The sequence below is a fragment of the Myxocyprinus asiaticus genome, chromosome 25 (assembly GCF_019703515.2).
Source record: "Myxocyprinus asiaticus isolate MX2 ecotype Aquarium Trade chromosome 25, UBuf_Myxa_2, whole genome shotgun sequence".
NCBI classification, from domain to species: Eukaryota; Metazoa; Chordata; class Actinopteri; order Cypriniformes; family Catostomidae; genus Myxocyprinus; species Myxocyprinus asiaticus.
The window spans coordinates 32,652,462-32,724,550 of NC_059368.1; the positions used below are offsets into that span (position 1 = coordinate 32,652,462).

General features: G+C 37.9%; 3 protein-coding genes across 3 annotated transcripts in view; all 3 read left to right on the forward strand.

Annotated features, from left to right (window-relative positions):
• The window catches only part of LOC127416102 (potassium channel subfamily K member 13-like), a 7,480-nt gene extending 2,998 nt beyond the window's left edge, over positions 1–4,482 (forward strand). Inside the window, exon 2 of the mRNA XM_051655250.1 lies at positions 3,434–4,482. Coding sequence (XP_051511210.1) covers positions 3,434–4,332 — 899 coding nt within the window. The 3' untranslated portion in view covers positions 4,333–4,482. The remainder of the gene's footprint in view (positions 1–3,433) is intronic.
• Positions 4,483–11,056: 6,574 nt separating this feature from the next.
• Positions 11,057–23,593, forward strand: LOC127416101 (26S proteasome regulatory subunit 4). Its single transcript, XM_051655249.1, has 11 exons — positions 11,057–11,127; positions 12,707–12,760; positions 12,849–12,945; positions 14,419–14,543; positions 14,684–14,869; positions 15,011–15,139; positions 15,611–15,707; positions 15,876–16,065; positions 16,206–16,357; positions 22,816–22,970; positions 23,313–23,593. Exons 1-11 carry the CDS (start codon positions 11,125–11,127, stop codon positions 23,445–23,447), a joined length of 1,323 nt encoding a protein of 440 aa, XP_051511209.1. The 5' UTR covers positions 11,057–11,124; the 3' UTR covers positions 23,448–23,593.
• Positions 23,594–31,591: 7,998 nt separating this feature from the next.
• On the forward strand, positions 31,592–55,424 carry LOC127416117 (calmodulin-1). The gene is made up of 6 exons (XM_051655271.1): positions 31,592–31,730; positions 43,251–43,281; positions 43,363–43,506; positions 52,752–52,858; positions 52,980–53,115; positions 54,482–55,424. The coding sequence occupies exons 1-6, from the start codon at positions 31,728–31,730 to the stop codon at positions 54,508–54,510; spliced, it is 450 nt and encodes a 149-aa protein (XP_051511231.1). The 5' UTR covers positions 31,592–31,727; the 3' UTR covers positions 54,511–55,424.
• The last annotated feature ends 16,665 nt before the right edge of the window (positions 55,425–72,089 follow it).

The following is a 72,089-nucleotide window of genomic DNA, read 5'->3' on the forward strand; positions in this document are numbered from 1 at the left end:
AGACCATGGCATGATTGGTGGTGCCAGACGGGCTTCTTTGAGTGTTTCTGTAACTGCTGATCTCCTGGGATTTTCACGCACAACTCTCTCTAGAGTGTAAAGAGAATGGTGCTAAAAACAAAAAACAACCAGTGAGCAGCAGTTCTGTTGACAAAAACGTCTTGTTAATTACAGAGGTCAGAGAAGAATGGCCAGACTGGTCCAAGCTGACAGGAAGGTGGCAGTTACCCAAATAAACACACATTATAACGGTTTTATGCAGAAAAGCATTTCTGAACATACAACACATGGGACATTGAGGCGAATGGGCTACAGCAGCAGAAGACCACTTCGGGTACCACTACTGTCAGCTTAGAACAGGAAACTGAGCTGCAGTGGGCACAGGCTCACTAAAACTAGACAGTAGATGATTGGAAAAACATCGCCTGGTCTGACAAATCTGGTTTTCTGCTGAGGAACACAAATGGTAGGCCCACTTCAGCCTCAGATTTCTGTTCTTGGCTGACAGAAGTGGAACCCGACATGGTCATCTATTTTTGTAACCCATCCGCCTCAAGGTTCGACATGCTGTGCATTCTGAGATGCTATTCTGCTCACTACAATTGTACAGAGCAGTTTCTGAGTTACCGTAGCATTTTTGTCAGTTCAACCGGTCTGCCCATTCTCCATTGACCTCTGTCATCAACAAGGCATTTCCGTCCACAGAACTGTTGATCACTTGGTGTTTTTTGTTTTTGGCAAAATTCAGAGTAAACTCTTGAGACTGTTGTGTGTGAAAATCCCAGGAGATCAGCAATTACAGAAATACTCAAACCAGCCCATCTGGCACCAACAATCATGCCATGCTCCAAATCACTGAAATAATTTTTTTTCCCCATTCTGATGGTTGATGTGAATATTAACTGAAGCTCCTGACCCATATCTCCATGATTTTATACATTACACCACACATGCTCATTCACAGCATGTATCATAATAAAGCTTGATGACCAATAAACCTAGGCTATACTGAACATTATGGACATAGGTTTCTAATGTTAGCTACCCCTTAATAAGTTCTTCATTTGTGTCTACTTTACATTAAGGTATGTTTTCTTAGGTTACTTATGTTGATTAAACATTTATAACATGTGAGGTATTATGGCTCACTATTTGGCAAGTATTGCAGTCTCCATTTTTATTCATGTTGTTATAAGCACATATAAGTAATTTATTATGCATTTATAAATGGCTTATTATGAACAAACCCCTTTATAAACCCTTAACAAAGGGAATATTATAAAGAGAGATTAATAGATTACCATTAAACTCTACTTCACTTTATTCTTTTCTAGTTGTTTTAAATCATTCTAGTAAAATAATATGGAAACTTACGTAAGGGGAACCTAATTGTGAGTGCATTAAGTCCTAAATTCATGCACCTAATTTCTATATTTTCATAAAGTGAACCAAAATATTAAATAGAACAGTGTTGTTTATCTTTTTTGATACCAAGATTCTAAATTCAGGTTATGAACTTCTGACAAAATATAGACTAGCTGCAGAGTGGGACAATATCTTGATAAATATGCCAGAAGATGTTACAGTGTTCACTCTTGCTCTTGTAGAGTTAATTAAAATGAAATTCTCTATTAAAAAATCTCTATAAAAAGTGAATCCCTTTCTCAAAAAGTCTGCAGGAGCCCTAGATGATGACATTTACATGCATGAAGTGTCAGAACATGTATCAGTTGATATGAGAAATGGGTAAAATGAATAATACACACACACACACACACACACACACACACACACAACATCAGAGGTAAGCTGGCCGTCACCAATAGCAACCTGTTTCCAGTGGTTTGAGCAGAGGGCAAAGTAGAGTTGTCTGAATGGTAGAGGTGATTGGGGGTTCATGAGGGATTTGGTGCACATGCCGCTCATTAAGGGACAATCAAAGCTCAGTTTCTAATTAGTCCCAACCCAGCTTCCTGCTGCAATATGACAAGGCACAGCAGCTGGAGTTGCTAATCCATTTGTAGTTCTGCAACAGACTGAAGGTCCATAGTAGTTGGATGGTATTGATTAGTAGGGACAACACATATGATCTGCTATGTCAAACATGATCTTGTTTATGCCTATATAGCATATATCAGGTTACTTAAATGGAATTAGTATGGCAAAGCACAATGTAAATATTGCTTAAAAAATTAAGTTGGTATGTTGAGGAAATTTAGCTTCAACCGTGTTGAATGTGACAAGCAATGAAAATATTACATTAATTTATATTTAATTTAGCAATATCAGTAAATAACAAAGGGGTAGTTGACGCATAATGTGTCAATGGATATTTTTGTAATTATTACCATCAAGATTTTAAGTTAAAATGTATATGAATGTATAAGGGAAAGTGTGTATATCCTAGGTCATGTTACAATTTCAATCACCTTTTTACCTTCACTATTTAATTTTAAGTGGTTCTGCAGTGAAAAATATGACTACAAATGTTCTATGTAGTCTTTCAATTAAAGGGATACCCAAAAATGAAAATTCTCTCATCAGTTATCACCATTACATCCCAGATGTGTATGACGAAAATTTTAAGAAAAAAAATTTCAGCTCTGTAGTTTCATTCAATGCAAGTGAATGGTGACCAGAACTTTGAAGCTCCAAAAAGCAAATAAAGTCAGCATAAAAGTAATCCATACGACTCCAGTGGTTAAATCTATATAATCAGAAGTTATATGATTTGTGTGGGTGAGAAACAGATTAATATTTAAGTTCTTTTCACTATCTCCACTTTAACTTTCACATTCTTTTTTGTTTTTGCCGATTCACATCCTTAGTGTGTATCGCCACCTACTGGCAAGGGAGGAGAAAAAGGACTTAAAAATGTATCTGTTTCTCACCCACACACATCATATCGCTTCTGAATATATAGATTTAACCACTGGAGTCTTATGGGTTACTTTTATGCTGCCTTTATGTGCTTTTTGGAGCTTCAAAGTTCTGGTCACCATTCACTTGCATTGTGATGACCTACAGGGCTGAGATTTTTTCTAAAATCTTCATTTGCCTTCAGCAGAAGAAAAAAAAGTCATACACATCTTGGATGGCATGAGGGTAAGTAAATGATGAGAGAATTTTCATTTTTGGGGGAACTATACCTTTAATATGAAGTCATAAATGTGGCATACATAATAATTTTCAAAATTAGAAAAATACTTTTTTAAATATTGTTTAGCAACAAGATGGCGCTGTAAAGTGGCAGTGTGGTAAGGTTCAAATAGAACACTTTCTTATTGTAGCCAGTATTTTATATTGTGCTACTGGTAAAAAAAAATAAAAAAATAAATAAATACAATGCTTGTTGCTTGTTGTGATAGAGTTGGTAATTTCTTGAAATGTGTAGAAATGTAACATCTTCAATGTTTCTGTGTGTTTGGCACAGGTTTTGGGATGACAACACCTGTCACTATCGCAGGCAAGATATTCCTGATCTTTTATGGGCTTATTGGTTGTGCTGCCACCATTTTGTTCTTTAATCTCTTCCTGGAACGTGTTATCACCGTGATCGCATTCACTCTGAAGTTCTGCCATGAGCGTAGAGAACAGCGCAAAGCCGGGCCACCTCAAAACTGCTGGCACTCCTCTACCAGCTGCAGAGAGCGTCGCACAGACAGCTTGGCAGGCTGGAAGCCTTCGGTGTACTGTGTGATGCTCATCTTAGGAGTCGCCGCTATCTTGGTCTCCTGCTGCGCGTCTGCATTGTATTCCGCAGCGGAGGGTTGGAACTACCTAGACTCCCTCTATTTCTGTTTCGTGGCCTTCAGCACCATCGGCTTTGGGGACATGGTGAGCAACCAGCGTGAGATGTACAAGGCACAGGCTGCCTATAGGGTGGGAAACTTCCTTTTCATCCTAACAGGGGTGTGTTGCATCTATTCGCTGTTCAACGTCATTTCCATCGTTATTAAACAAGTTCTCAACTGGCTTCTGCAGAGGCTGGAGACTCCTTGCCGGTGCCCAGGCCGAGGGAACCGTCATCCACGGAGGAACGTGGTGGCACCTGGGCAGCTGAGAACCCATCATGACAACTCCATCGAGACCGATGCAGTCAATGATAGTGAGGTGGATGGACGCCGAATGTCTGGAGAGATGATCTCCATGAAAGACTTTCTGGCAGCTAATAAAGTTAATCTGGCCATCATGCAGAAGCAGCTGTCAGAGATGGCCAATGGGCATCCTCGCCAATTAGGGTCCAGCTCACGGCACAATGAGTTCTCTGAAGGGGTTGGTGCACTGGGAATAATGAACAACCGATTGGCAGAGACAAGTGTAGATAGATAAGTCTACCATTCACAAATGAAGTTCACCCAAAAATAAATTTATCCCATCATTTACTCACCCTCATGCCATCTCAGATGTGTATGACTTTCTTTCTTCTGCTGAAAGATTTTGAGAAGAATATTTGAGCTCTGTAGGTCTATTCAATGCAAGTGAGCGGTGGCCAGAACTTTGAAGCTCCAAAAAGCACACAAAGGCAGCATAAAAGTAATCCATACTGTTTAAATTCAGTGGTTAAATCCATGTCTTCAGTAGCGATATTATAGGTATGTTGAAAAATAAAAAAATATTTAAGTCCTTCTTTACTGTAAATCTCAAGTTTCATATGTACTTCCACATTCTTCTTCTTTTATTTTTGCCGATTTGCATTATTCATGCATATCGCCACCTACTGGTTAGAGAGGAGAATTTATAGTAAAAAAGGACTTAAATATTTATCTGTTTTTCACCAACTCCTATCATATTGCTTCCGAAGATATGGATTTAACCACTGGAGTTGAATAGTTTACTTTTATGCTGCCTTTATAAACATTTTGTAGCTTAAAAGTTCTGGTCACCATTCACTTGAATTGTATGGACCGACAGAGCTGAGATATTCTTCTAAAAATCTTTGTTTATGTTTTGCAGATGAAAGAAAGTCTTACACATCTGGGATGGCATAAGGGTAAGTAAATGATGAGAGAATTTTCATTCCTTTAAAGGACTAGTTCAACCAAAAACTAAAATTTGGTCTTTCATTACTCACTGACATGGCATTCGAAAGCTGTATGCGGATATTTTTCTGCAGAACACAAAAGTAGAAATGTTGGTCAAAAAACACCATAAAAGTGTGAAGCTGATTTTGTGCCGATTTTAAATAAGTAAATGTAATTATAAAAATAAAAACCACATTAACCAATTCATTTTCAAAAAGTGTCTGCAAAATATGTGCTAGAATAAAATAAATAAATAAACGATTCAATTTTAATTTTAATTTTCACAGTGACATAGCATTGTGTCAGAGCATCAAATTAAAAACTAAAATGCATTTGCTGATATGACATTCCTTTTTCACTACAATCTTGAGGTAAGATTGCCATCATTAAAATGAAAATGCAAATGTGAAAAAGTTCATAACTCAAAAAGTTCTAATACAATTTTTTCAAAAGCATTTTCTGAATGTTAACGCAATAATAGTGACAGACTTCAGATTAAAATGCTTAAGTTCAGGGGTTTTTATCTTTTCTTTTTCAAGTCTTCTGAAGCATTTTTAAGCTTTGTGTTAGGAACAGGCTGAAATTCAAGTCATTATTCACTGATAATCTTCACGTCAAGCACAGATTCAAGTCCAGATTCAAAAATGGTACATCAATGTCAAAAAAACATTGGTTTTCACATGTAACCAAACATAATGTACCATTTTTTTAAATTCTTGGCAAAATTCTAGGTCTGTTTCTCACACAAAGCCAACATATAGCTTCAAAAGACTTGGAATTTAATGCGCAATTCAATGATACTTTTATGGAGCTTTTTGTCCTTTTTGGTACTAAACAGCTATGGTCACAATGAAATGTCATTGAATGGGAAAAGCTGCATAAAGATTCTACAAAACTTCTCCTTTAGTGCTCCACACACACACAAAAAAAAGCATATGGGTTTAGAAGAAAATGAGATTGAGTAGGCAGCAACGAGCGACAGCGACTATTGGCGACAAGATGTGGGCGTGGCGAGCAACACGCCAAAGTTGAGAAAAGTTTAACTTTATGCAAATGATGAGTGACATTCGGGAGGGACTACCAATAGGAGTGAAGACAGCAGAGCTCATGTCATCCATCTCCTCTGAGATACTGGAGTCGAGTGCAAGCAAGACATGCCAAGAGAAGTTATGATGTTGTGAGGGATTTTTACTGTTCAGTATCATTTGACTGTAACCACATACCTGGATATAATAAAATAATGATAAGCAGAAAATCGTGTCAGGAACTGTCGGCATTCTGTGTGAGTTTGATTCATATTTTAATATATTGTTCGTCTTGTTCATCATATGATGCATTGAGCACTGCTGCAGGTTATATAAAACACTCTCCACTGCAGACTGTTCATTTTCAGAGGCAAGAGAACTGATTCCTTGTCTATTTAGAATGATAATTTTACCGACAGTACATTTTATCTGTGATCAGATTTTCTAAAGCTATGGCCAGTTGTGCAGCTGACCAATAACGTTAGAGCGACAGCAGTGGCAACCCTCACTAGCGACTTCGCAGTACAGAGACTAGCAATATCCAGCGAAAATGTTGCTGGCAGTGTGATCAGGGCTTAAATGATGACAACATTTTTTATTTGGGCTAATTATTCCTTCAAATTAAGCCAAATTCAACACTAACTACAGGACCTCCATTGCAAAGACTACAGTATATGATAACTTTTTAAAAAGGACTAGGAAAAAATATCCCATTACTCTTATTCTACTGGAAAACAGTTTCATACTGAACAAAGCTATCTATTGCTATTCATTTTGGACTTGACATTTGAGCTGTTATATTTATTATTTTAGAGACTTTAATGTCCCTAACTGCGCCATTGAAAACTTACAGTCCATTAATTTGCAACCAAACAGGTGTACAATTTAAGTGAATATGAATCCATGTCCTCTGTTTCCCCAGGTGTTTCAACATTGTCACACAGTGCTAATCTGTTAATTATGGCGTTTATCAGGGCAGTGCGACATTTATGCTCTGGTAGATGGATGGATTATAGGAATAACAGGGCAATTACAGAACAAACAAATTGTTAACTTTTTGCATTAAACATACTGAGAAAATGTCTCTGTGCTCTGTGCGAACACTATGGGAGCGACAACAGCCAACAAGAATTCATCACTGTATTTGCACTGCATGGATAATGCGTTAAAGGTGATGTAAGCGATTTCTCGGAACACTACTCATAAAATGTCCCTACTACCTGACGGATATCACTGAAAAAGGCAGCCTGATCTCATGAACATAACGTGATCGTGGCAACATTTTTGCAAAATGAAATGACATGATTCATTACACGTTTGGCTGCAGTTTCCCAGTGAAATGTCCAGCAGGGGGCACCAAAAGCGAGTGAAATGGTGTCATAATCATATGAAGGTTTTTTAGGTGAATATAAGATGGAGGTTTTTATAAAACATACCTCCCTAATCTAAAACTTTAACCTAAACCTAATCAATAGTGTCCTTAAAGCAAATGAGAGGTGAACAAAGCAGATCCTTACCTTAAATCAACACCTAAACCTAAATTAAATGTGACAAGAAAACCACATTTTCTAAAGCAGCCACATCATTTTGTGTCTTCTATGACACTTTCATCTCTCACATGTCAGTTTGTGTGCTTGGCTGGGCTTGAGCCTCAGTCTCCCGAATCCAAAGTCCATCACTCTATCAGGTGAGCTGCCGTGGAAGCTAATCACATTGGAATAAGTGTGTTAACAAACGTTAAAGGGATAGTTCACCCAGAAATGAAAATTCTCTCATCATTTACTAACCCTCATGATATCCCAGGTGTGTATGACTTTCTTTCTTCAGCAGAACATATTTGAAGAAAAATATCTTAGCTCAGTAGGTCCTTAAAATGCAAGTGAATGGTGATCCGACTTTTGAAGCTCTACAAATAATAGACAGTCAGCATAAACATCATCCATACTGACTCCAGTGGTTAAATTAATATCTTCTAAAGCAACACGATCGCTTTTGCCATGAAAAAAATCAATATATAAGTACTTTTTAACTACAAATCATCTTCTTCCGTTCAGCAGCGGAATGCACGTGTGACGTAATCGCGACACACCTGGAAGAGCAGCTCTATTCACAACTGAGTAGGAGGAATGCTGTACAGAAGCTTAGTTGATTTTGATTTAGATCTGTATTTGTATCTGTAGAAAATTAAAGGTGCTGTAAGCCATTAGCAAAATGGGTCAAATTGAGGGTGGAAAATTATCGTTTTACAAATATATTTATAAGTGAACCTCAAGGAACATATTCAAATAGTAAAAAAGGCACATCATGACCCCTTTAAAGCAAAGAAGTCTTGAACTTTCAGTCTTCCCCATTCCAACAGAGGACATCTGAACAAAAAACTAAGTTAAGTTGCATTATAATGACAGTCCTATACATTATGCATTGCTTTGCAGAATCAAACATATAATGGAAGTGTATAGATAATGAACACCATTCATGAATGAAACCATTACAGTTTGTGACACTTTGACAAAATAAATAAATTTGAACATCCAAATCATCTTGTCCTGAATGAATTATAGTCTTTGTTGTTGTTTGTGAGTGTATTCCTGGGGTTGCCAGACACACAATACTCATAATAGCTAATGGTTTTTATCACTTTGTGGCAGCACTCGAACACAAAGATGGAGTGGAACATCTTTAGATCAAATTACCGGAGCTATCATGTTCCAACACAAACAGGCAACCTTAACAACATGATGCTAGAAGGTTGCTATGGAAACTATGATACTTAATGTGCAAAAAGGATATCTCATATTCCCCAGACTCAGATGGTAAAATACATTTATATCACTGCCTTTTTTCTGTGGTGTTTGTGCATTGGTCTTTCTAATGTGTGTGTGTGTGTGTGTGTGTGTGTGTGTGTGTCAGCCATGTGCTCACTTGACTCAACCTCCTTGTTTCCCCTTGCCACACCCACTATAGTTTAGTCCTTGTGTTAACTGGTATCACCTGTTCCTCATATGTTGTCCTTCCTTTATGTTGTGCCCTCTACCCTCATGTCTTTGCCTGTTTGTTTCATGGGTTTTGATGATCTTTTGTTTTGGCCCTCATCAGTCGGTCTTGCATTATTTATGTTTGATACTCTGTTTAAAAGATTCTTGTTGCTGTTTTTCCTCCATCTTTAGAGTTTTTGTTTTCTGTTATTTTTATGTTATAATAAAGCTCATTTATTGCACTCCTGTGTTTGTGACTTCACTTCCAGTCATAACAGTTTGAAGGAATTGTTCCCCTCAAAATTAAAATTATCTCATCATTTACTCACCCTTATGCCATCTCAGATGTGTGTGACTTTCTTCTGCAGAACACAAATGAAGACTTTTAGAAGAATATCTCAGCCATGTTGGTCTATACATTGCAAGTGAATGGTGACCAGGGCAATGTTTCCCAAAAGCATCGTAAGCCAATGTAGATTGTAGAGCCATTGGCACTAATGGTTTCTACGATTTACTTAGGTTTACGATGCTTTTGGGAATGCAGCCTAGAACTCAGAAGGTCCAAAAAGTACATAAAGGCAGCATAACAGTGATCCATATGAATCCAGTGGTTAAATCCATATCTTCTGAAGCAATATGATAAGTGTGGGTGAAAACAGATCAATATATAAGTAATTTTTAACTGTAAATCTCCACTTTCACTTTCACATTCAGTCACCTGGCTGGGGTCGGTCAAAGGTGGAGATTTAAAGTAAAAAAAATCAAATTGATCTGTTTCTTACACACGCTCATATCGCTTCTGAGGACATGAATTTATGCATCGGAGTCATATAGGTAACTTTCATGCTGCCTTTATGTGCTTTTTGGTCCTTCTGAGTTCTGGTCATCATTCACTTGCATTGTATGGACCTAAAGAGCTGAGATAATCTTCTAAAAATCTGTTTGTGTTCTGCAGAAGAAAGAAAATCATACACATCTGGAAAGGGATGAGGTTGAGAAGATTATGAGAGAATTTTCATTTTTGGTTGAAATATCTCTTTAACTGAAAACCTGACCTGTAATTATAATTCTGTGTACAGTCTATTTTTTATTTAGGCTTTACTCATTGTTTGGTTTCAAATGGCTTTATTACAGCTAAAGAGCACAAAAAGTAAGTGTGCATTTTAAACCAAGGTAAACTAAGCCCTTTTGTTTTACAGCAATAGGCTACTTGTTATTACAACAGTTTGAAGTTGGTTTAAGAATTTAGTAGCCCCAGAAGAACATGTACTGTGCATAAGCTCTTGATGGGTATACACAAAGGTCTATCAAAATGTTAAAAATTCTCCTGTGCCAGCTCCTCCACTGTCCCATTGATGCTTATTCAATTTGCATGCATGAGACAGAGATTTATACATTGAGTTTAGATGACCAGTTGTATATGTAAAATATTGTAATTATTTTTAAGGATATAGAGATATAAAGGGCAGCCTATAAGTATTGAAAATACATTATTTTATATACTTGGTCAATGGAGAGAAAATCCAACATGTGTGTACAGGTTTGGCTATAGGCTACTTGTGAGGACTAGACTTTTGAAAATTACATTTGAAGAAGTCACCTGAAAATCCAAAAATGTCAATATGTAAGAATGCAGCCTCAACTCAATTACCAGAGACATGGTTGTGCAGTCATGGAGAAAAAGGTTTTATATAGGCCTATTCGTTTTTGTCTTTGAATGACAAAACCAGCTTAGTAACTTGGCTTTGTTAGAGTCCTTATTCTGCCTTATCATACAATATTTAAAAACAAACAAACGAGTAATAGTAAACTTTGCATTCAAGGACCTCCCATATCCCATACCCCACAAAATAATACAGTTTTTACAGTTTCTCTTACTCGCCTAGTTCAGAGAGATAATTCACTCTCATATCCTAAAGCTAACATAAGCCCCACAGCTAAAAGGGTTGATAAATGAGTCAATTAGACAGTTTCCTTAGCAAAGTTTCTGTAAGATTGGCCAAAGCCTATCGTGAATAAACAAACGCGTTTCGCATTGCACATATTTTGTCGCATGACGCTCTCCGTAGTGACGTTAATTGTGAGAGACCAACGGTGAAAATGGTGAGTGAGCCAGCAATTTATTCAGTGACACATTTTTTATTGTTGAATCGCTTTATTTCTCTTCGCATTAGTGATGTTATTATCAGATGAAATGTGTGAAAACTGTAAATTGACGTGAGAACGGTGTATGTAGTACAGAACAGAATTAACCACATCACAACATACACGACTGCATTCGAAAGAATAAATCATCTTAAAATCGTTACAAGGCAGCTACTAAACATTAACACAATTCAAAGTTTTTAGATGTTAATAAGCCTGTTTCAGCCCTGTAATCTGGTCGAAAGCAAGCGCTGCATCCCTAGAGATGTGTTAAATACTTATTGATTCATGTCAATGTATGGCCAAAGTAATGTTTTTGGTTTCGTTATATAAAACAAATGTTTATTATTATTATTATTATTATTATTATTACTTAAACTAGTCAGTCAGAGATGTTGCGCAGTCTAGGGTAGCAAATCTATACTCTTTTGCTATATTGTTTGGGTGAGGATTAAACATTACAAAGCCGTAATTGCTTTGGATTATTTATTTATTTATAAATCACGACGTTTTAAGATGTTCATCGGGCATAATGAGAGTTTTCTTAACCCTCGTGCAATGTTCGTTTTAGACTTTGGTGTTGTTCGCTGCCAAATTTGATCGAAAACGATAAACGTGTGTGTGTGTGTGTGTGTGTGTGTAAGAAAGAAATGTAATAACACTAACTTCAATACAATAAATACACTAATGTGAAAATGGGAGAATGTGTCATGTAATGGGGGCAGATTGCTGCCATCTGGTGTAAAATAAATAAATACATTTAAAAAAAATCACATGAAAAGTTCATGACAAAAATAGCCAATAGATGGCTGCAGAAATCCACTAATTTTAATGAAAACATTAATGTTCATTTAAAGAGAAACGCTCCAACACTGTTTACATTGAGCCTGCGTCATCTCGCATCTGTGCGTCGTCTTCTGTGAACCGGATAATGACATGCAGCCCGCAAGCGCCCTCTAGAGGCAGGTGACTGTATAGACAGCCTAATCAACATCTGCTGGCTTGATTTCAGAACACATTTATCCTGAATTAATTAATCGATTACTGATAAGCTTAATTGATCAAATTATTAATGACAATTAATTGATTGTCGATTAATCATTAACACCCCTAATTGTGGCTGAATTATTAATTTTATTTCACAAATAAAAAACAAATGCTCTGTGTTATAGTCTTGCCCATTCATTTCCTATGGTCGACTTGGTCAAATGTGACCCCAAACTACACAAGTGTTGATGTTTTTGTCATGCAGCCTAAACTCATTTTAACCGATCCTCATGCTCCTCAGATGAAGTGTAACTTTTTTATTTAAAAAACAAAATTGATTTATATAATTGTGACCGAACATTGCACAAGGTCTAGTTAACTGTTAGTATTAAACCCCTTGAGTTAAGAAAACACTTTCTTGTAATTGCAAGGCCATTGTCACTAAGGTATTTTTTTTTTTTTTTACAACCGGCTTCAGACCCTGAACCACTATCCTACAGCTAAGCTACTGTATGTTTAAGACAATAATCATTCCTATTTCTCATCACAGGGCCAGAGCCAAAGCGGAGGACACGGACCAGGAGGTGGAAAGAAAGATGACAAGGTGATCAAAATAACATGAATGTTTTAAAACAGCCAGAGTTTTCTCCTCATTTAACCCTTATTTAATGGTGATATCTGTCATCTTACAGGACAAGAAGAAGAAATATGAGCCACCCATTCCAACTAGAGTGGGCAAGAAGAAGAGGAAGTCCAAGGGTCCTGATGCTGCCAGCAAACTGCCTTTAGGTACAGGAAGTAACCTTTCCTGTCGGATCCCAATATAGATTATGGTCAAATGTTATTACCTTGGTTTATAACATTACAAGCTGCCTTGAAGACCTGGAGCCTGATGTATAAACGTTGCGTACACACAAAATTGCCATTGAAATATGCGTATGCAATTTCCCACGCACATATCGGGATTTATAAAAAGTAAACTTGGCGTAAATATGTGCGCACCATCCGGACACTCTTGACTGTGCGTATGCACTCTTATAGTGGCGACTCCAGCTGGACAAATAATTAACTGAACGGACTGATTATAAAATAAAGCAATCGTTATCAATCCAATAGTAGGCTATATTATTTTTATGTAACTAATTAAAAAGGCATTCAAATATAAGCTGTAAAAGGGAAATATTGGTTTGGGATGCGTTGCGTTCGGAGAACTTTTCCGTGTCATCATAGAGAAGGAACATTCAGTAACAAAAAATGACAGCGAAGATTTCTTAGTCTGAGATATTTTCTGTTCTATTACAATCATGTACTGAGATAAGTACAGCATTTGAGTAAAGATTATCTGTAATGCGATGCGCACTTGACTCTGACATGAAATGGCTCAGCAAAATGGACAGTAGCTAAAAGACACTACTGGCCACATTCAGTAGTCGAACAGATCATTGGAGAGACATGTCTCATTAGAAACAGTATTGTACAGCTGCAAACAGGTACAGCAATGCACATAAAATACACATCAAATGTGCTGACTGCTTCACTTCATCCCGAGCCTCATCACAATGAATCCCCTGTTCTAGTCTAATAAAAACATTATGAAAAGTATATTTGCCGTTCAGCTGTTTTTGAATATAAAATACCAGTCAAATATAAAATCTTAGTAATCCGATGATATCAGACAATGCTGCTCAAATAATTTTAATAATTAACTTAAAACGATTTAAAAGGTTTTCTGAGAAGCAAAATTGCCTTGGTTAGATTTAAGTTTGCAAAGATAAAAACATTTTGCCAAGGGATATTCAAGATGGGCTATATTCTTTGAAAACAAGTTCATATCTTAATAAATAATGTTTCTTCATGGAGCAGCATCTAACCTTTGGGCACATGTGACATGTTAAACGCTGTAATCACGTGTCTGGATGGTGAAATGCATATGGTAATTGTATGCAGATGAGGATATGCATAGTAAAAACAGGCATTGTACACTCCATATATGGTTATTTTGGGGAGGAGACGGGGTGGGGAATGAATCCCGTGCATGTACGCACAATCTTCCGCTAGCTGGGATTTATTAAGGGAACTATGCGCAGGTTCTGGCGTACGTTCGGTTTTATAAATCAGAATTTTTTTGTGCATACGCACACTTTTAGGAAGAAATCTAAGCAGAGTTTTATACATGAGGCCCCTGAAGTCCATTGTGATACAATTTTTTATTTTTTATTTGGTGTAACGAGAATGTTCTCTGATGTCTCTCACTCTGTGTAGTCACCCCTCACACACAGTGCAGGTTGAAGCTCCTGAAGCAGGATAGAATTAAAGATTACCTGCTGATGGAAGAGGAGTTCATCAGGAACCAGGAGCAGATGAAACCTCTAGAGGAGAAGCAGGAGGTGCTGGTTCCACCCATCCATTCATTGCATCCATCCATTCATCATCCATCCGTCCTCCCTCCCTCCCTCACTCACTCACTCACTCCCTCCCTCTAAAATGCCTTTGCTTACATTTCCTTTTCTGTTTTCTTTCTTCTTAGGAGGAGAGGTCAAAGGTCGATGACCTCCGTGGTACCCCCATGTCTGTGGGGACTCTAGAGGAGATCATTGATGACAATCATGCCATAGTTTCGACGTCTGTGGGCTCAGAGCACTATGTCAGCATTCTCTCGTTTGTTGACAAAGACCTGCTGGAGCCCGGCTGTTCCGTCTTACTCAATCACAAGGTAAAACATCCACAAGGCCAAGCAAAACCTATACCATAAGTCGGGCTGAATTTTTGATACTGTCTGACACCACAGATATTAATCTCTAATCAAAAGCTTCAAGTCTCGCCACATTTTAATATTTTTATTTGTTGCGTATAGGTCCATGCTGTCATCGGGGTGCTGATGGACGATACAGACCCCCTTGTTACAGTAATGAAGGTGGAGAAGGCTCCACAAGAGACATACGCAGACATCGGTGGACTGGACAATCAGATACAAGAAATTAAGGCAAGCTGACTTTATTTGATTGGAAGACCAGATAAACTTTGTACAGGGTTACATTTTAAAATTGAAAAGTCATGGTATTTAAAAAAAACAAAAAACGTTGAAAGTCATGGGAAAGTAATGGAAATTTTATTGTAATTTAAATATAATTTGTTCTCACTATGCTCAGATCTAAAATATTTCATCTGCTAGACATTGCTCTTTTGGAGTGCAATCGCTATAATAATGGTTTTGAAAATCCTTATCCAGTAATAATGAACAACTGGAAAATTCATGGAAATTGAACCAAAGTTGTACCATTTAATAAAGTGTCAACATACTTTAATGTCAGCTTCGGAAACCATCTAGTCCTCATATTAAGCAGCTAATAGTATTTTTATTTTTTTTAATTGTGAAGTAGTCTAATAAGGTAAAAAAACAAAGAAATAATCCCTGTTGCAAAACTAATGCTGTGGCTGTTAAAATGAACCATAGGAGTCAGTGGAACTACCCCTGACCCATCCAGAATATTATGAGGAAATGGGGATCAAGCCTCCTAAAGGAGTCATTCTCTACGGCGCCCCTGGAACAGGTGAGTTTCAACACTGTTAGTCTGATTTTCTTTAATCTGATAATTTCATTAAATATGACCACCAATGACAATTAATATATTTGAAATAACATGATAACCATAAAAATATGTAGGGGTTGTGATGACATCACAAAGATTGATCAATTGCATAATTGTTCTGATGCTCAGGTAAAACCCTTCTTGCTAAGGCGGTGGCCAATCAGACATCTGCAACATTCTTGCGGGTTGTTGGTTCAGAGCTGATTCAAAAGTATCTCGGCGATGGCCCTAAACTTGTACGCGAGCTCTTCAGAGTGGCTGAGGAACATGCACCTTCTATTGTCTTCATCGATGAGATTGACGCCATTGGAACTAAGAGGTAATGCAATATTATGGATGTCAGATCTGTGAAACTGTAAGAAACATTCAGTATATGCCTGCAATGCACAAGCTTTTTAGGTCTTTATTGAAGATATTGTGTAAATGGTCACATGGTATACCCTGGATGCCTCTTTGCAGATATGACTCAAACTCAGGAGGTGAGCGTGAAATTCAGAGAACCATGTTGGAACTCCTCAACCAACTGGATGGCTTTGACTCTCGTGGAGATGTGAAGGTCATCATGGCTACCAACAGAATAGATACCCTCGACCCTGCCCTTATTAGACCCGGTAAGAGACTTACTAGCTACTGCAGGTCAATGTGTAAGTAAGGGACATCTACAGTGTTCTCTTTCTCTTTTCCCTCTGTGGCAGAAAAACATCATGATATTAGAGTGTATATCACTGTAAACAGGGCTCTATGCTAAAAAATGTTTTTAGGAGCGCTCTTGCATCTAAGTGAAATATTTGGGGGCACCAGGAGTCCCATGGATCCTTAAAAGTCTTAAAATGTCTTAAATTCAGTTATCCAAAATGTAAGGTCATAAAAAGTCTTAAATGATACTACAAAAGTCTTAATTACCATTTAAAGATGTCTTAAATTTGGGGCAGAAAGATGGGAATCGTGATATGACCTCGTGATTATAAAACTTCAAAAGAATACGATTAAATAAAATAAATGCATGTCTTTCAGAGTGAAAACGCTGCACTATTGTATTTTCTCCAAGCACGTGGGGGCTTGTGAGTGTTTTCAGCTGTTGCAGAGCAGTTCGCAATCATTAGGCCATATCAGAAATTTATGACAATTAATTACTAATGATTACCTGTTGATGATGATGAAATAATTCTTTTTTCCTCTTGGTTATTGGTATTTTGGTTGCACCATAAACTGTATCTGGAATTTAATTCAATTTGGGCTCTTGTGTCCTCTGTCTGGTCCTCCCCATCACAGGAAGAAAAGACTAAGAACATTTAATATAGGCTTCCAATTTTAAAAAACTATTGGCAGATTAATTGCATTTCAACTCATTATCATATCAGCAAAATCCTATATTGGTCAACCTCTAATTTGTATTTATTTATATAATGGTACTGTACATAAACCCATTTTAATGTGATATATACAGTTGTGCTCAAAAGTTTGCATACCCTTGGAGAATTGGTAATATATGTACCATTTTTAAAGAAAACATGAGTGAGCAGGCAAAACACATTTCTTTTATTTCTTATGGGATTCATATTCAACTGTAGGTTATAACAGAATGGCACAATCATAAAACAAAACATGGCAACAAAGAAAAAAATGAATTGACCCCTGTTCAAAGTCTGCATACCCTTAGTTCTTAGTCCCACTTTAAGCATCAATTACAGCATGCAGTCTTTTGTAATATATATCTAGGAGGCCCCAAATTCTTGCAGGTGGTATAGCTGCCCATTCGTCTTGGCAAAATGCCTCCAGGTCATGCAAAGTCTTTGGTCATCTTGCATGAACTGCACGTTTGAGATCTCTCCAGAGTGGCTCGATGATATTAAGGTCAGGAGACTGTGATGGCCACTCCAGAACCTTCACCTTTTTCTGCTGTAACCACTGGAGGGTTAACTTGATCTTGTGCTTAGGGTCATTGTCCTGCTGGAAAGTCCAAGAGCATCCCATGCGCAGCTTTCGTGCAGAAGAATGCAAATTGTCTGCCAGTATTTTCTGATAACATGCTGCATTCATCTTGCCATCAATTGTCACAAGATTCCCCGTGCCTTTAGAGCTCACACCCCCCAAAACATCAGTGAGGCACCACCATGCTTCACAGTGGGGATGGAATTCTTTTCACTATAGGCCTTGTTGACACCTCTCCAAACAAAGCTCTATTTTGGTCTTGTCACTCCAAATTACAGTGTGCCAGAAGCTGTGAGGCGTGTCAAGGTGTTGTCGGGCATATTGTAACCAGGCTTTTTTGTGGCATTGGTGCAGTAAAGGCTTCTTTCTGGCAACTCGACCATGCAGCTAATTTTTGTTCAAGTATCATCGTATTGTGCTCCTTGAAACAACCACACAGTCTTTTTCCAGAGCAGCCTGTATTTCTCCTGAGGTTACCTGTGGGTTTTTCTTTGTATCCCGAACAATTCTTCTGGCAGTTGTGGCTGAAATCTTTCTTGGTCTACCTGACCTTGGCTTGGTATCAAGAGATCCCCGAATTTTCCACTTCTTAATAAGTGATTGAACAGTACTGACTGGCATTTTCAAGGATTTGGGTATCTTTTTTTATATCCTTCTCCATCTTTATAAAGTTCCATTACCTTGTTACGCAGGTCTTTTGACAGTTCTTTTCTGCTCCCCATGGCTCAGTATCTAGCCTGCTCAGTGCATCCACGTGAGAGCTAACAAACTCATTGACTATTTATACACAGCCACTAATTGCAATTTCTGCCAGGGTATGCAAACTTTTGAGCACAACTGTATGTGCAAAACATGTCTTAAGTATTTTAAACTTGCATATAGCTTACCCTGTTTTACTGATAAGCATTGTTAAGGCCATATTTAGTGTGTGCCCCTGCCTGTTTAAGTAAGAGTCTGTGATACATGATTTATTTTGAGATTGTGTGGGTTTGTTTTGGTATGGGGAAACGGTATTAATTGTATTTGTTCAGGTCTAGAAAAAGGTCTTAAAAAGTCTTAAATTGATTTTAAAAACTGCAGCAACCCTGGGCACAGTCAGAGGTCAGAGTTTTAAAGGCTGTTGAAGAATTACTACAGAATTCAAAAACAAAAGATGCTTGATACATAACAACGGACACATTCTCTGTTAAACCTTTTTCAAGTTATTTTTGTTCAGCCACACTGCACTAAGGCAAAGTCTTTCTAGCAAGTCCAAAAGGTTGATTGGCTCTTTTATCTGTAAGGCGGGACTTCCTTCATCCGGTGACCATTGGGTGCTTAAAGCTCCTTGGTTGGGCGTTCCAATATCTCCCATTCATTTTAACAGAAGTGGCCCATCTCTGCTAAATTATCTCTGACTATGGGTACTGTAAAGCACAGAGGTGGAAATGTCAGATTCCTGGGCTTTTTCTCTTACTGTGGTGTCAGTGAGCTTGTGTTCATTGATGGTATCATGAACTCTGAAGTGTACCAAGAAATTCTGAATGCAAACTTGCAGAAATCAGTGAAGAAATTATTTAAGACACAGAAGTGGCTCTTTCAACAGGATAATGATCCAAAGCATACCAGCCTTCTATTGAAAGAATACTTTACAAAAAAGAAAATTTGTGTCCTAGAATGGCCCTCCCAGAGACCTGACCTAAACCCTGTGGAGCACCTATGGAATGCAATGGAGAAGAAAATGTCCGATTGTCGATGTTATAGTGTGGATGAACTGAAAGCTTTGGTGGCTGAAACCTGGAGGAAACTTTCACCACAGAAACTTTTATATGTTGAATTTATGCCCAGACGTTGTCAAGAAGTTCTGTGAATGAAAGGATTGCAAACTAAAATCTAAAAACACTTGAACTTTTAATCTTTAATGAAGCAATTATCAAGTGTCCAAATAATGTTTGTCTTAACTTTAAACCATATACAGTGCATTCATGAAGTATTCAGACCCCTTAATTTTTTTACATTTTGTTATGTTACAGCTTTATGATAAAATGCTTTAAATAATTTATTTTTTTCACATCAATCTACACTCCATACCCCATAATGACAAAGCAAAAACCAGATTTTTGATAACTTTGCAAATTTATTAAAAAGAAAAAACTGAATTATCACATTGGCATAATATTCAGACCCTTTGCTGTGACACTTGAAATTTGACTCAGGTGCATCACATTTCTCTGGATCATCTCTGTGATTGGAGTGCACCTGTGGCAAATTCAGTTGATTGGACATGATCTGGAAAGGCACACCAGTCTATATAAGGTCTCACAGCTGAAAATGCATATCAGAGCAAAAACCAAGCCATGAGGTCAAAGGAACTGCCTGCAGAGCTCAGAGACAGGATTGTGTCGAGGCACAGATCTGGGGAAGGCTACAAAAAATTTTAAAATAAAATAGGCTGCATTGAAGGTTCCTAAGAGCACAGTGGCCTCCATAATTCTTAAATGGAAGAAGTTTGGAACAACTACGACTCTTCCTAGAGCTGGCCGCCTGGCCAAACTGAGCAATCGGGGGAGAAGGGCCTTGGTAAGAGAGGTGAACAAGAACCCGATAGTCACTCTGGTTGAGCTCCAGAAATCGTGTGGAGATGGGAGAAACTTGCAGAAGGACAACCATCACTGCAACACTCCACCGATCTGGGTTATATGGCAGAGTGGCCAGACGGAAGCCTTTCCTCAGTGCAAGACACAAAAAAGCACCTAAAGGATTCTCAGACTGTGAGAAACGAGATTCTCTGGTCTGATGAAATGAAGATTGAACTGTTTGGGCTCAATTCCAAGCATCATATCTGGAGGAAACCAGGCACCGCTTATCACCTGCGCAATACCATCCCAACGGTGAAGAATGGTGGTGGTAGCATCATGCTGTGGGGGTGTTTTTCAGCAGCTGGGACTGGTCAGGGTCGCAGCAAAATGTAGAGATATCCTTAATGAAAACTTAGTCCAGAGCGCTCAGGACCTCAGACTGGGCCGAAGGTTCACCTTCCAACAGGACAATGATCTTAAGCACACAGCCAAGACAATGCAAGAGTGGCTTAGGGACAACTCTGTGAATGTCCTTGAGTGTCCCAGCCAGAGCTCGGACTTGAACCTAATCGACAATCTCTGGAGAGACCTGAAAATGGCTGTCCACCAATGGTCCCCATTCAACCTGACAGAGCTTGAGAGGATCTGCAGAGAAGAATGGCAGAAAATCCCCAAATCCAGGTGTGCAAAGCTTGTCGCATCATACCCAAAAAGACTTGAGGCTGTAATCGCTGCCAAAGGTGCTTTAACTAAGTACTGAGTTAAGGGTCTAAATACTTATGTCAATGTGATATTTCAGTTTTTTTCTTTTTAATAAATTTGATAACTTTTAATAAAGTTTTTTTTTTTTTTTTTTTTTTGTCATTATGGGGTGTGGAGTGTAGATTGATGTTAATTTTTTTATTTAAAGCATTTTAGCATAAAGCCCCATTCACATTGTCAGCGATTTTGTCACTAGATATCGCTATATATTCCTTGTCGCTAGTGGGCGTTCCTACTGCTGTCGCACTAATGTTATTGGTTGGCTGCACAACTGGCCATAGCTTCAGAGAATCTGATCACAGATGAGCTAGAATGCCAGTAAAACAAATATATCCTTCTTATTTGACAAGGAATTATTTGTTTTGCCTCTAATAATGAACATTCTGCAGGGGAGTGTGCTTTTATATAAACTACAGCTGTGCTCAATGCATCCTATCATGATCAAGATGAACAGTCTATTCATGTATGAATTAAACTCACTCACAATGTCGACAATTTCTGGTACATTATCCAGTTTGATAAGAAATCAGTTTACTTGCCACTAAAAAGGAGCATTCTGGAAGGGAAAGTTTTATAAACTGCAGCAATACTCAATGCAATATATCAACACAAAGATTGATCTTTCAATGAATCAATCAAACTCACTCAGAATTCTGACAATTTCTGACATGGTTTTCCATGCAACACTGTTTTATGATATTCATAAGTGGTTACAGAAACATGATATAGAACAGTGAAATCGATGACGACAACAACAGCTCCATCTTTCCTGCACTCGTCTCGATTATCTCACAGGACTGTCTTTTCTCATTGGTTGTCGCTGCGCAATATCACTCTGCATTTGCATCAAGTTGAACTTTTCTCAGCTTTGTCGCGTCTGCTTGGCAATGGTCGCTGTCGCTCGTGTCTCCGAAGTCACCAGCTCTCATTGAAAATCAATGGTCTCCTGTCGCATCCAGCGACAAAATCGCTGACAATGTGAACGGGGCTTAAGGCTGCAACATAACAAAATGTGAAAAAAATGAAGGGGTCTGAATATTTTATGAATGCACTGTATCTGTTGTTTTATCATTTAAAATGCAACAAGCTTCTTTTGTTAAATGTTCTGCTTGAAAAGATGTGCTTATGTTTTCTTTCTTTACAATAAATGCAAATTGGTTTGATGTTTTGTTTTCAAATGCAAAGGAATTCATGCATTAAGTTCAGCTTAAGCGTCCAAATACTTTTTGGGGCTCTGAGGGTTTGGTTTCAAGATGCGATTTTATGACGTGATAGTATGTCCCAATACTTGCACACTTTTTTCCCCAATACACCCTAAAAAGTAGATTCTTTTCCATCACAAAAGAGTGCACACTTCAAGGGCATTATAAAATTAGGCAAATTGGGATGCAGTGTAAGTTTCTGTGTTTGCATGAGTGAGAGAGGAGAGCGCTTTAAAACGGCACTCTTAATGCAAAAATAAGTAATGCATCACTATTAAGAGTACTTTGCATATGAGGTAAGATGCATTGGGAAGTTTTTATTCTGATGGCAAGCTACAGTATAATTTCATAAGTTCGGGTCTTGCCAAAAACAGTTTGGCCAAAGAATTTTCCACATTCGCATGCAGTAATTTTCACTCCGAAATGCTCGCACTGTTAGAGCCCTGGTAAAGAGACCTAAACATTTTTGCTAATTGCACTTAAACTACAAAAAGTAGATTTAAAAAGGGAATCATCCCTTTGGCCAGGCACCCACATTGAGCTTTTTGGATGTGTGTGCTTTTGGTTCATTTTTTCCAGGACATTTTTTCACCTCTTTGCTGTCCCCCACCTTAGGTCGCATTGACCGTAAGATTGAGTTCCCGTTACCTGATGAGAAAACCAAGAGAAGGATCTTCCAGATCCACACCAGCAGAATGACTGTGGCAGAGGATGTGAACTTGGACGATCTCATTCTGGCTAAAGATGACCTTTCTGGAGCCGACATTAAGGTTGGCTAAATGGTCCAATTTATATGTTAACATTAGTTGTATATGTTAACATTAGTTAATGCACTCTGAACAAACATGAACTATGAACAGTTGTATTTTTACAATTAACAAAGATTAAGAAATGCTATAAGAATATATATTGTTCATTGTTTGTTTGTGATACATAATGCATAAACTAATGAAAATTATTGTGAAGTGTTACGCAGTTTGATAGTGTTGCAGAAAAGCTCTACTGCCCTCTTGTGTTTGTTTTGTCTTTTCATATAATTTTCAGAATGTACTAGTGTCAATAGAGTACATGGTGAAATATAACGAGTTGTTCATAACATCCTGTTTCTGCAGGCCATCTGTACAGAAGCAGGGCTCATGGCCCTCAGAGAACGCAGGATGAAGGTCACCAATGAGGACTTCAAGAAGTCAAAAGAGAATGTTTTGTATAAGAAGCAGGAGGGTACCCCTGAGGGTCTCTACCTCTAATCTTTTCCCCATTTTCATTTCTGTGCTAACCAGTGAGTGTTAATCTCCTTCTCGAGTGTATGCTTAGCTAAATTTGTGCATGCGAGTTTATTTCTTGCAGTTTGTCTTTCTGTCTATTTGATCAGAAAATAAATACTGGAACTGTAGCAGAGGGATTTTATTTGTGCTGTTTCATTGTCATAACCATTAGAAGAGGAATAAGGGTATGACACTTAATCTTTAATGAATTGAAAAAAAAACGATAATAATTTTGAGCTGTGCCCATCAAAAATTTAAGAGGTTAATAAACAAGGGACTGGCCTCATATGCAACATATAAAAAAAATCAAATCATTAATTCTTCTGCAGTTTATGTTACACATTGTTCAAAGTTTCATACTTTTAATTCTTTTACACATTTTCTCCTGATTTTACTGTTAAACAATAAAATAAGCATTTGTGAACTTCAAAATTAATTTCAGAAACCAATGTTAAATGGATGGTTCACCCAAAAATCAAAATTCTCTCATCATTTACTCACCCTCATACCATGTATGACTTACTTTCTTCCGCTGAACACAAACGAACATTTTAGAAGAACATCTCAGCTCTGTTTGTCCTTACAATGCAAGTGAATGGTGACCAGAACTACTTCTAAAACATTGAAGTCCTTTTTAACTGTAAATCTTCACTTTCACTTTCACTTCCACATTCTGGTCTGGAAGTGACTTTCACTTTCACAATCAGTCACCTGGCTGGGGTTGGTCAAAGGTGGAGATTTAAAGTAAAAAAAAGAAAAGGAAAAAAAAAGGTCTTAAATATCGATCTGTTTCTCACTCACACTTAACATATCGCTTCTGAGGACATGGATTTATGCTCTGGAGTTGTATAGGTAACTTTCATGCTGCCTTTATGTGCTTTTTGGTCCTTCTGAGTTCTGGTCACCATTCACTTGCATTGTATGGACCTAAAGAGCTGAGATATTCTTCTAAAAATCTGTTTGTATTCTGCAGAAGAAAGAAAGTCACACACATCTGGGATGGCATGAGGGTGAGTAAATGAGGAGAGAATTTTCATTTTTTGGTGAACTATCCCTTTAATCAAATATGTTTAATGTTCTACTCCATATTCTTTTATTTTAATGTTCTCAGTTTTTAATTTCTAAGAATTTTACTGAAAAGCTTTCTCTCCTGAGTTTCTCTGAATTTCATTATTCTAATCATCAGAAAGTCACAGTAACAGACAGTGCCTGCAGACAAAGAACATCCTCAGAGAGAAGAGCGATTCATTTCCCTGTAAGAGAGGTTCTGCTAATTACTAGAGGACCAGTGTCGTCTTTCCTACTTGACTCTGCAGAGACTGACATGATTATTTCAGTTGTTGTTTTTTTTTTTTTTTACATTTTTCCCATCTCATTCCGTTCTCCGTTCCCTTTAATTGTTTAAAATAACATGCATCACACACTGTACTATACTTCTAGATGCGTGTGCTGCAGCTCTTGTCTATCGACAAAGTCAATCCCGTTTAAAAACTTTAGGAGTATGCTACTGTATAACAAACGAAACACTCTGAAAGTGCTTTAGATCCACTAAGAAAAATGTTTTCTCAATTTTAAACCGAATGCTGCACAAAAAAAAAAAAAAAAAGAGTAATATAAATGCCTCCCAGTGTTGTACAAGAGCAAGTAATGAAAGTCTCCAGTCAGCAGAAAGCTGCCAGTCTGCGGCCCTTCACGATATCAGTACTGCACTCTTCATAGATCAGTTGAAGGATACAGCCGCTGCCTGCACATTAAAGCACATTCAGCAAACAGAGACTATCTATCTATCATTTAAATTACAGTGGGTCATCTATCTATCTATCTATCTATCTATCTATCTATCTATCGTTTAAATTACAGTGGGTCATCTATCTATCTATCTACTGTGTCTGTCTGTTTAAAAACCTGTCCAAGTGATCTTCCACACTAAGTTTACTCTAAAGACAGTAGGTGTCATGTGAGACCATGTTTTGGCATAAGTCTTGGCATATCTTTAGTTTTTAGTGTGACTTATAGATACTGTGAGTTTATAGTAAATAAAATGTAAGAAATGGAATAGTTTTTTTTTACCTCAAACCTGGCACATCCTTTTTAAATGTGTTAAGAAGGGATTTTGTTTTTTTTTTTTTTTTTTTTACAGTCTGTCATATACATGTGTGCAGAACATGAATATAACTACTTTTATCATTGAGAATGTATAAAGTAAATGACCCACATTAAATAGTACATCCCAAGATGAGTAATACATGTAATTATCAATTCTGATGGGCTCAGAAACTCCTTAAATAGTTGGGATACAATGCACAGACAAATTTGTTTTTCCATTAATGCATGCAACAGGCCTTTACATTCTAAAGCGGTTGAGTGCTGGTGTACAGGTGATTTGCTCACGGGCTGTACATTAGCCAATAGGAAGTGCTGATCATTCAAGGTGGGTATAAGCCGATGCGCTCCTTCTGTTTTCTCATAGAGAATGCTCTGCAGTGTGATACAATATGAGTAAATGCAGCCAAAAGTAGTAAAAGAAACAAATATTTTTAATAAGTTTTATTATGACCAACTTGATTGCATTTCTGTCTACTGCACTACTGCCTGGTGCATTGCAGGTCTAGGGCGGCCAATAATGCCCCCCTTAGCATTGTGTATAATATTGCAGGTCCACATTAACCAATCAGGTGCTCTTTAACAAAATGACGTAACAAATTCTCAAGCGAAGGAAAATCCGGGCGTATCCTTCCGCAGAGAGAAACTAGTACACCACATATCCCAGCTTGCGAGAGCGACTGTCCATCATAAAGCCGGCAGAACCGACAGAGCTCGATTTTATTTGTTACTATGAAGCATTCCAAATAGTCGAACTATCAATCTACCTATCTATCTATCTATCTATCTACAGTGCATCCGGAAAGTATTCACAGCGCTTCACTTTTTCTACATTTTGTTATGTTACAGCCTTATTCCAAAATGGATTCAATTCATTATTTTCCTCAAAATTCTACAAACAATACCCCATAATGACAATGTGAAAGAAGTTTGTTTGAAATCTTTGCAAATTTATTAAAAATAAAAAAAACCACGTACATAAGTATTCACAGCCTTTGCCATGACACTCAAAATTGAGCTCAGGTGCATCCTGTTTCCACTGATCATCCTTGAGATGTTTCTACAACTTGATTGGAGTCCACCTGTGCTAAATTCAGTTGATTGGACATGATTTGGAAAGGCACACACCTGTCTATATAAGGTCCCACAGTTAACAGTGCATGTCAGAGCACAAACCAAGCCATGAAGTCCAAGGAATTGTCTGTAGACTTCCAAGACAGGATTGTAACGAGGCACAGATCTGGGGAAGGGTACAGAAAAATGTCTACAGCATTGAAGGTCCCAATGAGCACAGTAGCCTCCATCATCCGTAAATGGAAGAAGTTTGGAACCACCGGGACTCTTCCTAAAGCTGGCCGCCCGGCCAAACTGAGCGATCGGGGAAGAAGGGCCTTAGTCAGGGAGGTGACCAAGAACCCAATGGTCACTCTGACAGAGCTCCAGCGTTTCTCTGTGGAGAGAGGAGAACCTTCCAGAAGAACAACCATCTCTGCAGCACTCCACCAATCAGGCAGGTATGGTAGAGTGGCCAGACGGAAGCCACTCCTCAGTAAAAGGCACATGACAGCCCGCCTGGAGTTTGCCAAAAGGCACCGGAAGGACTCTCAGACCATGAGAAAAAAAGATTGAACTCTTTGGCCTGAATGGCAAGCGACATGTCTGGAGGAAACCAGGCACCGCTCATCACCTGGCCAATACCATCCCTACAGTGAAGCATAGTGGTGGCAGCATCATGCTGTGGGGATGTTTTTCAGCGGCAGGAACAGGGAGACTAGTCAGGATCGAGGGAAAGATGAATGCAGCAATGTACAGAGACATCCTTGATGAAAACCTGCTCCAGAGCGCTCTGGACCTCAGACTGGGGTGAAGGTTCATCTTCCAACAGGACAACGACCCTAAGCACACAGCCAAGATAACAAAGGAGTGGCTCCGGGACAACTCTGTGAATATCCTTGAGTGGCCCAGCCAGAGCCCAGACTGGAACCCGATTGAACATCTCTGGAGAGATCTGAAAATGGCTGTGCACCGACGCTCCCCATCCAGCCTGATGGATCTTGAGAGGTCCTGCAAAGAAGAATGGGAGAAACTGCCCAAAAATAGGTGTGCCAAGCTTGTAGCATCATACTCAAAAAGACTTGAGGCTGTAATTGGTGCCAAAGGTGCTTCAACAAAGTATTGAGCAAAGGCTGTGAATACTTATGTACATGTGATTTTTTTCTACATTTGCAAAGATTTCAAACAAACTTCTTTCACGTTGTCATTATGGGGTATTGTTTGTAGAATTTTGAGGAAAATAATGAATTTAATCCATTTTGGAATAAGGCTGTAACATAACAAAATGTGGAAAAAGTGAAGCACTGTGAATACTTTCCGGATGCACTCTGTCTGTCTAGGCTATCTCTCTATATGTCTGTCTCTCAAAGTGTTTTATTCTTTCTGGAGATCAAGAACAACTTTTGGAGAGGGGTCTTACATTTGTTCCTGTGCCCAAAAGGGTCGACTATGCGGAACTCAGAGGGAACTTATATCTTAGAAAACTAAAACTTTTAGATCATTTTGGTTTTAATAATTAATTTTCCTCAGTTCCTTTTATTGAAAAATCTATGTGGGAACCACCAGAAAAAAATGTGTCTCCTTTTATTAAGAAAATTATTCAAAGAGATTGAAATTTTATTTTTAGACATTTCAATAATCAGGATTCTGTGGATAACTTGATGAAACAACGCAGGGCCTTAAAGTTTTTAAATTAAACCCGGAATATTGTTATGAAACCAGCGGACAAAGTTTCAGCCATCGTGATTATGGATAGTAGCCAATATCTTTTAGAAGCGAATCGTCAATTAAGTAATGTAAAACATTATATGCCTCTTTCAAATTCAATACAGGAAGAGACCCAAAAACGCATAAGACAAGTAGTAAATGTTGCTACTTTATGAGAAAAAATATATTAATTAAAAGCAATTAAGGTACCTTATAGGCCCAGATAATCCGTGTGCGCATCAGTTTTATCTCTTATCAAAAATACATAAGGATCCAACAACATGGATGGTTCCCTTTGAAGTTCGGTGTGGTCGACCCATAATATCGGACTGTAGATCGGAGTCATGTCGGGTGGCAGAATATATTGATTATTTTTTAAATCCTCTATCACAGATGCATCCCAGTTACATAAAGGATACATATCATTTTGTGCAGAGACGCAGAAAAATTGTAGTAACTGAAAATACGTTTTTGTTTTCTACTGATACTGATAGCCTCTATATAAATATTGATACAGCCTTTGGACTCAAGGCAGTAAAGAACATATTTCTGAGATATCCAGATCCAAGAAGATGCTATGAGATCATTCTGTCACTGCTGGAAATGGGTCTAACTAAAAAAGATTTTGTATTTAATTCTTAACACTAATTATAAATACATGACACAGCTCTGGGAAAGAAATTTGCCCCAGCTTATGTAAATATTTATATGGCAGACTGGGAGCAAACTGTCTTTCAGAAATGCCCTGCTGTACCTGTCATGTATTGTAGAAATTTGGATGACATATTTGGGCTTTGGACTCATTCAGAGGGGGAGTTTTGTACATCTGCGGAAATTTTAAATACACATCATCCCAGTATCACTATCAAGTACAACCTCCAAAAAGAAAGATTGGAATTTTTAGACACCCAGGTTTTTTTTTTTTTAATGGTGGGTTTGGGAGAATGAAAGGTTTGGGTACAAAGGTGTTTTTTAAGTCTACTGACCCACATGCACTTTTGCACAAAAAGAGTTTTCACCCTAAACATACGTTTAAGGGGATTAGTAAATCTCAATTGATCCGATTTCATAGAATTTGTTCCCAACCAGAAGATGTTGAAGAGGCAACATTGGTACTTTTTAAAGCCCTCAGACCTAGAGGTTATAGCAAGAGATTTCTGAGGGGTATTAAAGTGGACGTTTGTAGGGAGTTTAATGTAGACAGAAATGATATGAATGTCCCAAAGTTTACGAATTAGGGAACATTTTTGATTCCATTGATTAGTTTATTTTCACCAATGGCTGGGAATTTGAATTCTGTTGTGAAGACCCATTTTCAGCAGTCACAGGATGGACATGACGTTTTGAGACCGTTTAAGGTGATAGCAGCATTTAGAAGAAATCGAAATTTAAAAGATATGTTAGTGCATGCTCGATTTACACAACATTCTGCTTATAAACCCAAATGTCTATCTTGGCATCTTCATTTTAAATCCGGAAATTTTGTTTTTAACAAATTTTCCTACTTGGGGAGTCCCAATATACAAACTTTTACATTGCAAAGTTGCAATGTGATTTATGTTATAGAGTGTACAAAGTGTGGGAAATTATAAATAGTTGAAACAAAACATACCCTAGCAGTTCTTTTAAAACAACATTTATATCAGGTGGGTCACCAGGTGCCTGGCAAAATATTATATTCTGATTTTGAGAACATTCAGTTGCAAACCTTAAGATTTCAGGCCTAGAAAGTAATCAGCTGAACCCAACAGCGAAAAAGAAAGAGGTGTACTGGATAAAAAAAAAAAAGAAGAACAATACAACCAAAAGGTTTAAACCAAATAATAGAATATAGTTCTAGAATAATTTTGGTAAGGCTTCTGGCTAATTTTAACCTGACCCCTTTTTTTCTGATATTATCAATTTTTAGTCCTGGATTCCATCCCTATACCGACCCTATATATCTTTAATAGTCCCTTGTCATAAGAATAATGTTTAGGGACTTTTATTTTGAAAAGAACACGCACGCACGCACACACACACACACACACACACGCATATATATATATATATATATATATATATATATATATATATATATATATATATATATATATACACACACAGGGTTGGGGAGTAACGGAATACATGTAACCGGATTACGTATTTAAAATACAAAATATAAGTAACTGTATTCCACTACTGTTACAATTTGAATCATTGGTAATTAGAATACAGTTACATTCAAGAAGTATTTAGATTACTGAAGAGATCACTTTGCATTTTATTGTCATTTGTTTCATTTAATATTTTGTCCTTTCAGATGGAAAACATTTATACATATAAATGATGTGATCCAAAGAACGTTTGAACAGCGGTGAAACACTTTCTTATGATGTGTTACATTAATACGAGCAGACAGAGAAGTTTGAAGTAAGTTTGGAGCAGAAGAAACAGAAATAAACCTTGTGTAAATTGTCAGCTTTACGCTAAGCTAAAATTATATTTCTAGACATTTTACATGCACATGTTACCAGGCACAATCATATTTTTGTATCAAGAAAATTCATGTTGGATCATTATTTCTTTTTTTTCTAGTGAGACCTTTGATATTAGGGCAAAAATCGTATTCTTGATAATAATTTTTGTATTGTTTTCCTGTAAAAATATCTAAAAATCCTTAAAACAAGATCAATTAGATTTATCTTGTTTTAGAAACAACACTGCATAAGATATTTAGGTTTTTCAGAGAATGTATTTTTAACATGTGTATTTTGTCTTACTGTACTGGCAGAGTTTTTATAGTCAAAACAAGTGAAAAAATCTACCAGTGCTGAAGAAGTAATCCAAAGTATTTAGAATACATTACTGACCTTGAGTAATCTATCTATCTATCTATCTATCTATCTATCTATCTATCTAATTGTTAGTCAAACCACAGAATTAATTGCACAACAATTGCTATGTAGTTACCGAATCTGATAAGCACACACACACACACACATATCCTTGAATTACTGCTGCCATATACTTCCACTGTAGTAAACTAGAAAATTAGCAAATGATTTCAGTCAGAATGGTGAAAGGAGATTTTTTTAAATAGCTATCAGAGTCTTTAAACAGTGTACAGAGGTATTATCTGCCATTGAGTTTTTATTCCATCATCCCGACGCTCAACATAAACTCTATCGGTAGAAAACAGTGCGCGCTTCGGCCTGAGTGCGCTGTAACGGCGCGTGTCATTGGCTGAGAGGGAAAGGCGGGGCGTTCCTCTCGCAATGAGTCAGGAAGTGAGTGGCGGATGAATACACGTCCAGTTCTCACCGAGGACAGAGTCAGAGCCGCACCAGTGGACGCGCATCCCGGAGAGACCTGCGTTTAGTCTAGTCGGGAGATTATCACTCTCTATTCCCTACAAATATGGTACGTAATCTTTTATGTCATATATTGCGTTATGGCTATTTGAAGCAGTACACAATTGCTCTAAAACAGCCTGTTTACACAGATAAACCTCGTTTACTTGGAAATAGCTTTTTAATAAGAGCATTCAATTTATGTTTGTAACATCCAGAGATCATTTGCTGCTTGGAAAACGTCTTAAACCATTTACATTGGGATTTATTCCTGCTATTGCAATCTAAGTCTAGTTTAGCGATGCAACAGTCAGACACAGAATCCACAACTGCGCAATTCTTACATCCTTTATCTTACATACGGGATGCACACATCAAATGATGTGGAATAAACACGTTTCTCCTCCGGAATACATGCAATAAATTACTTTCTTAATGTATCCTACAGTACAGCACGGGGGTGTTTTATTTACATCGACATGACAGCATATTTAAAAGCTGTGTGTGTGTGTGTGTGTGTGTGTGTGTGTGTGTGTGTGTGTGTGTGTGAGAGAGAGAGAGAGAGAGAGAGAGACAGTTTAACCAGGTTTAACCTGTTAATTAGACAGGCTGAGTGGTGGAGGGTCAGTGGGTTTGGATGATGAGGATGTTTATGCTGGTGTTTGTGAAATATAAATGCTGGTACATGTTGAAGATGATGATAGATGGTGTCTCAGATGAGGATGTGGCTCTGCCGCTGTCTGTTGCATCATCCATCTCTCTTTTTATACACCATCTAAAGACTAGATTTCAAAAGCAGGGCCTGTATTTCCTATCTAAAACCACTTTACAGACATTTAAAGGCCTCCTCGCCAACATGCAGTTGTATTTTAACCACACCACAATGTTGCATGGATAATAGGGTGTAGGCTTATGGTAATGGCTGCACAGTTTCCTGTATTTTCTCTGTACTCATTGTAGCTTATGCAAATAAAAGGTGTGTCGTGGTGAAATATCTGTCATCAAGCTTTTGTTTGCTATTGAATCTGTTGAGGTGTTGTTTGGCTTTTCATAAATGATGTAATTGTGGTGCATTCTGTTTGATCAGAAGCTGCTGGCTTTTAATGTGTTTTCCCTTAGGAAAAATCACAAATGAAATCTCTTTATCATTTCAGTTGTTTCTCTTAGACAGCAAATAGAGACTTTAACTTAAAGGAATGTTCCGGGTTCAATGCAAGTTAAGCTCAATCGACAGCATTTGTGGCATAATGTTGATTACCACAAAAATACATTTTGATTTGTCCCTCATTTTCTTAAAAAAAAAAATAAAAATCAACCAGTCAATCAACCCACATTGGGGCACTTACAATGAAAGTGAATGGGGCCAATCCATAAACATTACTCGCTGTTTCAGAAATATAGCCACAAAATGTAAACAATATGTGTGTTAACATGGTTTTAGAAGTTTTAACCAAAGTATTCATGTAAGTGCTTTTATAAAATCATAAGCATCACATTTCTGTCTTTAAACCCTTCAAAAATTGGTCCCATTCACTTCCATTGTTGGTGCCTCACTGTAACCTCCATTTTTGCTTTTGTGGTTATCAACATTATGTCACAAATGCTGTCGATTGAGCTTAACTTGTACTGAACCTGGAATATTCATGCTCACTTTTTCTCCTGAGAAAACAAGACTATTATAAACTAACGTGTTTCTGTCACATTGGGTTTCAGAAGTGATTTCAACAATGCTAAGATGTGCCAAGGTACCAAAGTCTCAGTCAAAAGTCAGAAATCTAAAATTGAGCATAAACATTACTCATCAAAATCCTCTGAGATCAAATGATCTAAACTATGCTATCCACATTAATTTTTTAGCCCTATGCTATATGTCAACAAATGTCTCATTTTACTCATAAGGAAATTTAGGAGAAACAAGTTTATTCTTAACTGAGAGCTCCTTTGTGTCTACATAATTTTCTTTGGGATTGTGTATGACTTAAAGTATTCCTGGGCTGGTATTGTCCTATAATTGACATCAGTTTTGTGAAGGTGTTTTGATCTTTATGGCATCTCTGTATTGGGCCTGCATACAGTATATTCTAATAGGGCAGAATAGCATCTGGTAGGAGACAGCTGTCCTGGGTGAAGTTATGAGGTAATGAAGCCTGAAACTCATGTTTTATCTGTTGGGACTCCTGAGAATTATGAAGTGTATACTGACCTACATTCATTTGCCTGGAAATTTTTTAATGAGCCATAGAACAGCATTTTAGACAAAAACATCTCACACAAGAAGAGTGACGGTAGTGTCACAGTGCGCAAAGTGCAACAGACAGGATTCAGTTGTGTACTTTCTATAGAGCCTATAGAGCTGAAGTGACTGTGAATCTTATAATTTGGGCATTCAGGTGCATTCCGAATGAAATAAAATAGGGGTGCAGCGATTTAAATTTCTCACATTTGAGATTTCACATCACTGTTCTCTAGTCATAAGTAGTCGACTTGGTATGTCGCTATGAGGGGTGCACCAATAAGGAAGTTAGGCCAAAACAGAACCAATATTTTAACACAGAGATCAGGCCCTTTTACCACAAAATGCAACATATGCACCGTGCTGCAATGTCGACATCTATTGAAATAGGCTATATAGAAAACAGATGAACAACTGAAAAGTGCTTCTGACTAGGGATGTCAATTTTCAGACATTTTCATAATCGATTGTTGTAGAAATTAATGATCAATTAATCATTAACGTTAATATCGCAAAATATGTATGTAGCCTATTGTTTAAATATAATTTACATTAATACACTTAAGGAATGCAAGTATTGGCATTTTCCTCTTTAAAATATTCTTAGTTCAGTGTATTTAAATAGATTTAGGCTGTGTTTAGTACAAATTTGTGAATTGTTTAATTTAGTTAATGAATTAGGCTACTGTTTAAAATTACCTTGTATACAAGATATGTCACATGTGCATATTTGAGTTCAATTCTCTGTAGGGCTGCACCTAACGATTATTTTTTTATCGATTAATCTAGCGATTATTTTTCCGATTAGTCGATTAATCTAACGACTAATTTGCCGATTATTCTAAAGATTTTTTAGAATTATTACTTGATTAATATAACAATTAATTAACCCAAAATACATATAAAAACTTGTCTCATTAATATTTCAATATTTTATTAAATCATCTTCTCTTAAACACAAACAAATGTTCAAGAAACAAAGTGTGCATTGCAGGGCATTTTTCTGCAACAAAAAACAGTGTTACTATGAATGCAAACTTTAATACAGTGAAAAAGACACTCTATTAGCATAACATTTAGAAACATTTAGAAAATCAATTTTAAGTGACTACTACTAACAGAAACACGTGTTGTAATACTAATATGTCATGCTTGGGTGGGGACAAAAAGTAAACAGGACTTACGGTGCTGACTTGCTGCCGTCTTGACAAAGCCCTCCGGGATGCTTTTGCTTCAAGTGTTCGTTCATGGCGGATGTACTGCTGTGAAAAGCCATTTCCAATTTGCATAGCTTACACAGCACCACATTGTTGGGTCTCTGGCTAAAATACTCCCACGCTTTAGATGACCGTAGGCAAGTTTTTTTTTTTTTTTCGCTGCAGCTTGTTCTTCGGGGGAATCCATACTTAAACCGGGCGCTGCCATTTTAATTACTCCATTGCTACGCGCCGACGCATGTTATGCAAATTGACGTATTTCTGTAATCTATGACGTCGATTACGTCTATGAATCGTCCCAGCCCTAATTCTCTGTACCAGCAGAACCAGCAGAACTATTGGTTGAATCTCAAAATGACCAAATATCAGCCTGGCCGTCATTTTGATGTACTGGCCAAAATTGGAAAAGTACCATCAATCACATGTTTAGGCAAAACAACATGTTGTTGCATATGTTACTTTTGGGAATTGTTGCATCTTGACATTTGCTTAAAGAATGTGTGTCTTTATGATGTTTATATTGACCTGCAACCACTACTTTCCATTTATTGCCCAATTAAAAAAGAAAAAATGGTCCACACAATGGGACAGATAGTCTTCTATGGTTGATGCTGGATGACAGGGAGTCCCAGAGCAGCTGTGTCTGATCCTCTGGTGCAGTGCCCCATCTCCCAGACAGGGGTGAAGGGGGTAACCTGGGTACTGGGCACATGGGCATGAGGAATAAAATGAGCCATACAGCTGGAAACAAGAAGGCTCACTTCCAACAACAACCCAACATAGCTGTCAATAGGGCTGGGCGATATAGCTAAAAAATTATATTGTGATATTTGTCATCCTTTTGAAGATATTTGTTAATAGGTATAGGACGATATGCTTATCTAACAACTTGGTTGGATATACGAAATGAGGTTCACGATTCAATAAAATCTCGATTCGATAAAATAACACTTAAATGACAAAGTATGACAGAATATTTTTTGAAAAATTTTGAGCAAAATGCACATTATAATTTCTCATTAAAATAAAGTTCTGTAATACACAATATAAATGTTCAAAGTTTAAATAATAAGAGTTACTCATATACCTTTCTCTGTAAGAAAAGATTACAAACAAACGAGCCTTCAAAAATAGTGGGCTACATTCAGGCTGATCAGGTGCTGAACAAACAATCGAACCTGTCCTGAAAAAGTATGTGAAAGTGTATATTTTTTTTTATTAATTTGTTTGTCATCATTATTATAGTCTAGGGCTGCAACAAACTATTATTTTGATCATTGATTAATCTTCGAATATTTCAAAGATTAATCAATTAATCGGATAAAAAATAAAATTTTATTTCTTCTAATTCTATACTCTCACAAATCTATGAACAAAGCCTGAATCATCAAAAGTTAAGTTTGAATTTATTATTACTTTCAGGACATACGCTTCAATAGGCAGTCCACATGGTGTTACACTTGCACTGATGCCACAGTATACTACCCAAGACTCAAGCTTCATAATGACAGTGAAATACCACATTGTTTTTTATTCATTACAGTTGTATGTAGAGTAGCAATATTCACAGATAGCAGTGGTATTCGGCTGAACTCGGTGGTGAAGCAGCTCAGACTGTGAGCCCAGGCCAGGGGCTGTTCAAACAGATGGAACACAACAGACTGGAACCGAACGTGAGGATCACGAGACACACATTTCCAAGTTGAACATCTTTCCTGACAAAGAATTTAAACATCTCATTGCTTAATCTGAGAAACACTTATAAGAGAGCAAGACGCAATGGCCAAAGACCTCCACCAACTGTAAGGGGCTGTTCACACCGAACGCTTTTGCAACCATCCATTTGTTTTTCTATGTAAACGCACTAGGCAAATGTCTTTGTTTCGCTTTGTTGTTGTTTATCCAGCGTGTCATGCAGGGGCACTGTTTTTTAGATGCTGTTTCTAATTAAAAATAACTTTAAAAAGCATCTTGAAACACTTGCTTTCTGTCAAACTGTATTTGTTGCGTTGTGTCTAGACTTTTTTAGCGCAAGAATGCGATCAATCTGAGGTCAGTTCTTGGCACACATCCAAAATTCAAATGCATAGTTTTAGGATTCAAGTGTGCTTTTTTTTTTTTCTTAAATTCAATGAATATTTTACATTTGACAGCCCTACATTCAAATATCAGGAGCATTGTTATACATTATATTCAGCATTACACACAGTTTAAAATGGTTCAATCATCTGTAAACCCTGTGCAAATTCACTCTGGCGCTGAAGACTCATCACGGTGCTCACTGTATTACATGCGCTTACATGAGCAGGAGAAAACACTTTAAAAACCGGCACACCTTGACTGCTGAGACTTCAGTCTGATATCCATGAAATCGTGGTATGATGTTGTACGAGTTTAATCAAAATGATTGCGCTCCTTTTCTCCATTGCGATCGGTTTGATTGACGCGAATGAGCGCTCGCTTGCTTGCTCATTAAAGTTTAACGGAGACTCACTTGTGGTAAGAACAAACAGTTTTGCAAAATACGCAGCCGATTTTGAATTCATAACATGTTTACATTATAAAACAGAGAAAATAGCAGTAAAATGAAAGTGATGCACTGGAGAGAAACAACTCTCACGCATCAAACAGCACAAGCGCTCTGTAAATGCACCTGATGCAGCAGCCGCTCCACATTAAACTGTATGATTATTATGATCTTCTTTAAGGTGTTTATAAAGTGCTCTCGTGCACTGGACATCTTGGGTCATGTTTTTCCACTACAACTTGTTTCCGTTGTTTTTTCAAACGAGTTTCATAATAGAACACATTTTTCACTTGACTGTGAAGTGATGTCACTGATGGGGTTTCTCCGTGCTTAACTAATCGATAATTAAATTTGTTGTTGATGATTTCCATTATCGATAATTATTGATTTTATCGAGTAGTTGTTGCAGTCCTATTATAGTCACATTTTAACTTTTATAAAAATTCTTCATTTTATCAATTAATATTATCTCATGAAATTGTATATACAATAATGATACAAGCTGTCGATGTTTTAAATAATGTGTACAGTTTACAAGTAATAACTAAGTTTACATTCATTTGTATAACTAGTACTAAAATTGTACTGTCACTTTAAGAGTTCAACAAGCATCTCACTGACTCACACAGTGTTCTGGTTCATTAACAAGAGAGAAGTCTGTTTTTTTTTTTATTTTTTATTTTTTTCGCATCCATGCAATTTGTGATTTAAAATTAATATTTCGTTTTTTTTATCTGACTGTAAGGAACAGAAAGGATATTAAAAGACACATTATTCAATGAAAGTGGAGTGGATCATCTTCAATGGACACATTGCATGGAAGAAGTGGTCCATTTTAATTTCAAGCACTTTTCGTCAAAACAAGGCGATTTTTTCCAGGTAAATTCAAGCACTTTAAGCACTTCAGGACCTTGTGCGAACCCTGTAAATGGTGTAGAAAAAAGTGCAGTGGGGGTAGAGAGAGAGATTTATGATGATGATTTATGATCATTTATGATCACATGGACAGAAAACAATGTTGCAAATTTCAAAATATCGAGTTTTGCCTCAATATGGTTCATAATTGTTTTTGTTTGTGATATATCGAAATTCGAATGGGATGGGAAGATATAGCCTGTTCTTTATACACTGATCAGCCATAACATTAAAACCACCTGCCTAATATTGTGTAGGTCCCCCTCTTACCCCCAAAACAGCATGTGAGGAACAGGGTGAAAATTACAAATGTATGAACTGATAATATGCCCTTTTACTTGTGATTTGTGTGTAAGGAAGTAAAAGTCATTGTTATTGTTGCGCCTCTAGTGTTCATTTTACTAGGAACTGCTACAATATGTTCAACAAGCCATGTAAAAATAATTTTGCAAAAATATAGGTATAGTAACATGATTGTATGAGACCAGGTTGAATGACTCACTCATTTGGAAACTTGATGGCCAAATTAAAAGAAGTGCATTAAAATCGTTGCGATATTGACAATGTTGCTTAATTTTATATCGCCAGCAAAATCATTGCAAATATGTGAATATTCAATATATCTTCAGCTGCAACCACCACTGTACCAAGCATGCATACCTTAGAAAAGATCTTAACTCAGTTATCTCAGCAGCATGTCATATGTCATGCGAGTATAGCTGCTTAATGCACAAATTAAGTAGAATAATTAGGAAGCATGAGTCTTCCTTTGTCTTTGGCCCATTAGCTCCTCTCCTCCCCTTCATAATGTGGGTTATTTGTTTCCCTAGCAGCTCTCATCCACTTTAGCAAGCTCTTGAGAGTCCCGCAGTTCTCACAAGCCGTTTTTCCACTATCGGGCCAGTGCGAGCCAGGGCCATAAACTGGTCAGCCGGGGCCAATAGCCTCGGACCATGAGCCGCGAGACCAAAATCGCTCTGCATCCCACCATCAGGCCAAAAGCCCTGCAGCGTTGCCCTAAAACCTGCCTTTAATATGCCGCCCTGGTGCAAACTATAAAGATAATTTAACGTTGACAACTCACCGACTTTAGCTGCCACGGTGTCTCGAGTGGTCTCTCCACTAACAGCGGGATGGAGATTCGATGATCCCGAACCATGGAAAGTTCTTATATTGGGCACTGCTTTGTCCATTATGCATCTTAACGGATGTGTAATGTGTCCAGTACTGGATAATTCTACAGGTAACAGCTTGAGTCTGCAGTATAACAGTGGCCTCTAGAGGTGAAACAAAAACAATCATTTAAACTTTGTGGGAATTTTCTTCATCTAAATCTTTTATCATTGACAATATTCATCCTTTTTTTGTTAATCTTCACTTTATTGCAAATTTTGTTATTTTGATTAGATAATCTAATTAGTTCTAATTGATGCGAGAGCATGTAAAGAAAAATGCTACTGTATGGGATTTTGCCCTGTCAGCACACTGGCAGCCAAAAGTTTGGAATAATCTACAGATTTTGCTCTTATGGAAAAAAAAATTGGTACTTTTATTCACCAAAGTGGCATTCAACTGATCACAATGTATAGTCAGGACATTAATAACGTGAAAAATTACTATTACAATTTTTTAAAAAAAATACTTCAAAGTGTTCTCATCAAAAAATCCTCCATGTGCAGCAATGACAGCTTTGCAGATCCTTGGCATTCTAGTTGTCAGTTTGTCCAGATACTCAGGTGACATTTCACCCCACGCTTCCTGTAGCACTTACCATAGATATGGCTGTCCTGTCGGCCACTTCTCACACACCTTACAGTCTAGCTGATCCCACAAAAGCTCAATGGGTTTAAGATCCATAACACTCTCTTCCAGTTATCTGTTGTCCAATGTCTGTGTTTCTTTGCCCACTCTAACCTTTTCTTTTTGTTTTTCTGTTTCAAAAGTGTATTTTTCTTTGCAATTCTTCCCATAAGGCCTGCACCCCTGAGTCTTCTCTTTGCTGTTGTACATGAAACTGGTGTTGAGTGGGTAGAATTCAATGAAGCTGTCAGCTGAGGACATGTGAGGTGTCTATTTCTCAAACTAGAGACTCTGATGTACTTATCCTCTTGTTTAGTTGTACATCTGGCCTTCCACATCAGTTGTCCTTTGTCTTTGAAGACTGTAGTGTACACCTTTGTATGAAACCTTTGCAATTTCAAACATTATATAGTCTTCATTCTTCAAAACAATAATTGACTGACGAGTTTCTAGAGAAAGCTGTTTCTTTTTTGCCATTTTTGACCTAATATTGACCTTAAGACATGTCAGTCTACTGTATAGTGTGACAACTCAAAAACAAACACAAAGACAATGTTAAGCTTCATTTAACAAACCAAATAGCTTTCAGCAGTGTTTGATATAATGGCAAGTGATTTTCTAGTATCAAATTAGCAATTTAGCAAGATTACTCAAGGATAAGGTGTTGGAGTGATGGCTGCTAGAAATGGGGCCTGTCTAGATTTGATCAAAAATGACTTTTTTCAAATAGACGATGCTGTTTTTTACATCAGTAATGTCCTGACTGTACTTTGTGATCAGCTGAATGCCACTTTGTTGAATTAAAGTACCAATATCCTTATGAAACTGTACATTATTCCAAACTTTTGGCCACCAGTGTGTGTGTGTGTGTGTGTGATATATAATTTATGTACAGGGTTGGGAGGGTTACTTTTGAAATGTACTCAACTACAGATTACAAAATACATGCTGTAAAATGTAATTTGTAATGTATTCTGTTAGATTACTCAAGGTCAGTAATGTATTCTAAATACTTCGGATTACTTCTTCAGCACTGGTAGATTTTTTCACTTGTTTTGACTATAAAAACTCTGCCAGTACAGTAAGACAAAATACACATGTTAAAAATACATTCTCTGAAAAACCTAAATATCTTATGCAGTGTTGTTTCTAAAACAAGATAAATCAAATTGATCTTGTTTTAAGGAATTTTAGACATTTTTACAGGAAAACAATACAAAAATTAGGATCAAAAATAAGATTTTTGCCCTAATATCAAAGGTCTTACTAGAAAAAAAGAAATTATCCAATGTGAATTTTCTTGATAAAAAAATATGATCGTGCCTGGTAACATGTGCATGTAAAATGGCTAGAAATAGCATTTTAGCTTAGCGTAAAGCTGACAATTTACACAAGGTTTATTTTTGTTTCTTCTGCTCCAAACTTACTTCAAACGTACTTCTCTGTCTGCTCGTATGAATGTAACACATCATAAGAATGTGTTTCACCGCTGTTCAAATGCACTTTGGATCACATCATTTATATGTATAAATGTTTTCCATCTGAAAGGACTAAATATTAAATTAAACAAATGACGATAAAATGCAAAATAATCTCTTCAGTAATCAAAATACTTTTTGCATTCTGAGATGATATTCTTCTCACCACAATTGTACAGAGCGGTTATCTGAGTTACCGTAGACTTTGTCAGTTCAAACCAGTCTGGCCATTCTCTGTTGACCTCTCTCATCAACAAGGCATTTCCGTCTGCAGAACTGCCGCTCACTGGATGTTTTTTGTTTTTGTCACCATTCTGAGTAAATTCTAGAGACTGTTGTGTGTGAAAATCGCAGGAGATCAGCAGTTACAGAAATACTCAAACCAGCCCATCTGGCACCAACAATCATCCATGAGATTACCTAATCAGCCAATCGTGTGGCAGCAGTGCAGTGCATAAATAATGCAGATATGGGTCAGGAGCTTCAGTTAATGTTCACATCAACCATCAGAATGGGGAAAAAATTTGATCTCAGTGATTTGAACCGTGGTATGACTGTTTGTGCCAGATGTATTATCAGTGTAGTATCAGTCAGTTGCTCACCATTAAAATAAAGAATAAATTCAAATAAAATAAATAGCAAAATAAACATCAGTAGTACTGTTTAGTATCAGTCAAATGCTGACTATATTAATACTGCCAGTCAATTATTGGCAGGTTGTAAAACAAGAAGCATTTACACCTGCCGAATAAAGAGATAAACAGCGGCAGCGGTGTTACACTGTATTCTGCTATACAAGTTCAGGGGAAACTTTCAACGGTGGAGAACCAGACTTTTAAATATTACATTTTATAAATGCAATGACTGGAATTGTTCGGTTGAAGGGGGTACCAAACTGTGAATCCTTAACAAAACAGTTTGGTGAATACATGTTTACACTTTAGTTTCCACTCAGCTGACAAGAATGAAAGTAGCTACATGGTTAGCTAGTTAGCTATAAGCTCGTTGTCATGGAGAGTAAAAGATGGACCAGCATTGCATCTCACCAACTAGGTAACAACATAGCGTGAAATCAACACTCATCAGACACAATCCACCACTGCACCATTGTCTGCTGAGCTGCAAAAAGATGCTCTGTTGTTTACCTTTCAATCTGCTACATTGCTGACTGCACTGACAAACTATAGCTGGCTAACAGCAAACAGACATGAGTGACATGGTTGTCAGGGACAGGGTTAACATTATATTAGTTATATTGAAAAGGGAAAATGATGGGGTCATTGTTTATTAACTTTCCAGTATGTATTTCACAAACTAGTTAGCAGCTTACCGAGAAGAGACCGCTCAACCCGATATATCGGTCGGGCACTATTACTGAGTAACCAACATCTCTTTTTTTTTGTTTTTCTTTGATTTACAGGCTGATCAGTTAACAGAGGAGCAGATTGCAGGTGAGAGATGACTCCTATAGCATAATTTTGAGTGTTCTGATGTGTATTCTAAATATAGGCATAACCCTCTTCCCATCTCAGAGTTCAAGGAGGCATTCTCCTTATTCGACAAGGATGGTGACGGCACCATCACGACCAAAGAGCTTGGCACAGTCATGCGGTCGCTGGGTCAGAACCCCACAGAGGCAGAGCTGCAGGACATGATCAACGAGGTGGATGCTGATGGTGAGTGGATTTGAATAAGGTCAACATGAAAATTAAAAGTGTTTAATTTCTGCGCAACTAGCATCACCAAACAGAATGGAACGCAACAGTGTACCTCCATGTTTTGAGCCGTCTTGGTTCTGGAAGTATTTTTCCCATTCATTTTTTTCCATAGAGATTTAATAAAATCCTTCATAAAAGAGTTCTAAGCAATGAACTAAATCAACCATCTCTGAGGTGAATCGCAACACTACAAACTTCGATTTGAAGCAAACAATTATTTGACAATCAGTCAAAAAGACAAAGGTATTTTGAAAAAGGACATCAACTACAATCACGAGGCATTGTGAATGATGTAATCAAATAAAAAAAATAAAAAAAGTGAAACAATTGATTTAAAGTTATAAGTACAGAAACAAAATATTTAAAGTATATTGAACCATTTATTTTTAAATATATATATCTACAAATATATTAGTAGTTTGAGAGTGTAGTTAGACCGGCTCGATTGCGTAATGCGAGTGGGTGGAGCTCGTTTGAGTTTTGTTGCTTGTGATTCTCTGATTGGTGGATGTTTCTCTGCTGGATCATGGGTAGTGTAGATCTTCACCAGAAATTCCTCTATGAAACAGTAGGTCTTTAAATGTTATTGTTAAAAAACAATTTGCCTATGGGAGAAATTAATGGGATTTTTTCTTCTGGAACGTCGCGCTCTATTGCGAAAATGACTGTTCCCAGACAAGTTTCCCCAAACACTCCCACTGTCTGCCTAGGCTAGGAATTGGCCAGGATAGGAACCTTTTAAAGGTGAAATGTGTAATTTCTGCTCCTCTAATGGAGCCACTTTTCCTTTAATTTAAAGAGGCTGGAGAAAAGATATGGTTTTAGTTTTGGTTTGCTACTGTCATTGGAGGATCTTGTCCACTCATCGCTGTGACTTAACTTCATCCAAATGGAGTGACAGTCCACTCACTCAGCACTACGTCTCTCCAAAGTGTGACACCAGAAATCTCAATAATCAGCCTTCTGTCACAGACCTATCAGACAGACAGCCGCTCACACAAGCTGAGGTGATGTGGGTTTGGGAGGCCATGAGAGTTTTGATGCCATCAGTTTCAGAGCCGTTCTGTCGGCCTACATTGATCAGCGAATCAATAGGCCATTGGGATGCGGCCTGCCTCTTTCCCGCTGACGTGATCTAGGTCAGACGGCAATATTGCAAGTAGTGGAAAATAAAAGTAATTACATAATCCACTCTTTGCATTCGTCATACATCTCGTTCCCACACACTCGTCGAACTCAGTTGCTGGGAAACAGGGAAAGAGCTTATTTTGAGAATCGACACTGGAAGTCACCTAAAGATGGCTGATTTCAGCACTATTGTGTGCTGTTGAGTGGTCGTTCTAGTAATGAATTGAGTTCTGCTTTGACAGGTACCAAAGGGGCAAACAAAGTCTTTTCTGATATGACTCAGCATCCTGTAGCAACCAAAGATCTTATATTTTTACCTGCCATGCTAAGATTGAGGCTCATTGTACATGTGTTCATTGTCAGTGTCTGAAACTGTGTGTGTGCATCTCCTGGGCAGTGTTATACTCATCAACGCAATTAATGCATAAAATGTTCGTTGGTTACGTTTTTTTTTCTATTTCATCAACAATAAGACAAAAAGAATAGATTTGGATAATTTGATTTTTTTTATTTTTTATAAAACATACTGTTAAAAAATATTACAAGAATATAATTACACTGCAAAATATTAATTATGCACTAACAATGTTTTAAGAAAAATCTAAAATTGTTCTGTAAAACAAATTGTTAAATCCTTTTACGTTTTATTCTGGGGTTCTGCCCTGCTTAAAGAGCTGAACATTTGTAAACTGAACTGCTTTGCTAGCAGGTTAATAAACTCACTCAAACGCATCCTATATGTGATTTAATCAGCTATATCCACAACATAAGTGTAATATTACAACTTCCATCTGCTCAGAACTTGCCTAAGTTACGTGCTAGTCAGAATGCAAAACTAATATTGTGAATATAGCATTGCTGTAAAAATGCGCAGTACGTAATGCAATATCCCAAAGTAAAGCTTTATTTATATGGCATCTTTTTAAAAGTGTTTACAAAGTGCTTTACAGAAAACATATCAATATACATTCACATACATAGGATAAATGTTACATAGATATTAACATACATAGTATAACATAAGATTTTAGGTTCCTGGGCATGCTTTTCCTTAAGATGATGATTATTATTATTATTATTTAAAAAAAAATAATTTTTATCCCCTTTTCTCCCAATTTGAAATGCCCAATTCCCACTACTTGGTAGGTCCTTGTGGTGCCGCGGTTACTCACCTCAATCTGGGTGGCGGAGGACAAGTCTCAGTTGCCTCCACTTCTGAGACAGCCAATCCGCACATCTTATCACGTAGCTCATTGTGCATGACACCGCGGAGACTCACAGCATGTGGATGCTCATGCTACTCTCCGCGATCCACGCACAACTTACCAAGCGCCCCATTGAGAGCGAGAACCAATAATCGCGACCACAAGGAGGTTACCCCATGTGACTCTACCCTCCCTAGAAACCGGGCCAATTTGGTTGCTTAGGAGACCTGGCTGGAGTCACTCAGCACATGCTGGATTCGAACTCACGACTCCAGGGGTGGTAGTCAGCGTCAATACTCGCTGAGCTACCCAGGCCCCCCCATTTTTTTATTTCTTTTTTAATTTTATTTATTTATATATAAATAAAAAAATAAAAAAAATAACTATACCATCTGCAGTGCCATTGCTTAATTTTCCTCTACTTCTGTCTGTCTGTCTGTCCGTCCATCTGTACTTGCTTGATCCCTCCTGGAATCTACGCCCCCAACATACAGTATTTCACTTGAAGTTCAATATAAGCGATACACAAAATACGTCTTTTAAAAAAGGAACAAATACATCTTATTATTGCATACCAATAATTTCATACAGTATTATGAGTGCTCCCTTTTTAATTATTCAATAGTAGCCTTTATTAATTTGTAATAATATTTGAATGATATGAAAAGATTAGTTTACCCAAAAATGAAATTCTCTCATAATTTACTTACCGTCATGCCATCCCAGATGTGTATGACTGTCTTTCTTCAGCAGAACACAAATATAGATTTTTAGAAGATTATTTCAGCTCTGTAGGTCCATACAATGCAAGTGAATGGGTGCCAAATCTTTGAAGCTCCAAAAAGCACAAAGCATTACAAAAGTAATATGTTCGACCCAGTGGATTAATTAATGTGTTATGAAGCAAAACGCAAAGTGTGTATAAGAAATGGATCAATATTTAAAACTTTTTACTGAAAATTCACGAGGGTCGAGGTCAAGCGCATTGGCAAGTTCATGTGAGAACTGACGCATTAAATATTAAAAAAAAAACAAAAAACAGAAGCGCAGTGTTGGTTACAACAGAGTATATAGAATCATACATAGATGGAACGGTCAACAAGGAGAACTGTTTGAATCGGTTTGAATGCAAGTGAGTGAGTAGAGGAGATGCCTCAGACCAATCTCCTTGCTCAGACTGCTGCATAAACACCTTTTGAGATGAAAAAGTACCGCGGTCCATAGAAACAGCTGCTAATAAGGGATCTATGTATGAATATATACGCAGAGGTAGCTTATGTGCTTATGTCACGTGAGAGGCAGTTTGAACTCCACCCTCATCAACGTACAAACCTCACGCTGGTCGGAAGCGAACATTTTCAGAATTTTTTTTTTCTTAAACCTAGCGTTTCACTTCAAAAGACATTAACTAGACCACAATGGAATCATATGGATTATGTTTATGATGCTATATGTACTTTTTGGAGCTTCTAAAAGTTGGCACCCATTCACTTGCATTGTATGGACCAACAGAGCTGAAATATTCTTCTAAAATCTTAATCTGTGTTCTGCTGAAGAAAGACAGTTATATACATCTGGGATGGCATGAGGGCGTGTAAATTATGAGAGAATTTTCATTTTTGGGTGAACTGTTCCTTTAAGCTTTCAATTTACATGAATATAAAATAAAGTCAAATAATAATGAATATTCTAAATAAAGTTTTTAAGCTATTAATATTACTAAGCTTGTGTGTTCTTGTTTGTGGACCTATATGAATTCTCTTACACATTGATACTGTGTATCGGCTGTTTTTTGTTTTTCTGTTTGTTTTTTTGCATTCAGAATTTGTTTCCAGCAGTTTACACTGACGGTTTTGTAGCAGCCGTTGTGTTTCTTCTTGCTGTGTAAATGTCTTTAAGTTTTTGATAATCGTATAGTGATCCCTTGTGCTGTGTAAATCATGTGTTGTAGTTGTTTATCATTTCATAGTAGTGACTTGTGCAGTGTTAATGCATTTTCATTTTCAAATTTTTGGTCCCACTTTATATTAGGTGTCTTTACTATGTACTTACATTAAAGAACGCACAATACAATGCACTTATTGTGTAACTACATGTTATTCTGCATAATTCTAAAAAGATTAGCTTTTGCTGCTGCTGAATTTGAGGAATGGGTCAGTTTATAAGTAGGGTTTAGAGTTAGGGTTAGGTTTAGGGGTAAGGTTAACAGTATAACCACAGATGTAATTAAATGTATGAATATTAAATGTACAGGTGCTTCTCAATAAATTAGAATGTCGTGGAAAAGTTCAGTAATTCAACTCAAATTGTGAAACTCGTGTATTAAATAAATTCAGTGCACACAGACTGAAGTAGTTTAAGTCTTTGGTTCTTTTAATTGTGATGATTTTGGTTCACATTTAACAAAAACCCACCAATTCACTATTTCAAAAAATTAGAATATGGTGACATGCCAATCAGCTAATCAACTCAAAACACCTGCAAAGGTTTCCTGAGCCTTCAAAATGGTCTCTCAGTTTGGTTCACTAGGCTACACAATCATGGGGAAGACTGCTGATCTGACAGTTGTCCAGAAGACAATCATTGACACCCTTCACAAGGAGGGTAAGCCACAAACATTCATTGCCAAAGAAGCTGGCTGTTCACAGAGTGCTGTATCCAAGCATGTTAACAGAAAGTTGAGTGGAAGGAAAAAGTGTGGAAGAAAAAGATGCACAACCAACCGAGAGAACCGCAGCCTTATGATTGTCAAGCAAAATCGATTCAAGAATTTGGGTGAACTTCACAAGGAATGGACTGAGGCTGGGGTCAAGGCATCAAGAGCCACCACACACAGACATATCAAGGAATTTGGCTACAGTTGTCGTATTCCTCTTGTTAAGCCACTCCTGAACCACGGACAATGTCAGAGGCGTCTTACCTGGGCTAAGGAGAAGAAGAACTGGACTGTTGCCCAGTGTTCCAAAGTCCTCTTTTCAGATGAGAGCAAGTTTTGTATTTCATTTGGAAACCAAGGTCCTAGAGTCTGGAGGAAGGGTGCTCATAGCCCAAGTTGCTTGAAGTCCAGTGTTAAGTTTCCACAGTCTGTGATGATTTGGGGTGCAATGTCATCTGCTGGTGTTGGTCCATTGTGTTTTTTGAAAACCAAAGTCACTGCACCCGTTTACTAAGAAATCTTGGAGCACTTCATGCTTCCTTCTGCTGACCAGCTTTTTAAAGATGCTGATTTCATTTTCCAGCAGGATTTGGCACCTGCCCACACTGCCAAAAGCACCAAAAGTTGGTTAAATGACGATGGTGTTGGTGTGCTTGACTGGCCAGCAAACTCGCCAGACCTGAACCCCATAGAGAATCTATGGGGTATTGTCAAGAGGAAAATGAGAAACAAGAGACCAAAAAATGCAGATGAGCTGAAGGCCACTGTCAAAGAAACCTGGGCTTCCATACCACCTCAGCAGTGCCACAAACTGATCACCTCCATGCCACGCCGAATTGAGGCAGTAATTAAAGCAAAAGGAGCCCCTACCAAGTACTGAGTACATATACAGTAAATGAACATACTTTCCAGAAGGCCAACAATTCACTAAAAATGTTTTTTTATTGGTCTTATGATGTATTCTAATTTTTTGAGATAGTGAATTGGTGGGTTTTTGTTAAATGTGAGCCAAAATCATCACAATTAAAAGAATCAAAGACTTAAACTACTTCAGTCTGTGTGCATTGAATTTATTTAATACATGAGTTTCACAATTTGAGTTGAATTACTGAAATAAATGAACTTTTCCACGACATTCTAATTTATTGAGATGCACCTGTAAGTAAAATTCAGCTTCATGTATGTACATAAAAAGTAAATTTTTTCAAATGATAAAGTACATAGTAGTTAAAGACACCTAATACAAAGTGGGTCCCAATTTTTTGTTGTTCTCTTTAAATGTATTTAAATTCTTCATATTTTCGGAATGATTGGCCTTCGGTTCATGTGCACGTGCACTAATCTTAAACTCAGGATCAAAGCCTGAGTTGACAGAGAAAGTTAATGAGCAGCAACATAGTACCAACTAAGCCTGAATTGGTCTGGATTTGTCAACTCGAAACCAATCCTGTAACCATGAGTTTGTTCAACAAGCTTCATGGGACAGGCCCCAGATTTTCACAACAGGGACCATTTGTATTTTGTTTAAAGGAATATTCCAGGTTCAGTACAAGTTAAGCTCAGTCAACAGCATTTGTGATATTATGTTGATTACCACAAATAATTATTTTGACTCATCCCTCCTTTTATTTAAAAAAGAAAAGTAAACATCAAGGTTACAGTGAGGTACTTACAGCGGAAGAGAATCAGGACAATTTTTGGAGGCTTTAAAGGCAAAAATGTGAAGCTTATAATTTTATAAAAGCATTTGCATTGATTCTGTTTAAACTCATTTGGGCTGTAAAGTTGTTTAAATCATCGTTTTAGGGTTTACAGTGTTATTACGTCATGGCATCGAACGATTGTAAAACTGGTTATAACTTTACACAGAAAACGTTAGTAAGTGATTTTTATCAAAATAAAATGAACACACATTTTGTTTGCATTTTGCCTTGTGGCTACACTTTTTTTTTTTCTCTCCCCTTTTCTCCCCAATTTGGAATGCCCAATTCCCAATGTGCTCTAAGCCCTCATGGTGGCGTAGTGACTTGCCTCAATCCAGGTGGAGGAGAACGAATCTCAGTTGCTTCTGCGTCTGAGACCGTCAATCCGCGCATCTTCTCACAAGGCTTGTTGAGCACGTTACCGCAGAGACATAGCACGTGTGGAGGCCCACGCTATTCTCCGTGGCATCCACGCACAACTCACCATGCGCCACACCGAGAGCAAGAACCACATATTATAGCGACCACTAGGAGGTTACCCCATGTGACTCTACCCTCCCTAGCAACCGGGCCAGTTTGGTTGCTTAGGAGACCTGGCTGGAGTCACTCAGCACGCCTCGTGACTCCAGGTGTGGTAGTCAGCATCAGTACTCGCTAAGCTACCCAGGCCCGCCCCCCCGGCTACACTTTTAAAACTGCGAGTGTTTGACGGATTGGCCCCATTCACTTCCATTCCTCAGTGTAACCCAGATTTTTGCTTTTTTTTAAAAAGACAATTCAAGTCAATTAATTTTCAGTCATACAACTCAATTCATTTTTGTGGTAATTAGCATTATGCCACAGATTGAGCTGTCGACTGAGCTTAACTTGTATTGAACCCGGAATATTCTTTTAAGTTGAAGGTTTTATTTGCTTGATACAGTTATTCACTTTTTAATAAATCTTAAGTTAATAAACTTTTAAACATTCGTCAATGTGTTTGAAAATTAGCTTTTTGAAAAATGTGAAAGTTTTGTCTGTTAGAGGTTGGCACATTATCATCAACTAAAAATTGTTATTGCCATCAGCTACAATTATGTCATTTTGGTCAGAGTAAAAATTAACACTGCTCCCAACTTTGGTCTCTATATTACATCAAAGACCATTAAATCACCATCTGCTCCAGAACAGAGTACCATGGCATTTAAACCGGAGTCAAAAATCATTGTCCCTTTTAGGTTGGCTAATCCTACTAGTGACTCCACACATCCAGTCAGTAATCCAGCCTGGTCTTTATTACTGCACGCTTGACCTGTTTCAGACCTCTGTTGATGTTAAACTCAATTAAATTCTTATATGGTCAGCTGTGGCTCGTCCAGTCATCTGTAGAGATCTGTAGCCCAGTGACTCTTTTATTCATCACTCTCTCTTAAGGAGAGAGTCTGCTAATCCACAGCGAGTCTGATATGACTCTTGATCTCCTCAGTTGAATCCCCACCTCCCTGTACACTCATCTGTTAAATGGTCATTGGTAAACTGTCAGTGACCACAGTGTGTCCCAGGCACCACTGCAGTTTGCATTATGAATGCACATAGAGCTTCCTAGGCTTATGAATCTGTGGTGAGGTGCAGATAGCATCACCCAAAATCGAAAGATCTTTAATTACACCTCAATTATACGTTATTGCACAGCATTATATTTGGTCTGATTTGTGAATGGTGGCATATATTTTTGGTATAATGACTGCTAAACTTTATAACTGTATGCCCATTGTCCTTGGCAACCAGTGTCCTACAAGATAGTCTCTTGTATGACTCAGCAGTCTCTTTCATCTCTCATCTCAAACTTAAATTATTATTTCATGTTCATTTGTTTACTTTTTGATAAGTAGCTGTGTATAAGTGGGATGATGTACATTCAGCCAGTCATTTTCACTAAATAAACCCCCTCAGGATGATACAAGACCCTTCAGGTTTGTGCTGGGGTCCTGTTCACTCTGTTGGGGGTTATTTTTTGTAAGACTGACCAGATGACGGTGATTCTCACGAAGCTTGTCAAGAGAATGAGGCCCTTTTTTATATTATTTTCATGAAACGTATGCACATTTTACCCCTAATTCTCGCTACAGCAACGTAAGCAAAAGATGGTCATTGTGATGTTCTCATGAACCCAACGTATAAAAAAATTATATATTATTTAAAATTGTAAAGTATTTATTAAATATCGATTTTCTGATGCATCACAATCCTTATTTGAACGATCTCTATAGTGATTCTTAAATTCCAAGATGGATCTTTTACTCGATGCGCAACCTAAAATGTGAGGAAATTTCATGCTATGTGACTCAAAATGTCTGTGATTAGCCACCATATATTGGAGAAGCTCAGCACCGAGGTCTTTTCACTGAGTGTTGAGGAAAAAAGTTTGGTTTGACTCGTCTGTGTAATGTGTCCAAAGACGAGATTCATGCAATCCATGTGTCATTGAATAATGTCTCTTTTAATCTAATGGTTTGCTTAATTTTCTCTAAGGCAATGGAACCATAGATTTCCCAGAGTTCCTGACGATGATGGCCAGAAAAATGAAGGACACAGACAGCGAGGAAGAGATCCGTGAGGCCTTTCGGGTATTTGACAAGGTGCGTTTGAACAGTAACTTATTTTTTTTGGCATTAATCTGTTTATTTCGGCCAGAATTGACCCTAAACTCAAAGTAGTGGCAATGAGGGTAAATCATGTTGTGTCCTGCTCTTTGTCCAGGACGGAAACGGCTACATCAGCGCTGCGGAGTTGCGTCACGTCATGACAAACCTCGGTGAGAAGCTGACAGACGAAGAAGTGGATGAGATGATCAGAGAAGCTGACATTGATGGTGACGGTCAGGTGAACTACGAAGGTAAGTTCTAATGTCCTGTTGAGTCATTTGTTAGTGCTTTTCTCAACTGAGCCTCTTTTAGTCTTCTTTTATTTGGTAACAATATCAGAGGCTATTATACAGTATACCAGTGTTATACACAACTATTTGGGGTGTGCCCATATAGAAATTTTGACAGATACAGATGCCCATTAATAATTTTTTTTGTGGCTGATAACCAATATGATTACGAATATCATAAGTCTGTATTTCTCTATTTTAAAAAATACAATTCTACATGTTTCAAGTTAAATTTTGCAACCTCACAAGCACAGGGTTGGCCGATAGTGGATTTTGCCGATACCGATAACTAAGGTGGTGGATTAAGCTGAAAACTTTAACCAGCAGATAGTTTTTAAAATCGATTTAATGGGAGCTGCCATTTTAGAATTACATGACCAGCTGAATACTACTCACTTAATCTCAGTTACCATCTTGTTATTGGACAATTTCACTCTTAGATTAAAATAATCATAGCTGATTGTGACTAGAGAATTTCTACAATGGCATCTGTAACTGAAAACTATTGATTTTGAATGATGCTGCATCCACACCACTAGGTGTCACCGTAAGTCCAAGATAACATGAACAAAATGTTACTGAGTGCACATTTAACGATTTAGTAATCGAGCAAAGAATACACTTACTTACTTCAGGACTCTTATTTTGAAATGACAGAGACTTGGCTCAATTACAATGCTCTGTATTTAAGTATTTACCAAATTAAGCTTTTATAACCTGTATTTACCAGATCAATGAGGAAATATATAGATTCAGCAAATCCCCATGAGGTGTCAGTGGTCCTTATTTCACCTCTAGAGGCCACTATTTTACTGTAGAACCCTCCGGAGGAGGTACACGGAGGAATAAAAAATAAAAAAACTAACGACAACTATCGGCATAGATTTTTGCAGATGGCTCCAAAAAGCAACTATTGGCACCGATTAATCGTTAAAACCGATATATCGGTCTACCTCTACTTAAGATCTTCTTCCAATATCCAGCATAGCAGATCGATACTGATAATTAAAAAATGCTAAAATTGGCTGAAACTATGTTTTATTTTTGATAATTTGTCAAAAATGGCCTACATTTACCAGAATGCACCATAACCATACGGGAACAAACGTACAAGGGACACTGTTTGTTTTGCTGAAAGCGGAGCCCCTTGATTAGATGCATATGAAAGCCATTTGGAAATGGGATGCTAATTACCGTGTAAATGCTGCCTTCACTTCTTGATTAAAAAATAAATAAACCATTTAACAATTTAGCAGCTTGGTGCACATCCTGGCATTTGGCCAAAAGCAACTGCCTAATCTCATTTTCTTTCCATCTCTCCTCTCAGAATTTGTACAGATGATGACCGCAAAGTGAAGCCGCCGCCTTCTGCCATGCCCTCTTAGAAGAGAAAAAAATCAGTCAGATGTTTTACTTACCTCTTGGGGAAAAAAAATGTTTATTTATTCATAATGTTTCTGTTTTAAAATAATTGAATGTTAAAATAAAGTATCCTTCTGTCCACATAGAAAATAATGGAAAAATCTGCATGAAATGATTAGTGATCCTGTCCCCAAAGATCAGTCTAGCATCAGTTATTCAAGAGAAAAATAATCTGTAACTACCTTCAAACTGAAGAAAAACAGCATTTGGTGAACTCTTTCAGTTCCATCTGCTCTTGATAATGTTTGGGCTGGCCATCCTCCTTTCGTTCTCTTGTTTTCCTGTTCTTCATGCATGCAGCTTGAGCCCGGAGCTCATTCTCCAGCCAATCAGAGCCTGCGGAGTCCACTGAAGTGTTGTATTGTGGGTTTTTGTAATTTAAGAGGAACCATAAGTAGAGAGAAAGCTTGTAAATTCAAGTGTAAAGTGGAATGGGGCTTTATTGTATTGTGGGGGATAAAAACGTAAAAGTCAAAAACAAGAAGAAAAAAAATACAAAAACAAAGTCTCAGATGTTTGGCATGATTTATTGTTTCAGATATTTTTTTTTTATTTTTGTTGATTTGTTATTTAGTTTGAATGACTTTATATTTTCCTGGACGGCCTTCTCCTCCGTGGTGTGCTGCACCATGATGATGGAGTTGACGGTGGCGTGTTCTAGTTGGTTGGAGGAGTGTGGCTGAGCCTTCAATTTTCTCTCCTCTGTTTCTTTACTCTTGACCGGTGAATTCTCCCCTATACTGCGTCTGTGGTGGGAGTCTACACTCCACTCTTCAGTTTGCATTCATTCCAAGTTGTACATGCTACTGTTTTACTATTTTCTTCAAATAAAGTGACCATGTACTTTACGACTACTGCTCTGCTGTTTGAGTTGTTCCTTATGTACAAAACTTTATTCAGCATGTGTCTGTTAAAGGAATAGTTTACCCAAAAATTTAAATTCTGGCATTGTTTTCCTCACCCTCATGTCGTTACAAATGTGTATGCTGTTATTTTTATTGTGGAATGCAAAAGGAGAATTTTTGGATGAATATTTACACAACAACAGTTTATTGAGACCAGCTGTCGAGCTCTAAAAAAACACCATAAAAGCAGCTTAAAGGTGCAGTATGTAGCAATTTTCAATTTTTTTTGCCAATGTGTGAACGGCTTGTAATGCAACTTAAAAAATGAGCCCTTCCCGGACTCCCTAGGTTGCCTATTAAAGCCTGTAGACTGATTTTCATGCGAAGGGAGCGGGTTGGTTTTGTCGGGAAAATCCAAAGGATGTGACATTTTTGCGCGCTCCCGAGAGCCTTCTACTGAAAACTCATCTGGCTAAGCGGGAACGTGATCGTGGTCAAGCGAAAACTAGAGTGAAAATCGGCAGGGCATTTGATTCCTGGAGGGAACTTCGTTTGGTTTTGGGGATCAAAACTGACCCTGAATTGGTGTTCTTCTTATTGGACAGGTAAACTTACATAAATGCAAAGCATGTGAAATATAGTGCCATAAGGATTGATGTGTGTAATTTTAGCTAACTTGATCTTGCCTGCTAACGCTGACGAATTGCAAGCTACCTTGCTTCATAACTTTCAAATAATTTCAACAATATTCTCTTTATACTAAAAGTCAGGTATACAGGATAAATTTAAGCAAAAATGCTGGTTTCTTGATCGTAGTACAACATATGACATACAAAACATACAATAGTGCAACATAACAGTGCAGTGCAACAGTAAACTGTCTGGTATAGTTCAGTAGTATGTAGCTGTATGTGTGTATCAGTATGCTATGTTAGCTGATAAGTAGTTTTAGTTTAGTCTCAAAGTTTGTAGTAAAACAATCATAAATGTGTAATTATGCTACCTCATCTGTCAGCAAGATGCCAGTGGATCACGTTCGGTCTCTTTGTACGTTATGTCACTGTTTTGGTCGATGCTCGCTCGCTCGCGTCCCAATGGAGTGTGTGCACGAGCACGAGCAACGGGTAGCTGGCTGTAGTTCACTTAACGGCCACAGGTGTCATTAATAACAAGGGTTTCTGAATTTTACATATTGCACCTTTAAAGCTAATTTATACTTATTGGGTGAACAGGCTTCCTTTTTAGGTCACCTAAACATTATGACAACATGCAAGACACCTTTGCGAAGGTGTTCTTTGATGATATTTCTCCTGTCTGCGCACATCACTAAAAATTTGGACCTAGAAGAACATTGATACAAGTAGGAAAAATCTGGGTAAAATTAACCATGGTTTTACAAAACAGAGCCAACCCGCATCTCAGAATAGCATTCTGAGATTATATTCTTCTCACCACAATTGTACAGAGCGGTTACCTGAGTTACTCTAGACTTTGTCACTTCGAACCATTCTGGCCATTCTCTGTTGACCTCTCACAATAACAAGGCATTTCCATCCACAGAACTGCCTCTCACTGGATGTTTTTTTTTTTTTTTTTTTTTTTTGCACCATTCTGAGTAAATTCTAGGGACTGTTGTGTGTGAAAATCCCTTTACTTTTATGTTTCCTTTGTGTTTTTTGGAGCTTCAAAGGTCTGATCACCATTCACTTGCATTGTGTGGACCTCCAGAGCTGAAATATTCTTCTCAAAATGTTTGTTTGTGTTCTGCTGAAGAAAGAAAATCATACACATCTCGGATGGCATAAGGGTGAGTAAATGATGAGAGAATTTTCATTTTTGGGTAAACTATTCCTTTAAGTGAGGTAAAAGTTTCCTTCCCTGCTGTCAGTTTGCGTTTATTCACTGTCTCTTTGGCATCCTTCCTGTTGGAGCTTTAATAGATCAATGACAGAGCACTAGACCACCTGCGTTCCAACTAAATGACAGCTTCCTGTTGAGACAAAGAAGCCATCAAACATTTAATGCCCTATCACCCTCCTCTTCAAGTTCTCCCTGTTTCTTGAGTGTCATTTTACGTAGTTATGTACAATTTCTGTACAGATACAATTCTCTATTAGAAATTACCTGCATAATGCAAAGCTTATTCTTGAATGCTTCCCACCCAGGGCTGGACACCCTGGCCAAGAAGCAGGAGAGTGTCTCACTCAGCAGACCCACACATTTTGACATTTGAGCTGCCCTGGGGTTAATTAAGCGTATCAATATTTCACGTGAAAATGATGCACCAGTAAGAGGAGAGGAGGATTTACCAGCCTCCCCTGCTCCTACTCTAAACCATCACCAACACAGAGACTAAAACCCTCTCAGATAACACAGACACACAACACAGATGCCATCTCCATCTTCAGGCACCAAAATTAATTGTGACATAAAGCAGTAATGTGTTATTTTACCTAAATGTATCTGTATAAGAGCGTTATATTACCTGCCTGTTGCTACCTTCAGACTGAAGAAAAACAATTCTCTGAAGGGATAGATCACATAAAAATAAAATTTCTGTTATTATTTACTCACCCTTATGTCTTTCCAAACCTGTATGACTTTCTTCCATGATGTTAGGCAGAATGCTGGCCTCAGTCACCATTCACTTTCATTGTAAAGAAAAAGATGCAATAAAAGTGAATGGTGACTATGGCAAGGATTCTCTCTAAAGCCCATAGTATACTTCGGTCAGACACGAACGCTAGGCGAATGCGTACAGGACGTGTGACGCAGATTTCGTCATCAGCAGAGTGTTCGAGCATTGAACGCATGAGGTTCGATTTTTCTAACCGCAGAATGTGAGAGATATTTGCCCTAATAGATCAATCCTCTTGTTTACCAAAATTTCAGCGCATGCGCAGTAAGTGGTGGCAGAAAGCCCGTAGACTGTTGTGTTAGATTAGACAGAGTATAATGAAAGTATGACACAAAACCATCATAAATACAGACATATTCTTAGCTATACAATTATTATAATGATATGAGTTAATAACAAAATTGTAATAATGTTCACTATAAATGTATGCTTCAAAGACATGAGTTGAAATGATCTCCTCAGTCTTGTCAGCTCTGTTGATGGCCTGATGCCTTGGCCATCTACGAAAGCCAAATTATTTTTCAACAACGAAATCTGGTAAATGTTTACTTTTTGTGCATGGTTTTTGCCACCACTTCCATGTTTGAAATGAGCGCTGATGTTGCCAAAGGATTGGTCTATAACACTCACCGTTGTGCTGTTGCTGTGACGAAGAAGCGGTTTTCATCAAAACTGAAATATACTTTGGGCTTAACATCCCCTTAGTGTTCCACAGAAGAAAGAGAGTCATATGGGTTTCGAACAACATGAAGGTGAGTAAATAATGGCAGAATTTTCATTTTGGGGTGAGCTAACCCTTTAAGCAGTCCTCAACCACACCACTGGAAACCTTTTCTTATGAAGACATCATAAGCATATTAAGACAGCATGAGCACATGACTCACTCATTAATGCATCTCATGCCCCACCACTTCTGTAACTAGAAGGCAAACAAGGGTCTGGATAATTTTTATCATTCAATTTTTATTTTGAAAGGTTATGAGAATGAGAAACATACACTGCTTTGCCAAAATAACTGCATGTAAACACCTTCTGAATAATGGGTTTGGCTATTTCTGCAATTCCAGTGTAGGCAAATCTTAATACTACAACTTACAATGACGTTTTAGAGAATTCAACTTTGCGGCAACAGTCTGAGGAGAGCCCTTTTTCTGTTCCAGCATGACAATGCTCCTGTGCACAAAGTGAGGTCTATAAAGAAATGGTTTACGAAGTCTAGTGTGGAAGAACTTGAACACTGAACACCTTTGGGATGTACTAGAACTCCCACTGCGAGTTGGTCCCCAACAGTGCCTGACCTTACTGATGCTCTAGTGTCTAAATGGGACCCAATCCTATAAAGTGGAAATCCTTTTGTAAACAATAATAATACCCCAACATCACTGTTTCTATGGTAATGACTCCCCCCTTCTGACTGATCTCAGGTCAGATCTTATCAATTTCTCTTAATGTTTATTGCAAAACTGGCACAATTTATTCTGTATTATAAAAGCCATCAGTATGTGATAATGAATCAGGCATCAGCCTTGCTTGTTATGGTGCACATCAGATCAAGTTGAAAGTGGGGCGTTCTCATATCTTCACAAATGCACATATATTTTTCTAATTTGCTTGCATAGAATTCACGAAACTGGATTATTTGTTTTATCCCAATGTTCCGAATGTTCCAATGAATAAATCATGTGTGCTTCAATAGAAGCAATGAAGTCTGACCTTCTGTACAAATGAATGAACATGCAATGTCACAAATTTGCTTACATTTGATTAGTGACCTAGAAGTAGTGCAGAATCTAAAATATTGTTTATTTCCAGGTTTAAATGGAATTTTAAATCACAGATTTGCAATGTGGTCTTAACTGTACATGATGCATCTGCACTACACTAAAGGCTGTTATCTATTTTCAATGCATTTGATTTAAACCAGAGTATTGATTCCATGTAGACATCAGGAGAATGTATCAGGCAGACGCACTGAAGGAGAAATCCAGAGACACTTGTACACACATCAGCAGAAGGATTACTGAGCCAGAAGACTTTTTTATTTATTTATTTATTTATTTTTTATACAAAACACAGCTGACTGCAGCCTGTGCTTGTATTTGCATTCAGTGTATGGCATTGTACAGTGTGCAACATAGTGATCGATTCATAGTAGTGTTTCAACAGTAGGGTTTCCAGTAGGGTTTCTCCAGCACAACCGCAGGCTAAAGACATGGTGTGTATGCGGGTGTTTTGCATATGTTCAAAATGGCATACTACCATACAACTCTTACTATCACTGCTGTATATTGTATGTATATTGTGCACATTATTTACATTCTTCATATACACAATACCCAGATGATCTTTTACATTTTCAAAATATGCAGCATGCAACAGAGCTTACACATGAAAAGACATGCGCACCCCCTAATTAAATAATACACTTTCAGACAGATTTTGTAAGCAGTCTATTAGAGGAATTTTACATTGCATCAGCCCAGCGAGGTTGCAGAGAGGAGGGGTTTCCCCAGCACAACCACAGAGACATGCATGTGCGTGCGCATGTGTGTGCGCGAGCATGATTTGCATGTGTTAGTGTGTGTGAAAATGACTGCAGCAGCTCTCTGACCTACATACTCAAACAGCATTGGAGCAGACGCAACAAACAGACCCTTCAATTATAGAAAAACAGCCCTCAAGCTCCTCAGATCAGATATTCTGTGAATAATAAACGAATTTCTTTACAGCGTAAAAAAAAAAATAGCTTTGCTTTGCTGCATGAATCTGCTACAGTGCTTCTGACTGTCTGTGAAATTGTGTGCTTGTATGCATGCTTTATGTTTATCCTAAATTTTCTTAAGAATACAATAATAATAAATTAATAAATAAAACACAAATTATACAATCGTTAACATACAGTAAGAGTATACTCTGTATACTCAGGCCATACTCTGATTTCCTTAGAGAATTTGCAGATTTTCTGTCAGATCTAGTAGTTTCTGTGGATAGAGCTTTAATCGTTGGTGACTTACGTTGGGATTAGCATTTATCGATATTCTCAACTCTGTTAGGGTCAGACAAAATGTGACAGGACCAATTTATCATCATAATCATACTCTGGACTTAATTGTGTCATATGGAGTCGATGTTGATAATATAACAATTCTGCAGCAGAGCGATGACATCTCAGATCATCAGATCAAGGTCACTCAATCTACGCCGTGTTATCAATCAGGTAGAACTGTTCTTTCGACCGCTTAAAATAGCTTCACTAATAATCTTTCAGATCTGTCTCAAATACTCAGTATGCCAAAATGTTCCTGATATTTGATCGCAGCACAGTAATAATGAATTTATGAATTTCTTAACTGATAAAATTGAAACCATTACAAACAAAATTACAATTATGCAACTGTCTGTCATAGTACCTCAGAAGACAGTGTCTCATAGTATTCCCTATGAGCAACTTCATTTCTTCGCTGTTATAGGTCAGGAAGAGCTAACAAAACGTGTTAAAGCATCAAAAGCTACAACATGTTTTTTAGACCCCATACCTACTAAGCTCCTGATAGAGGTGCTTCCTGTAATCTCAGAACATTCTTCTTAATATAATTAACTCCTCACTATCCTTAGGGAATATCCCAAGAAACTTTAAGCTGGCAGTTATCAAACCGCTTATCAAAAAACACAGCTTGATCCTGGAGAGTTGGCTAATTATAGACCGATCTCAAATCTCCCATTTATGCCGAAAATACTAGAAAAGGTAGTTTCCTCCCAAATATGTTAATTTTTACAGAGAAATGGTATCTGTGATGAATTTCAGTCAGGACTGCGACTCCATCATAGTACAGAGACTGCACTCATCAGTTACAAATGACTTGCTCTTATCATCTAATCATGGCTGCGTTTATCTTCTAGTGCTTTTAGATATTAGTGCTGCCTTCGACACCATAGTTCACATCATTCTCTTAGAAAGGCTTGAGAACTATGTTGGCATTTGTGGACAGTTATTAGCTTTGTTTAGGTCCTACTTATCTGACCGCTTCCACTTTGTCTGTGTAAATGAGGAAGTGTCGGTTCAAGCTAAAGTTAAGTATGGAGTGCTACAGGGATCAGTTTTAGGGCCTCTACTTTTCTCTTTATTTATGCTTCCCCTGGGAGATATTATCAGGAACAGTGGAATTAGTTTTTACTGTTATGCCAATAATACCCAACTTTATATTTCCACAAAACCCAACAAAATTTCCCAATGCTCCAAGTTTTTAGAGTGTATCAATGACATCAAAGTTTGGATGGCTAGAAATTTCCTTCTTCTCAATTCTGACAAAACAAAGGTACAAATTATTGTATCAAAATTTTTTTTTGTGACCAAAAACCTAGAAATATAAACTGCTAAAATATAATTTGACTCTTGATGGATATACTGTTAAGTCATCTTTTACAGCGAAGAATTTGGATGTTATATTTGATAGCAATCTGTCCTGTGAAAGTCACATTTCCAATGTTTGTAGGACAGCACTCTTCCACCTCAAAAAAATATTGCATATTTATGACAAATGCTCTCTGTTTCTGATGCCAAAAAACTAATTCATGTGTTCATGACCTCAAGACTAGATTATTGTAATGCATTACTGGGAGGACGACCTGCAGGTTCAATAAATAAACTTCAATTGGTCCAAAATGCAGCAGCTAGAGTGCTGACAAAAACGTAGAAATTTTATCATATCAGTCCTATTTTACCGTCACTTCATTGGTTACCTGTTAAGTTTTGTATTGATTTAAAAATTCTGTTAATTACTTACAAAGCCCTGAATGGTCTAGCTCCTCAGTACTTAAGCGACCTTCTTTCATGCTATAATCCATCACGTTCACTACGATCACCTGTTAATAATACCTAGAATAACAAAATCCACAGAGGAGGTAGATCCAGAAACACTTCTCATATTTTATATCATATTTTAGAACTATTTTATATATTTTATAGCTATAAAGTGAATGGCATCTATGCTATTATTGTACTTTTTTTTAGTAACTACAGGCTATTCCAGCCAGACATCACTTCAGTCAACTATGATGGACTTTACAGGACAGGATAAACTGCTGGCAACTCCAACTATAAAACATGGGATACTTGACCAACTTAGCCAAAGGGGACATCACATGAAACAAATATTTGCAACAAAACACCATAATACTACAAAAAAGCTATAACCTCAATAACTAAAACTACTTAAATGCCCCCATATGTTACCTTTGACCATGGAAACATAATTAAATAAAGCGCAAGGGATTACAATTATCCCCCATAGCCTTAATTTTGTACTCAATCATTTGAGTTATTAACACTTAAAATCTTAAATCTATAGATTTTTTAAGATAAATAAGTTCAAGGAACAAAGATATTTGAGTTATGCCAAAACTTGACATTTCAATTATTGTTTAATTAAGACAACTTACTTTTTCCAGTAATGACAACGTTAGTATTTACAGCGTGGGGTCTTTTTTAGGAGAAAAATAAGTACAAGTCCCCATTTGTTCTCTATTTAGTCTCATTGCAGCAGCAGTAGAAAAAAAAATAAATCTTGAATTAACTGAGATATTCTTGCTGCATGAATCTTTTGCTGCTTCAGTTTGTCTTTGTGTGTGTGTGCACACGATCTGGAGCTCTGTTCAGTGGAGGGGAACATCCCTTACTATCATGTAAGACAGAGAGCCTAAGCTATGGAAAGCTTCCCTAGGAAAATTGCAGATGTGGGAGGGGGAGGACTGTCAGCTTGACAAGTGGGGGAATAAGCACTGAAGACGGAAGGGAGGTGTGGCAGTTAATAGGGTTTCCAGCCTTTTCCACATCAGGAGAAAACCCTCAAAGTCATCTCTTGCTTTCGTTCACTCTTTCTCCCTCTGTATCCCTGTCTTCCCTTCTGAAAAGACCAGCTTACACCAGCATGAATTGATGTTCACCAGCAAATAATTTCTGGTTAACGATGGTCTTTCTAGAGAAGCTAGTTGACCAGAAAGTCTTGCTGGTTAAGATGCCCAGTGGAGACTATCCCAGAACACAACATTTTCTGGTGATGAGCAGAGTTGGTCTTTCCAAAACATGAGAGTGAGTGAATGATGACAGGATTTTAATGTTGAATGAATAATCCTTTTAATTTGCTGTAACCAGAATGATTCTCTGTGAGCTCCCTCTCTTTACTCACACTCTTCCCTGACTCTTGGCCTCTGCTCTGGTCCCAGAGACTCTTTGCAATCCATCTAATGGTTTGCAATGCAGTACCTCAGTAGCTCTCTGCCTGCCTAACAAGCATCTATGTAAATCAGCCCCAGCCGTCTCTAGATATGCAAATCAGTTTTGGCAATGAGCTTCTTTTTTTTCTCTCTGCTCCATCATTCTTTCTATCGAATGCATGTGTCCTCCAAGGCTATTTCTTAATGTCTTTATTTTTTAGTGGAAGTGTGACTGTAGGTCTTTGAGTAACACAGTCATCATTGTGGTTAGCAGTATTAAGTTCTCCATGACCCATATAACACTGTAATGTAAAGAAATTCTTTTAGCCTAGCTTGTAAACCCAGTCTACCCGCTAGCAGGTTTTCCGTTAGCTGATAAATACTGATTTTTGACTGTTAAATCTCATTGTCTCAATGTTTGAATTTGTCCAGTGACAGTATTAAAATGAAGCAGACAAATCTCATTTTTGTTTTATGCAAGTGAATTTCCTTCTGAGAAAATATGTTAAATAGAGTATGTTTGGGACCTGGGTAGCTCAGTGAGTATTGACGCTGACTTCCACCCCTGGAGTTGCAAGTTCAAATCTTGAAAAGTGACTCCAGCCAGGTCTCCTAAGCAACCAAATTGGCCCAGTTGCTAGGGAGGGTAGAGTCACATGGGGTAACCTCCTCGTGGTCGCTATAATGTGGTTCTCGCTCTCGGTGGGGCATGTGGCAAGTTGTGCATGGATGCTGCAGAGAATAGCGTGGGCCTCTACACGTGCTACATCTCCGTGGTAACGCGCTCAATAAGCCACGTGATAAGATGCATGGATTGACAGTCTCAGATGCGGAGGCAACTGATGTTCGTGCTCAGCCACCCTGATTGAGGTGAGTCACTATGCCACCACGAGGACCTAGAGTGCAATGGGAATTGGGCATTCCAAATTGGGGAGAAAAGGGGAGAAATAAAAAAAAAATAGAGTATGTTTAAATGATGCAATTGCACACATAAATCTTTTTTTTTTTTACAATTTCTACTGTCACTTGCTCTTATGTCCTTGGTACGTACATTGAAATAGCCAAAACCAACCTGATCTCATGAGAATTTGTGAGAATAGTACGAGATGGCAAATTCGTATGAAATCATACGGCTTCGCTCGGATGAAAACATATGACTCAGACAACAACCAATCGCATGCGCATCCCATGTGTCCATGTAGACCCCAGTCTTTAGTTTCTTTCTTGTTAAACTAAATTTGTGTCGAGGCAAAGGTAAACCAAAAAATAAATTGTAATACCTTACCCAGACTCTAAACCTATCCATGACAGAATTTAAAAAAGCCCTGTTGTGTTGGACGGAAGAAAGAAAAACTTCTGCATTTCAAATGCGTGTTCGTGATATTTTCCCTAATTTTAACCCCTAAACCAAAACTCCATTCCTAAACCTAACCATAAAGTGTAACACCTTACCCAGACCCTAAACAACCATGATAGTAATGTAAAAAGCCCTGTTGTGTATGATGGAAGATAGTGAAATGTCCAGGTTCAGAAAGCGCATTTGTGATATATTTTGTAATTTTAACCCCTAACCAAATTTGAACCTATGACCATGACTGTAATACATTTTGTGTACAACAGAAGAAAGAAAATATGGGGGTTTTGAAGGAGATGAGGGAAGCATATGTGATTGGTTGGTGTAGAAGTCATCCGTTTCGTTCATACAATTTCCTACGAATTTGCTATCTCGTACTATTCTTATGAATTCTTGTTAGCCAAAGCATTACAAGACATGCTAGCATGCAATAGTGCAATAAGCAAATATGTCTAAGCCATCTTTCGGATGAGATGGTGAACCATGGTCCTGACTCTCTGTGGTCATTACAAATCCCAGGTAATTTCTCGAAAAGAGTAGGGGTGTAACTCCGGTGTCCTGGCCAGATTTGCTCATTGGACTTTATCCATCATGGCTTCCTAATAATCCCCTATACAAATGAATTGGCTACATCACTGTACTCTCATCTCCACGAATAACTGGTGTGTGGTGGGCGTTCTGGTGCACTGTCTGCTGTCACTCATCCAGGTGGATGCTCCACACTGGTGGTGGTTGAGGAGATTTGCCCTATACTCCATAAAGAGTACCTAGAAAAGCGCTATATAAATTTAAGGAATTATTAAGCAAACAGCTCTGTAATTTTCTAAATCCTAGCCGGCCAGTTGGTAAACAGCAGGATGAAGATGTAGGGCTTTACTGGTTGTTTAGATCAGTGTTACTGTCAGAAATAATTGATAATTATTTCTTTAGTTATTAATTAATATTTTAATTAATTAATTGAATCTAACTCATTAAAACCTCATATGGGGCTCCAGTAAATGTAGTGCACTACGTTTAGGAGTGGGTTTGGTTATTAGCAATAATTAATAATTATCAAAGATAATTATTAATTATTAAAATCAATAGAACCTTGATGAGAATCAGTGTTCGCTTTTTTAATCCTTTAAATCAACAATTATCAAAGATAATCACCAATCATTAACATCTATGATACATTAATTAAAATTAACACTAGCTTACTGATCCTTCAAAATCAACAATCGTCAAAGATAATTATCAATTATCAAAAATCAATAGAATATTCATACGGATTAACACTGACGGGGCACCACCCTGGAATCAGGGACTAATAACCAGATAGTATAACAGTCTCAATATTAGATTGTTTTCTTAGGAAAATCGGCATCCGAAGAATATCAATTTTCGGGGAAAAAACAATGAATGAAGGCTTGAATCCGAGCACTGACATCCCGTCAGCATGACACAGGTGTATGCAAAACAAACCAAAACACTTCTCTTTGTAATATAACAAAGTTTATTTATGCAGTAATATCAATTAATAATTAATACAATGCAGTCAATACACTTCCGACTTACAACTACAAACTAAACAGTAATATGATTAGATATGGAAACTAAAATAATCCTTTAACTCATAAGGTGTGTGTGTGTGAGAGTGTGTGTGTGTGTAAGGAGGGACGCGCACAAAATGGCGGGCGTGACTCTCGTGGAGAGTATGTCACATGAGACTTCCGGCCAGGGAATATGGCCGCGAATGTGGGCGGAGAGAAACCAGCCAATGGTAGCTTAGGGACAAAGCTGAGCTTTATCACGAAGCTATCTACTAGCCAAAAATGTGTGCCAGAATGTTTGTGAGGGGTCGCATGTGTGTGTGTGTGTGTGTGGTTAGTACAAGAGAGAGAGAGAATTAAGTGACGGCCCCAAAGCCGGTTTCGCGATCGTGGGAGAGAAAGCAGCTGTTAGTTTAACACTCAGAGATGCGGTGGACGGCTCGTAAACCGTCCCGCGGTCTTTGATTCTTTAATGAATAAACTCAGTTTGCCGGTCTCACCCGCAATGGCGGAAATGCACAACAGTCCAATGTGGTTGGACTAAAATACAGCAAATCAAATTCGTGATAATTAATACCCTGAGTATTAATAATGAGCGGACATGGCGGTCCATAAACTGTACAAGCAATAACCTTGTTACACAAGAATAACACACTATAATATTCTATCTCTGCCCAGACGTAAACCTCTTATTTGAATCGCATGAGGATACAGAATGTGTGATCATCCGTCCTTTAACTCAGACTCGGTTCCTCGAGGCTCGGGTGATGACGGGATGCCGTTTCCTTGCTCTGTCGGTGGGCGGTACGGCTGCTGATTCTTGGCGGGCTGGCGGAGAAATCAGCAACGTCGACTTGATTGAAGATGGAAGAGAAATATTTTCTCTCTTCACTTCTGCAGGCAAACGGATGAAGATGCGGATTGCTCGGCGGTCTCCTTCGGATCCGTTAGAGTGTTCTTTGGAACACAGAGTAATCTCAACTCAAGATGGAGATTGTATGGCCACAGTTTCAAGTCAGACGTTACTTCCTTGTGCCACGAGGCTCCACCTGAGAGCAGCGATGAGCTGCGTCTGCACACGGTGAGCAAAGTTGCTGGAAGCAAATCCCGGAAGCATTTCATGTAATGGTTGAGGTGCATTCTGTCGTGTGCCTCATCCAATAGGAGTTGAGAGTTCGATCTTTTAGTGAGCAAGGCTTCATGGGATTTGTAGTCTGTTTTGGACCCCCTTTGATTTTGGCGCGGTTTTTATCAGTAAGATTTATGACTTGATATGGGGGCCTGAGTTAGGTTTTACCACTGTGTTAGGCCTGCCTTTGCCTTCTATCTGAATACATGAGGCCCAACAAAGAGCACAACATAGTCCCTGAGTAATCTGATAGTCTCACCTGCAAAGAAGCAGAAATCTTGTCCAATTAGACCCAAATGAATCAGAATCAGAATGAGCTTTAATGCCAAGTATGCTTATACATACAAGGAATTTGTCTTGGTGACAGAAGCCTCCAGTGCACAAACAATACAACAACAAGACAGATAATAATAATAAAAAAAAAAAAATATATATATATATATATATATATACAAAAAGTGAATAGAAAATAAAAGTATATATAGAAATATACAATAAGACTATATATATACAGTTGTGCTCAAAAGTTTGCATACCCTGGCAGAAATTGTGAAATTTTGGCATTGATTTTGAAAATATGACTGATCATGCAATTTAAGGATAGTGATCATATTAAGCCATTTATTCTCACATAGTTGTTTGGCTCCCTTTTAAATAATAATGGTAACAGAAATCACCCAAATGGCCCTGATCAAAAGTTTACATACCCTTGAACGTTTGGCCTTGTTACAGACACAAAAGGTGACACACACAGGTTTAAATGGCAATTAAAGGTTAATTTCCCACACCTGTGGCTTTTTAAATTTCAATTAGTGTCTGTGTATAAATAGTCAATGAGTTTGTTAGCTCTCACGTGGATTCGCTGAGCAGGCTAGATACTGAGCCATGGGGAGCAGAAAAGAACTGTCAAAAGACCTGCGTAACAAGGTAATGGAACTTTATAAAGATGAAAAAGGATATAAAAAGATATCCAAAGCCTTGAAAATGCCAGTCAGTACTGTTCAATCACTTATTAAGAAGTAGAAAATTCGGGGATCTCTTGATACCAAGCCAAGGTCAGGTAGACCAAGAAAGATTTCAGCCACAACTGCCAGAAGAATTGTTCAGGATACAAAGAAAAACCCACAGGTAACCTCAGGAGAAATACAGGCTGCTCTGTAAAAAGACGGTGTGGTTGTTTCAAGGAGCACAATACGATGATACTTGAACAAAAATTAGCTGCATGGTCGAGTTGCCAGAAAGAAGCCTTTACTGCGCCAATGCCACAAAAAAGCCCGGTTACAATATGCCCGACAACACCTTGACACACCTCACAGCTTCTGGCACTCTGTAATTTGGAGTGATGAGACCAAAATAGAGCTTTATGGTCACAACCGTAAGCGCTATGTTTGGAGAGGGGTCAACAAGGCCTATAGTGAAAAGAATACCATCCCCACTGTGAAGCATGGTGGTGGCTCACTGATGTTTTGGGGGTGTGTGAGCTCTAAAGACACAGGGAATCTTGTGAAAATTGATGGCAAGATGAATGCAGCATGTTATCAGAAAATGCTGGCAGACAATTTGCATTCTTCTGCACGAAAGCTGCACATGGGATGCTCTTGGACTTTCCAGCACAACAATGACCCTAAGCACAAGGCCAGGTTGACCCTCCTGTGGTTACAGCAGAAAAAGGTGAAGGTTCTCCTGACCTTAATATTATCGAGCCACTCTGGGGAGATCTCAAACGTGCGGTTCATGCAAGATGACCAAAGACTTTGCATGACATGGAGGCATTTTGCCAAGATGAATGGGCAGCTATACCACCTGCAAGAATATGGGGCCTCATAGACAACTATTACAAAAGACTGCACGCTGTCATTGATGCTAAAGGGTGCAATACACAGTATTAAGAACTACGGGTATGCAGACTTTTGAACAGGGGTCATTTAATTTTTTCTTTGTTGCCATGTTTTGTTTTATAATTGTGCCATTCTGTTATAACCTACAGTTGAATATGAATCCCATAAGAAATAAAAGAAATGTGTTTTGCCTGCTCACTCATGTTTTCTTTAAAAATGGTACATATATTACCAATTCTCCAAGGGTATGCAAACTTTTGAGCACAACTGTATGTATATATATATATATATATATATATATATATATATATATATATATATATACGTATGTACAAATACAAATCTGTTATATACAGATGCAAGGGAATGTATGGCATAAGAGGCAGGGTATGTTGAATAAATATAAATAGACTAAGTTGTGTATTGCACATAATTATTGCTCAATGGGGCAGTTTTAACTGTTCCTGAGGGAAAAAAAACTGTTCCTGTGCCTGATGGTTCTGATGCTCAGAGCTCTGTAGCACCTGCCAGAAGGTAACAATTCAAAAAGTTAGTGGGCTGGGTGAGTGGGGTACAGAGAGATTTTTCCAACCCTTTTCTTCACTCTGGAAGTGTACAGTTTTTGAAGGGAGGGCAGGGGTCAACCAATAATCCGCTCAGCAGTCCGAACTGTCCTTTGTAGTCTTTTGATGTCCGATTTCGTAGCTGCACCAAACCAGACAGTTATTGAAGAGCAGAGGACAGACTCAGTGACTGCTGAGTAGAACTGTATCAGCAGCACCTTTGGCAGGTTGAACTTCCTCAACTGGCAAAGGAAGTACAACCTCTGCTGGGCCTTTTTCACAGTGGAGTCAATGTGGGTCTCCCACTTCAGGTCCTGTGAGATGGTAGTGCCCAGGAACCTGAATGACTCCACTGCTGCCACAGTGCTGTTTAGAATGGTGAGCGGGGTCAATGTTGGAGCGTTCCTCCTAAAGTCCACTATCATCTCCAATGTTTTGAACGTGTTCAGCTCCAGGTTGTTTTGAATGCACCAGTGCGCCAGCTGTTCAACCTCCCTTCTGTATACAGACTCATCGTCATCTTGGATGAGGCCGATGACAGTAGTGTCATCTGCAAACTTCAGGAGCTTGACAGAGGGGTCATTGGTATACAGGGAGAAGAGTAGTGGGGAGAGCACACATCCCTGGGGGGCACCAATGCTGATCATAGATGTGCTGGAAGTGAATTTCCCCTGTCTCACTTGCTACTGCCTGTCCGTCAGAAAGCTGGTGATCCACTGACAGATAGAGGTGGGAACAGAGAGCTGGTGTAATTTAGTCCGGAGAATAGCTGGGATGATGGTGTTGAAAGCCGAACTGAAGTCTACAAAAAAGATCCTTCCATATATCCCTGGTCTGTCCAGATGTTGCAGGATATGATGCAATCCCATGTTGACTGCATCATCCACAGACCTGTTTGCTCAATAAGCAAATTAAAGGGGATCTAGAAAAGGTTCAGTGATGTACTTCAGGTGAGCCAACACCAGTCTCTCAAATGACTTCATGACCACAGATGTCAGAGCGACAGGTCTGTAGTCATTAAGTCCTGTTATTTTGGGTTTCTTTGGGACAGGAATGATGAAATGGAAAGTGACATTTTCATGGCTACGATACGAGACCATCCATGGAGTGAAGAAAATTTTTTGCTCACAATATGTATGTTCTGGAGTCTGGACGAAAGAACAGCTTCACTAAAGGATCAACCAATATGAAAATTTCCAAATGAAATCAAAATTGGGGGTAGTGACTTTTAGTGCATGACTCTTTGAGGCCATCTTTATGCAAAGTTGATTAAACACATTTTTATCAGATATAAAGTACACATTTAAAATGCACAGTCTTTCTCTTCCAGAAAAAAAAAAAAAAAGATTTCACTCCAAATTCTTGTGTATCCAAATTCTTGGCAAATAAAATGCTCTCTAT

Excerpts from the sequence above, each read along its gene's own strand:
- LOC127416101 (XM_051655249.1), top strand. Across the intron at positions 12,761-12,848 it reads GTGGAAAGAAAGATGACAAG|GACAAGAAGAAGAAATATGA; the intron begins GTGATCAAAATA and ends GTCATCTTACAG. Across the intron at positions 15,140-15,610 it reads ATCAGATACAAGAAATTAAG|GAGTCAGTGGAACTACCCCT; the intron begins GCAAGCTGACTT and ends AATGAACCATAG.
- LOC127416117 (XM_051655271.1), top strand. Across the intron at positions 52,859-52,979 it reads CCTTTCGGGTATTTGACAAG|GACGGAAACGGCTACATCAG; the intron begins GTGCGTTTGAAC and ends CTCTTTGTCCAG. Across the intron at positions 53,116-54,481 it reads CGGTCAGGTGAACTACGAAG|AATTTGTACAGATGATGACC; the intron begins GTAAGTTCTAAT and ends CTCTCCTCTCAG.